At 36.8% G+C, this 72089-nt stretch overlaps 2 protein-coding genes and 1 pseudogene across 2 annotated transcripts; 2 read left to right on the forward strand and 1 right to left on the reverse strand.

Moving 5' to 3' along the window:
• The first annotated feature begins 27596 nt into the window (after positions 1–27596).
• Positions 27597–30884, forward strand: LOC113347162 (U-box domain-containing protein 70-like). Its single transcript, XM_026590760.1, has 8 exons — positions 27597–27939; positions 28332–28425; positions 28520–28570; positions 28649–28822; positions 29109–29288; positions 29554–29673; positions 29854–29987; positions 30308–30884. Exons 1-8 carry the CDS (start codon positions 27812–27814, stop codon positions 30384–30386), a joined length of 960 nt encoding a protein of 319 aa, XP_026446545.1. The 5' UTR covers positions 27597–27811; the 3' UTR covers positions 30387–30884.
• A 466-nt stretch (positions 30885–31350) lies between these two features.
• LOC113347161 (sulfate transporter 3.1-like) lies at positions 31351–35216 on the reverse strand. The gene is made up of 12 exons (XM_026590759.1): positions 34793–35216; positions 34462–34669; positions 34147–34318; positions 33868–33933; positions 33523–33636; positions 33118–33234; positions 32867–32993; positions 32470–32756; positions 32187–32377; positions 32010–32095; positions 31841–31917; positions 31351–31739 (listed from the first exon to the last, which is right to left on the reverse strand). The coding sequence occupies exons 1-12, from the start codon at positions 35136–35138 to the stop codon at positions 31545–31547; spliced, it is 1986 nt and encodes a 661-aa protein (XP_026446544.1). The 5' UTR covers positions 35139–35216; the 3' UTR covers positions 31351–31544.
• Positions 35217–53962: 18746 nt separating this feature from the next.
• Positions 53963–57865, forward strand: LOC113350747 (annotated as a pseudogene).
• Positions 57866–72089: the final 14224 nt, after the last annotated feature.

Raw genomic sequence — 72089 nt, forward strand, 5'->3', positions numbered from 1 at the left:
TAGCCGCTTGGATGTAGGGGGCACATCTTTAGCCCCCAACTTGAATATCACTAAAAATAACAGAATAATAATAAAAAAAAGGTTGAGCGTGTTAAAGGGCCCATGCCCATGAATATATGGTCCAAAACGAGAATCTTTTGGTTTTCCCTTCACCACGTATACAAAGATATGATATCCATGTAAACACATATCTCTTATCAATAGTATCTTTTCTTTTCCCTGTTTCTCTCTCTTTCCCTAACATCCTACTGCAAAACGTTATCATGCACGATGTTATACCGCGGAGCTATATCGGATTGATTGATTTTTTTTTCTACACGGATTATCATCAAGCTAATGATGAAATTACTAGAATTAAATCAGCTGAGTTTAATTTATTTTGTCCTATATATATAAAAAAAAATTCTCCATAATTGATTAAAAAAGAATATCCATACCATGATCTGTGCCATGATTTATTTTATTTTATTTTTTGTTCAAATCAGCTAATGTCATGATTATATGATAAAATAACAATATATATTCATATTTGTATGTTTGGAGGTGAAGATTGATTCTAACTTTGCGTTGTACATCAAATTATTTTATTTTTGTTTTGTTGCGGCGGCCAATTCTTCACGTTTGCTGTGTGATCCTCGCTGAAAAGAGGAAGAAGAAATCAGGACAGGAAGAAAAATCCCAATCCGGTCCAGCCGACCCTGTCCAACTGAACCAACCAGATTTGGTCCAACCGAACCAGCCAGATTTGCTCCAACCGAACCGTCCCAATCATATCCGACCAAACCGGACAACCTTCGGCCGAACCGGTTCAACCAGACCCGACCAAAGCGGCCTAACCCGACCGAGCCTCTTCCAGCTTTTGGTTGGTATCATGTTCTATGTCCAGCTTTTGGTTTGGTGTCCTGTCCTGTTCTGTTCTTGCTTTGGTGTTGAGTTGTGTGCGCCCAAAGCTGTTTCTGATCTGCTTATATATGTGGCGGAAACCAAAATGTGAGGTTGAGGTATGTAACTGTTTATATTGATGAATATTCATTAGGCTTATTTATATGTTTTTAGGACATGTTTGGTTCTGTTATTTTTTTCACCCCCTTAAGATAAGTCCATATCATATAAACGGTCAATTTAAATTATTTTTATTGATCTCAATCATTAAGAATTTTGGTCTTAATGCTATTTGTTCTCTTGAATATGATATTGGCTATAGTTGAATGGTGTATTTTGTTTAATTGGTTGTACCAACTCAATTCCAAAGTATTTATTTGGGTTTAGAAGTACTTGAGCACCATTATTGTGTACTTGATATTTTCTTCCCAAATTTGAAATGTCCCGTGGGATGCAATCCACTGGCTCGACTATTAAGAGTTGGAATTTTCAAAAGATACGTCGCAAATAAAATTACATGTATTCCAAATTTTGTGGAAGAACTCACAAAAGATGATATGAGTCAGAAAATTTCCATTTCTCTACTTTGTCCATGATACTAACGAACCAGTATATGTTGAAATATGACAAAAATAGAACTATCTTTAGTAATCTACTCAATCTAAAGTAATTGGTTGACATGTGTAGTGAGATTCTCTTGGCCTATTGAGATAAAGAAATTTCTCAAATTAAGCTAAATGTAGCAAAATTGAAAATGGAAAGAACCCCGAAGTAATAAGGATTAGACGTAATGACTCGTATAAAGCATGTGAAAAGGGACATATATATCATGAGACAAAGATGTATTTTTCCCCAGTAGTAATGACACCAAAGTACAGGTATCAACTGAATATGGGATGAAGCTAAGATGTAATTCTAGCTCCCATCATAAATGAAAGAGTTCCAAATGCACCATTCATAGATGTTGATATATACAATGTAATGTGTGTATCATAGTAGAAACCAATTTTCACTTCAACTTTAAAGGCAACAAGAACTTTGTCTGGCCAATTGAGTATCTTATTCAGTTGAACTAGATCCAATATATGCACCTATGGAATGAAAACGCGAGACATAAATTCTCTAAAGCACTAGAGATATATTGGGTGAAACGTGATATATATTCAGTCTAAAGTACTTGAGTTGAATCCAACTTTTATTACGTAATAAGGCCACACCACTTATTAAAACTCTCAAGACCCAAATGTCTAACTCATAGTTGTTTTTCTTCCACTAGCTTAAAGAATTTAAACTAGTTGTTGAACTATTTCCTTATAATGTGACCACGAGGATTGGATCATCGAGCACAACGCTGCTCAAAAATTTGTTTTCAAGATAGAACAAAGACGTCACAAAATCTCTATATGTACCGAGAGATAATCACACCTTGTTTAAATTCCAAAGAAACCCATGCAAATGGATATCATGTGAATCTTGACTGTGATGATAATGTAATTGATTGCATCTTTCGTAGTCACTAAAGTATTTAGAAGGAAGCATACTTAGAGAGACTAATGAGTCAATTTAGTGAAATGCAAATCACTATATTATTAATTTGGATTATTGAATCCATATTGACTCCGACGATCAAATGTTGGAAATTGACTCATACAGACTTTGACATAACCATAAAGGCACTTTGGTTGTGACATGATGTTTCGTTTTGAAAGGACTCATACATACATCCCTGTGTTTGAGTGGACGATACAACGTGAAAAAAGATTGACCGAATGTGAAGTAACGTCATATCTCTCAATAAGTGTTTTCTAAAGTACCAGATGCACAACCCCATCCTCTCCCCATTATGCTTTTAGGTAAGAGAGCATATCAGTCATTTTACAAAGTCTTCAGTAAAACAGGATCAAGACCATCCTAAGATACAAATGGTAAACAATCCATATTACAAAGATAACAAAGTGAAATTTAGAAAAAATATTCATGCAGAATGCGGACCATTAAAGTGACTTATGGCTCTGGTGAATATTTTTACATTTTGTACAAGTTATAGTTCCCAAGAAATTTGCGTTTAAAAACTCATAGCACATATTACACAATACAAAGTGTAAAGGCTCACCACCCTTATTAATACTAGAGAATTTACATCAAAAGGACTTGATGAATATTGCATGTTTAATAGGATCAATATAGAGCATCTTATACCCAATGGTCTCGCAGAGGCTACCATCAAAGGTTACTGATGGTGCTTAAGGAATAAGTTATGCGTACCAACCTATGTTTTGCTTTGGGGATATGCAATATTATACGCATATTACTTATTTTTTTTTAGAACCCAATATCAGTCAACCTTTTATGCGTACCAGTTGGTAACTGGATATAAGCCTGACATTCGTGTTCTTACGCATTTTTGGCTGCACTATATATGTGCCTGATGAGTGCCAAATAATGTATATATTTATCCCTTTTTGTTGGCATTTAACTCATCTTTTGTGCATTAATTCTACATTTTATCCCATATTCTGTATTTTCATTGTTTTCAAGAATAAATATTTTTCTTACTTAATTTTGCATTTTTAGGTAATAAATAAAGTCTGGATGACTTGCGGAGCAAAAAGAGCAGAAAAGTAGTGAAAAGCCGGGAGAAATCACGCAAGGAAGTCGCGAAGAATGGTGCGCACAACCTCATTTTCTACACACAAAAACGCCTCCGTTCTCAGCCATCAGATCAGTTCTCAGAAGCATCCGATGGTCGCTCCTTCATAGAGCATCAAAATCTGAAGTCTCTGCCAAGCACCACAGCGCTGAAATTCCAAGCCTTCAGATTAGATGGTAGTTGAATCCAACGGTTGCTCCCTTGCTGTTCATCAAAGTTTGATATCTCCGCCTTACACTACAGCACCTAACCTAATCTAGCACCGTTCGTTTCGTTGTATCACTTCATCCGACGGTCGCTCCTCGCTTGCCTCCGCATCACCGTCCGATCTACCTACCAGCTCCACATCTCACGGCTTAGTCTTGCTGAACATCAAAAATCGATGAACCCGACACACACTGGAACACCAAACCCTATACCAGCTACCCAAACGCACCCTTCTCCCAAACCATCGACTTCTTCCTCTCCACCTTACCATGTGCAGAGAGCTCTGCAACCACCATGTACGCCACCACCTTCTTCAACTCCACTGCCACCACCCCACCTCCACCATCATCACCCCTATCTTTCTCCATCATTACCCCCTTGTTCTAGCCTCCTATTATATAGTTTTCTCCCCTAATTTCTCTCTAAAAACCTAGGGAAGAAATCAATAAAATAGGACGAGTTGGAAATTCAATTAGAAAGCATGGAGAGGAGCAGAACAGCAAGGGGAAGAATGGGTCGAAAGAAGACTCGTCAAATCACATGTTAGGTGAGTTTAATTTCAAACCCTAATTTCTCTGCCAAATTAGGTATTTGGGAAATTGCCCCCAATTTTCAATTGAAAAAGCATGGAGAAGAACAGAGATGATATGGGTATGGCCGAATTAGGTGAATTAGGTGATAAATCCCAATTATTTTAATGTTTTCAATTTGGGGATTATTTGGGTGAAGAACCCTAATTTTGTATTTTGGGGAAATGGGGTCTGTGGGTATAAATAGCCTTGTGGGTGTTGTTGTAAAACTTTATGCCTGGATTAGCCAGTGTGTCCAGAACCAAGTTCTGTTAATGATCATTTTTGTGCTGTTCATGTTGTGTTCATGTTTAGTGTAATATCCTGTTGTGTTCTGTGTGTGATGTTTGTTCCTGTGATGTTTTGTATCCATCTGTCATGTTATGTTTGTGTTAATTAGCATGTTTGTATTGTTTCTACACATGATCATGTATTTTCCCTGTTTAAACCTCAGAGAAGACCTTTGAACCATGATGGTTAGCTATTAGGATGGTTTTGTTGAACTCAAAATAGCTTAGGCTAGTTAGATTCCTAAAAGCCCAACTGATTTGTGATTAGTGGTGCTGTAAGAAGACCACTAATGCTAGGGGTCAGTGGTGGCTCTAAGGAGTTAATCAGCTACATTAGTTAGTAAGCCACTGCCTAGTTAGTCTGTGATTGGTTGTGCCTTAAACAGACAGCCAATACTAGGGGTTAGCTAAGGCTGTAAGGTTAGTTAACTAGACATATGACAAAAACTTAACCTAGATGAACTAGCTAGGTGAAGGGAATTCTCATCATCCTTACACTTGCCATCCACAATTTCTTTCCCATGTTCTGTTTTGGTTAAGTTTTTATTTTTCTTTGCCACTGCCTTTGGCTCACTGCCACTGAATTTTTTTGTTTCTTTGGTTCTTTAGTTCACCGCCTGTCACTAGCTCAGACTATCTAGGAAACTTCAATTCACCCCAAGTCTCTGTGGAATGATCCCTTGCTTACTTTCTATACTAAAACTTGGCCTTGTATACTTGCAAGAGTTTTTGTGTGTTTTCCAACCACACCAAGTTTTTGGCGCCGCTGCCGGGGACTTGGCTGCCGTGTTTTTGAAGTTTTTCTTGCTGTTCTTTGCATGCTCATACCTGCTGTGTAGTTCTGATAAGCATCTTAGTGTACTCATCTTGCATATTGCATCTGTAGCTGTAACTTAGTACCACCTCTAGTGCATCTGCATCATTTGCATAATCTCTTCTCCTTTGCTTCAACTGCATCATTCTGGGAATGAACCTCTTCTCTGAGTTGCCAGGTGCTTGTGGTGCTGCTGTTGCAGCCTGTTGCTGCTGAATTGCTCCTGTTGCTGAAGCTGTTGCCCCTGCTGTTGTTGCTGTGACCTTGCTGTGAGGCTGAGAACAAACCTCTGGTGCTGATGTGCTGCTGTGAAGCCCAAATAGAGCTGAGCTGCTTCTCCTGCTGCTGCTCCTGATCCTGCTGCTGTGCCTCAGCTGTTGCTGCTGTGCAAAGGCAAGCTGCTGCTACCCCCTGCTGGTCCTGCTGTTGCTATGATCCAAAGCCCAACTGGGCTGATTCCAAGCAGCTGAAAAAGAACAAAGCCCAACTGGGCTTTGCAACTGAAATACCCAACTGGGCCTCAGAAAAGCCAAAGCTTAGGATGATCTAAAGCCCAACTGGGCTTTTGCAACCAAACTGAGCAGCTGGGCTGTGCTTCAAAGGTAAGCCTAAACCCATTAAGAGAACCCAACCTGTGGGCTTCCATTTTTAATTTGTGGGCTTGTAATAATTTTTTCCATTTTTTTTGTTGGGCTTGTAATTTAAGTTAACTTTTGGGTTTGTATTTGAGCTTAACTGTGGGATTGTCCCTATCAAAATTTTGGGTTTCAAAAACCCAACAAACAACCTAAACAAGGTTAACTGAACCTACCAACTCAGCTGGGCTTCATTAGTTTCTGGGCTTACTAAAGTCGTTAGTGGGCCGTGTACCCAAACTCTAGGCCGAAAGTTGGGCTCTGTTTCACAACAGTTCTCCAAACCCATTGCCTCACCAAAGCACAACCAAAACAGTGGGCTTATCCCCATAAAAACCAAATGTTTCCCATCAAAAACCAAATGTTTTTCATTCCCATAAAAACCAAATTTTTCCCAAAAATCCAAACCCATTAAAAACCAAATTTTGGGCTTTGTAATATAGTTACTTAGCTTTTGAGCCCAATCATGTCTAGATCTTTTTCTAATTGGGGAATACAACGAATCCCTTAGAGAACTTGCGTGGACAAACTTCACGTTATGAACCTCCCACAGACCATGATGTCAATAGTTATAGGAATTATTATGGACATTTTCAAAGTCCCGAGCCTCAATACATGAACCCTAATGACTATTCGCACATGCATCGTTTGCCACAACGTGAAAATGAACATTTTGCTAGTGCCTCACTCACACAATCATCTCTTGTGGATCAATTAGAAGCTCGAATCGCAGCTTTAGAAATGCAATCACATGAGGAATCTGTCACATCTAATTTTCTTAGGCAACCTGAAATCTATGCATGTCCCGCATGTGGTAGTTTAGACCACCCTGTTGAGAATTGTCATATTTTGCATAATTTTAGGCAATCTAGAGAAAATCCAAGGTATGAAATGCCCATAAATTGTGAGAATGGTAGTCATTGGGAACATAATCAATCCTTTGAGGGTTGCGATCAATCTTTTATAAACCCTAATGACCATGCACACATGTACCAATCACCACAATTTGAACATGAAGAATTTTGTACTCCCATGAATTTAGACTCCACCACAGAAGCTTTCAGACTCAGTGAGCAAAACTTCGATAGATCTACATCACGAATTCAGGCATATTTAGATCAGATTTTGCTTCACCTACAAAAGGAGGAAATTCATGAGGAAATGTATGTTGTCCCTAATGAAGTGTCTAGTCCCATTCATGTAAATGATGTTGAATATGAACCTAATTTAGAGGAACATGAATCGACTAACGACACCACCACTTTTAATGAGGACCAATATGCATGCTACCATGATGATGATTATGATGATTATGATGATGTGTTAGAAGAACATGAAAATATTGTGGAACCTGTTGGTTCAATAACATATGGCTTCTCGCCCTCGACCTTCATGAATGTTGTTTTTTCTAATACTCATTGTAATTCATATGATTTTGATATTGACATGGGATTCGTACAATTATTCTGTGAAGATGAGCATGACATAGGAATAGTTGAATCTTCTGTAGACACTAATATGCATGAAAATATATTTGATGTGTCTGATTCTCTACCTAGGTCACATTGTGATATTCTCCTGATTGCCGATGCATGAGAACGAATCTGTTGATGATGTTGATGATTCTGAGTGTGAACTTGCTAATTTGATTGATGATTGTGAGCATGATGTGACATGTGTAGATGATTTAGGAGATTTTGATTTGATTAATAATGATGTGCCTATCTCCTACATGAGTCACAATCTGATGGCCTTCCACCCAACCTAGATTTGGTTTGTACCATATTGTAAAACCAACTTTTCTGAGATCCCTAATCTAGGTTTGGAACTGTGTGCTTCCCAAGTCCTCTTGGACTATTTTGCTTCTAAGTATAATACTTTTAAAGAGCCACAGTTGGAAATTGCATGTTTGCCCATCCCGAAAACAGTCATTATGAGTTAGACCTTTTAAATCCTGAACCCCTAAAATTGTTAGATTTGTGCTTAAAAGTAACCTGTTGAACAATAGGTTTGGGGGTATTCATTCGGTTTTCACTCACTCCCATTTAAGTCCAATTTTAGTGTTTTGAAACTTCCTTGTCTCTACACTTTTCTTTTGGGTTGATCCTCAACTCTTTAGATTGTTAGTGTATGGTGAATTTTTGTATATAATCCAGTAGATAAAATTTTAAAAACCCTTTTGTCCCTTTTGTATATATTTTGCTAATCCAATATGATCTCGGCTGAAATATGTTGGATTTTTGCCTTGAATAACGGAGTTTTAATTCTGCTTTCGCCGAAATCGGGTATTCTCTCTCCTTTTACTCTACTCAGCATGTCCCTTTCCATATGTTGCATTTTAATCCTTTCCATATTTTGAAACATTGAGGACAATGTTTAGTTTAGGTTTGGGGGTATAGAGTAGATACCACGATAATATGCTATAATTGAAAACAAAACTCCTTCTTTTTGAAAAAATTGAAAAATTCCAAAAAAATTAAAAAATCAAAATTCAAAAAAATTAAAAAAATGAAAAATCATAAAAAATGGAGCTCATTTACCTTGAAATGTTGACTCTTGTGCAAATATGTATTTTTATTAGGAGTCTTAGTCTAGATATTTAGGCACCCTGATTCTAGCACAATTCACATAGTGATAAGAAATTTGCACGCGCACGATCTACCAATACATGTATGGCCTCGATCTTCAAGGTGTTTGATAGGAAGTTACGATTGCCAATCACTTTAGAATACTGAACGAAACTTGACTAGCTTGTTCTTTGGTTGGTTGGGATAGAAGGTGGAGGTTACATTAAGGAAGACAACCATCGAATTTAACTGGGTGCATCAAAAAGGGCTACCTCTTGCAAAGTGTCATGTAATCTTTTGTTTCCTTTTTGTTATGTATCAAAAGTGTTTCCTTGTGAAAAAAAAAAAAAAAAAAAAAAAAAAAGAAAAAATACAAAAAAATCAAGTATTTATCAATTCCATCATCTCTTGTTCCAAAATAAAAAGAGAATAGTCAATGTAAATAAGAGTCATGTAAAGAGTCATTTTTGTTTCATTGTAATAAGCAAGGAGGGTGTATGCCATTGATGTACAACGCGAGTAATTGTGAAATACCTCCAACTCATTCACAATTCTCGTAAAGTCCGGACAGCTAGCTAGATTTCGACCTCAGTTCTTAGCCTGAGAAACTATCTCTTGGTGATTAGTAGTCATAACTTCAGATCTTTCTTTACACATGTGTAGATACACTTTACACTCTTATCACATGTCTTTTTTTTGTTATCAGTGCTAGGATTGTGCCTTCGATAGCTAGATTGACATCTCCATTTTGCTGTGAGCTTAAACTGTTTTGCACATGTCACGTTTGATGGAATCTGAGCTTATATTTGACCTAGAACTTTGTAGGTACGTTCTAAGAAAACCTTCACGAGACTTCACTCGTCCACTAGGGACACTTAGTGGTTTAAAAGGCTTAGTGCATACGCTAAATGCATTCGAGAGACCAGCGACAGTGGTATAGTTAGGATTTCCTTAGTTTTGTTTTACTTGAGGACAAGTAAAATTCAGGTTTGGGGGTATTTGATGAGTGCCAAATAATGTATATATTTATCCCTTTTTGTTGGCATTTAACTCATCTTTTGTGCATTAATTCTACATTTTATCCCATATTCTGTATTTTCATTGTTTTCAAGAATAAATATTTTTCTTACTTAATTTTGCATTTTTAGGTAATAAATAAAGTCTGGATGACTTGCGGAGCAAAAAGAGCAGAAAAGTAGTGAAAAGGGGAGAAATCACGCAAGGAAGCCGCGAAGAATGGTGCGCACAACCTCATTTTCTACACACAAAAACGCCTCCGTTCTCAGCCATCAGATCAGTTCTCAGAAGCATCCGATGGTCGCTCCTTCATAGAGCATCAAAATCTGAAGTCTCTGCCAAGCACCACAGCGCTGAAATTCCAAGCCTTCAGATTAGATGGTAGTTGAATCCAACGGTTGCTCCCTTGCTGTTCATCAAAGTTTGATATCTCCGCCTTACACTACAGCACCTAACCTAATCTAGCACCGTTCGTTTCGTTGTATCACTTCATCCGACGGTCGCTCCTCGCTTGCCTCCGCATCACCGTCCGATCTACCTACCAGCTCCACATCTCACGGCTTAGTCTTGCTGAACATCAAAAATCGATGAACCCGACACACTGGAACACCAAACCCTATACCAGCTACCCAAACGCACCCTTCTCCCAAACCATCGACTTCTTCCTCTCCACCTTACCATGTGCAGAGAGCTCTGCAACCACCATGTACGCCACCACCTTCTTCAACTCCACTGCCACCACCACACCTCCACCATCATCACCCCTATCTTTCTCCATCATTACCCCCTTGTTCTAGCCTCCTATTATATAGTTTTCTCCCCTAATTTCTCTCTAAAAACCTAGGGAAGAAATCAATAAAATAGGACGAGTTGGAAATTCAATTAGAAAGCATGGAGAGGAGCAGAACAGCAAGGGGAAGAATGGGTCGAAAGAAGACTCGTCAAATCACATGTTAGGTGAGTTTAATTTCAAACCCTAATTTCTCTGCCAAATTAGGTATTTGGGAAATTGCCCCCAATTTTCAATTGAAAAAGCATGGAGAAGAACAGAGATGATATGGGTATGGCCGAATTAGGTGAATTAGGTGAGAAATCCCAATTATTTTAATGTTTTCAATTTGGGGATTATTTGGGTGAAGAACCCTAATTTTGTATTTTGGGGAAATGGGGTCTGTGGGTATAAATAGCCTTGTGGGTGTTGTTGTAAAACTTTATGCCTGGATTAGCCAGTGTGTCCAGAACCAAGTTCTGTTAATGATCATTTTTGTGCTGTTCATGTTGTGTTCATGTTTAGTGTAATATCCTGTTGTGTTCTGTGTGTGATGTTTGTTCCTGTGATGTTTTGTATCCATCTGTCATGTTATGTTTGTGTTAATTAGCATGTTTGTATTGTTTCTACACATGATCATGTATTTTCCCTGTTTAAACCTCAGAGAAGACCTTTGAACCATGATGGTTAGCTATTAGGATGGTTTTTGTTGAACTCAAAATAGCTTAGGCTAGTTAGATTCCTAAAAGCCCAACTGATTTGTGATTAGTGGTGCTGTAAGAAGACCACTAATGCTAGGGGTCAGTGGTGGCTCTAAGGAGTTAATCAACTACATTAGTTAGTAAGCCACTGCCTAGTTAGTCTGTGATTGGTTGTGCCTTAAACAGACAACCAATACTAGGGGTTAGCTAAGGCTGTAAGGTTAGTTAACTAGACATATGACAAAAACTTAACCTAGATGAACTAGCTAGGTGAAGGGAATTCTCATCCATCTCCTTACACTTCCCATCCACAATTTCTTTCCCATGTTCTGTTTTGGTTAAGTTTTTCTTTTTCTTTGCCACTGCCTTTGGCTCACTGCCACTGAATTTTTCTTTGTTTCTTTGGTTCTTTAGTTCACCGCCTGTCACTAGCTCAGACTATCTAGGAAACTTCAATTCACCCCAAGTCTCTGTGGAATGATCCCTTTCTTACTTTCTATACTAAAACTTGGCCTTGTATACTTGCAAGAGTTTTTGTGTGTTTTCCAACCACACCAGTGCCATTACGACTCCACATCGTACTATGATGGGTCTTCAAAACTGTTAAGTAGTTATGTTGGAAATGAGTTCCCAACAATTATCCGCATTTTAAACTTTTGGCAGGAGATCTCTTATCGCTAGATTTGCGGGTTATCACTTTAATGAGACAGTCTTCCCGTCGTTAGGGGGAGATAAGAAAAAGTATTTTCTAAGGGAACGACAGGAATTGTCGTGGTGTGTTCCCACTGTGTCTCATATTGATTCTTGTACTCCACAAATGTAAATGTGAAGTGATAAAGAATATTCGATTTTCAGAATGTACACTGATGTTGCTAAAGTGATGAGATCACACATACCAGCTGCAAACCTACCTGCAAAGTTACAAATCCTTAATCCGGGATATACACCATTGTTGCAACTACACTCAGTGGAAGTGTGGTTGAGGCCGTGGCTCCATAAAGGAAGTTGGAGAGACCACTTGGTTCGATCAATCCTCACCTAGAAAGGAAGTAGGTGAGTAAGGCACAACTTATTTATATCATCATAAATCATCTCATAAGATTGTCTCTGAATATGTCCATGAATCAAACTGGAGGATGCTCCGAAGTTTTAAATAATTCTAGAGAACAATGAAATCCTGACGGATTATGAGAATGCCTATGATTCAATGGAAGGATCATGCGTGCAAAATGATGATATAATCCCTAAATACTTTCTCCAGAAGTAGAGCACAATGAGATTGAACCATGTTTTATTTTGATTAGTTTCAAATAAATAGCATATTTGGCCTATGCAATCCAGGCATAACTTAGTTCTTTGACAAATATACGGGTATTTGGTGTGGTAGTGCTAACCAACCTAGTGTAAAGCCTGTGGGACATATGTAGTTATTTGTTATAAAGTGTAGTGAGAAGAATGAGGTCTTAAAGTATAAAGAATCATCTTGTGGCGCGAGGTTTCTCACAAACCCATGTATCGCTTACTCTTTTGAACATCATAATGTTCAGTTAATTAGTTTACTTGGTAGTTTCAAAAGAACTTGAAACATAGTAGACGTGATTATATCTCTGGAGATTTATACTCAAAGATATTTGCAAAAGTGCATGATGACTTTTTGATCCCAAGTCGAATGACTCTAAACCACGGAGTGTGTTTCCAGTTACACTGGAACACTCAATTATTGATTTAAACAATCAGGCGGATGTGGTATACCCGTCTAAGTGACTATTTGATTGGGAAGGGATAAACAAGTAAGGTTTCTGCCATGCGTATTAAATAAGTTCCCGATTCAGAATTATAGCTAACTATGTCGACGGTATGGACATGATAAGTACTCTTAATGTAATTAGAGATCTTACAAGATATTTAAAATCTGAATTTGATATGAAAATCCTGGGAAATCTCGATCTTATCTATGTTCTAAACTAGAAGACCGAGCTTGTGGTATATTACTCCACAAGTTTGCATACGTCAATTGTCAGGAAATTTAACAAGGACGTGCATGCTGCTAGCATTCCCATGATTAGTCGAGTTTCCGATGTACATAAATGACCAATTCGTATAAAGGAAGATGACGAAGTTGGGTCGGGAGATAAACTTTCCTTATCTAAGTATAATAGACGCATTATTGTACTTAGCATAATGTACTCGACCAAATGTTACATCCTCAATGGACTTGTTAGCTAGATATAGCTCAGCGCCAACGCAACGTCATTGGAATGGTATAGTGAATGCAATTTTTATCATGTGCTTAAAAATAACCATTGACATAAATTTGTTTTAGCCATGCAAAGACATAAAAAGGAATGCTAATGAAAGTGCAATCCAAAGGTTGTTGATTATAAAGGAACAATAATATCTTCTCCAACGAAAGTAATCAGGAGGAGATAGCTAGACTATTTTCTAGGTCATTACCGATATTCAGTTTCGAAAAGTACATGACTAAAGGAACAGTCTAGAACAACACTGAAAGTAATCAGGGGGAGGATCCAAGGATATGATGTCGACATAATTTACTTCAAAATTGAAGCTGTGTTGTACTCTTTTTCCCTTCGGTCGAGAATATTTTTTCCCAAAAGGTTTTGTTACTCGACAAGGTTTTTAGCGAGACAATACTAAAAGCATCAAGTATGTTGAACGTTGAAGACATAAAGATCGCGTTGATATTATTGAAAATATCTGAATCAAAGAAATGAAACACGATAGTCCGTTAAGCAACATAACTTCCAGAATCAATAACATGGTTCTATAAACATCAAAGTCACAAAAGTAAAGTGTGATAAACTCCTTTTGACTGCATTAGACTAATGAAAATTGTCTGACATCAGGGGGAGCATCTAATGGTGTGTTGAACTCTTTTCCTTAATCGAGGTTACTTTTTCCCACAGGGTTTTGTTGCTCGGCAAGGTTTTTAGTGAGACAACAACAAATATCGGGAAGTAATTTCCCAACTAAGGATATTATCTTTCCCACAAGGATTTTCTACCTTAGGAGTTATGAAGCAACTAGTCAACTTCAACGGAACAAAGTGATCATCTGCAACAGATCACCTTTACTTGCATCTGTCATGTTGTACTCCTTTCCCTTCGTCAAGGTTTTATCCCACTGGGTTTTCCTTGTCAAGGTTTTAATGAGGCAACATATTCGAATCCAAGTATGTTATAAGTTTTCTTAATATTGTACTTTTTTTATTTAGATCAGGTTTTATCCCTATGGGTATCCCTGGCGAAGTTTTAACGAGGCAATTAACTTAGACTCATCGATATGTGAAGATCGTATTGCATGTGATGAACTACATGTAAAGTAAGAGACAACATGTGAAGTACTACATGTGAAGAGTTGTACCAAGGTTTTATCCCACTGGGTTTTTCCTTGTCAAAGTTTTAGTAAGGAAATTGATTTCGGCACAAGTCATCAAGGAGAGAACTACATTTGAAAAAATACATTCAAAGCACTATATATGAAGCACTATGTATAAAGTTTTGTTGTTGAACCACACAAGGGGGAGTGTTAAAGGGCCCATGCCCATGGATATGTGGTCCAAAACGAGAGTCTTTTGGTTTTCCCTTCCCCATGTATACAAAGATATGATATTCATGTAAACACATATCTCTTATCAATAGTATCTTATCTTTTCCTTGTTTCTCTCTATTTCCCTAACATTCTACTGCAAAAGAGCGGAGATATGTTTAGCCTCCCGTTTTGTGACTTGATTATATTTCAACTTTGAAGTGAGTTCTGTGATACAGTTCTTGAAAATAGGAGAGCATAAAATGAGGAGAGAAGAAAAAAAGAAGAAGGTTGAATGGAGATGTTTAGCCTCCCGTTTTCTTGCTTCATTGTTGATTGTGTTTCAAGTGAGATCGGAAATACAATTTTTTAAAATAGGAGAGAAGAAAATGAGGAGTGTAAATTTGTGCACCCCCTTAAATTCCGGTTGCATATTTCGGCTCCAACTATTGGTCCACATGTCTTTTCTGGTTTCTGGTTTTTATTTTAATCTGGTTTCTTCTCTTAAATATATTTAAAAAAATATTTTCATTATCTTAATTCCTGTAGCTAAAAGCGTTTCCTTTTTCTCTCTTTTCCCATCTCTTCCAACTTTGAACTGAACGAATCTAAAATCTAAAGAACCAAATTTGTAGCAATTTTATGATCCCGCTTCTAATAAATTACATCATCATCGTCTATTACCAATAAATCAACATTAGTCATGAATCTAATCTTCTTCATCTAGTGCTCCGTTTCCAGAAAAAAGAACTCCATTTTCGATTTCAAACACAATATGTATATTATCAACACATCTGTGATTAATACTATTTGATTTTTCTAATCAGAGATTTGAAATTAAGTTAATGACTTTTAAAGTTTATTGGCTGCATATCTGGTCATCATGTTTTCTTGAAGTTTGGGGAATTGTGTTTTGGTACCAATATTGAAATTCTCTCCAGCTGAACCTCTCAAATAGTCTTCTATCATGTTGTCTTAGGGTTAAAACTTGAAGAGGTTCTGTTCTCGATCCTTACTGATTTCAAAACAATGAAAACTTTGTCACACACTAACCAAAATCAAAATCAAAATCAAAATCAAAGCCTAACTATGAGAACAGAAATTTCTCGAGTGAGTACAAGGGTGAAGGAGATCGAGATGAAGAAAAGACAGGGTTTGATATTAACTGGAGATTTCAATTGAGTTGGAGGAGACGAAAAGATTGAGAGTCAGTTTGTAGAAAATAGAGACATGTGTTTTGTAGATTTTAAAAGAGAAAAGAAAAAAAAATGGGAAGTTAAATGGTTTTTTTTTAGCTTTCTCAACCAATAACAAAGCCCGGAATGTGCACCCCGATTTTTGAGGGGTGCACTAATCGGGTGATGCGTGTCGTAACCACAATAAATTAATTAATATTTTTCAACCTAATTAACAAGTAATATAGTGTAGTCAAGTTCGTTCCCACGAGGAGCAAGAGGTTTTATTTGTTTAGTTGTTACAAAAAGGGGGGATTGGTTTTAAAAAGCAAAAGAAAATAAACAAAGCAATTAAAAAAATAAAGTTGAAATCAATAAGAGAGACAAGATCAAGGAATCCTTCTTCGTGCAAAACAATGATTCAAGTTATCAGATTCTATTAAAAAGAACCACCTTGAGGTTCGCTTACAAGATGTAATTCCCCGAACGCATTAAGATTTATGAATTTAGGTTTAGTACCAGTAGTTAAACTCGGTTCGCTTGGTCCACTTTCTAGCGTTGTTTTCACACATAATTGCTCCACGGAATCCCTCCACAAGGTCTCGTGTTTGCTACTTGTGTAAAGAGTCAAGAAACGATTACTTATCCCCTAACTTTCACTAGCTTTAGATCAAATTAACAAATCAATTTAGCGTACACTCTAAACAATCTATCAATCAACCATGAATGTATAAACATTCCTATTAGTAAAAACAAACGATAATCATGTGAAAAACTTCAAGGTAGATTTTAAAAACAAAACTCAAATCATGTTAAGAACTAGGAATCCATCCTCAATCAATAAGAAAATTAGCTACTCATGTTTTTGAAATTCACACAAATAATTAAAGGGAGAATTTTTAAAGTTCACACAAATAATTAAAAGAAGAATTTTGAAAGCAAGCAAAAACACAAGTGTTGTGTGTGTAGAGGTGTAGAAGTTTGTGTAGAGAACTTCTCTTATTTATAGGCTTCAATTTCCTAGCAATCCTCATAGGAATAAAATCCCTTTCCCTTTGTAGATCAACTTCCAAATCCAAGTCTTTCTCAAATCTTCCATCTTCTCTTTACAATCTCAAACCAAATTCTTCATCTAATTCCAAGTCTAAATCTTCACACCCATGAGAAGAATCCACACAAAAAGCTATAATTTTGGCTCGCCGGAATAGTTCTTAGGATCACCGGAATCCGGATTGAAATGGCACCGGAATAGTGTTGTCGGCAGCCTGAGTTCTGTCGCCGGTAACGGAATATTCTGTTCTGGTGCCGTTATAAGTAACGGTCAATATGGTCAAACGTTAGTCAACTGGTCAAGAGAAAAATAGAGTCAGCTACTAACTCAGCTGGTCTGACTCGTCTGATTACATCTTAGTCACTGAGTTGGATCGGCGAATCTCTGAGTTAACTCGTCGGCGAGGAAATCCGACAGAGTTTCGTTTGTTTCTCCAACATCTCCAAGCCAAATTCAGGCCATTTCTTTCCTTGCAGAACCTGTAAACACCTAACATACATCTAAGGCAATTCGATCAACACAATTGTTGCTTCAGACAGCCTATTCCACTCCCTCGTTCTCTTTATCAACTGCATCTCCAATGAGCCAACAACAACCCTGTAAACCATTCCAACATCACCAGCATCACTACCCTGTATACAGCAGCACGGCTAAATCAACCACAAATCCATTTAAAACTTCACCCATTGTTGCAGAGACAAACTCATCTTCTAATTCAGTTGCAGTGACACCATCAACATCAATCTCTCATTTTCTCGGCTGTTTCAATACCAACATCATTCCTGCATCTCAACTCAACTATCAAGTTGCAGTGAAAACCCATCAATTCTTCACCATAATCTGCGGTATCAATGAATACCACCATCTTTATTTCTCGGACAAGAACTATAGACCGTAACAAAACCCATCTTCCAATGAGTTCTCGATCTGAACCCCATCTCTGACTTCCATTTAACAGCTTGTTCTTTAATCCTTCTCTATGAATCGATCCCATTAATTCAATTTCAGAATCGAAAGCAAAAACCCCCAATTCCTTCGAACCCTATCAGTTTAAGAACACCAATTTCTCATCGATCTTCTTCTGCAATTCGAGTATACAACCTTTCTTCCCAGCAGCACAATCAAACCCCTGACTCCATTTCTGATATGAAACTCTCGATTAAATGATTTTCTCGATTTTAGTCTCTCGGTTTTAGTAGCAGCAGCCGCTGGTTCTTCTCAATTTCAGGTGGTGTAATGAATGAAGGATATCTCCTTGTGTTAGGGTTGTGTAATGATTTGGGTTGGGATTTAGACGCCCAACTGCAGAAGAACCACCCAGCTGGCATCCCCCTTAACCTCAACTGGCATGTCTATAATGCTCCTCCAAAAGAGTTATCCCTTAACATTGAATGGGCTCCAGATAGTGTACGCCCATGAAATAACAATTTTTGCCCTTTTCGCTCAAATTGGGTGAGGTCTTCTCCTTTTCTTTCGCATGACTCCAAAGTAACTACAGAACTCAAAACATGCGTAAAATACATAATTTACAAGAAAAAATAGCAAAGAAAGCATAAACTCTAGATAGCAAATACGGTGTATTCTACACCTATCAAATTCCCCCACACTTAGACTTAGCTAGTCCTCGAGCAAATCAAACTAAAACTTACAACTTCAAAGCGTTTCAGCGTCCCAAGCATCCAAAGAGTTATGAGGACATAGAGTTTTTGCATGCTAGTAATAAGAAGTTAGAAATACTAAAGAACATATTCTCATTCTTAAATGTTGAGTGAGAAATAACCACACCATAATGAGAGAATGCATGTTTGAGAGCGATCAATAAGCATTTCGCCTCGACTTCTGCCTCACCAAAAAGGGTTTTATGAAATTGCACTCAAAGGACGTACTTTTATGGTTCTCACATGTGTGCAGGTAGGAATGAAGAGAGAGTTCCTACAACACGTTGAATGGTGGGAAGGACAACTTCCGAAATATTTTAAAAACCCACATCTTTTAACGTTTTGAAAAACCATTTTCTGACGATCCCTAAGAAAGGAAATCAACCACTATTATCGAGGATGAGATTACTTACTTACCTTCACATCCTATTGCAAATTATGATAACACCACTCTCACGGCATCCAATAGAAACGTCTTCCGCTCCTCGTTTTCATCTTCTTAGTCTTCGTCTTCAACTTCAACTATTGATGATAAATGCTCGAACTTCATAATTCCTTGACAATTTGTAACTCTTTACCTTAAATCCTTGTCGCTTGAAACTTCCTTATATATTTTCCTTCCCCACGACTTATTAAATAAAACAAAAATAAAATTTCTCTTGTCTCGTTTTTTTCTTTTTTTCAATTTTTTTTTAGAGACAAGAGAAATAAAATACAAAACAAACCATAGCCGTGGGAAAAATACTTTACCGCTTGATTCTTCACAACTTGTATCGTCTCGAAATCATAAACTTCAATAATTCTCGCCTTTTGCTTTTCTTTGCTCTTTTAAATAAGTCTTCAACTTGGCTATAAAATCACGCTCCTTATATGTAAGTCTTCAACATGTATATATACAAATCCGCTCATTATATGTTGTTTTACTTGGATATGAAATTTACTCTTTTCTTGTTCCGTTGCCTGTAACCTTGGACGTTTTCAACTTTCCTTGTAGATTTTGATGTCACTCCCTTGTTGATGATGATGGTGTTTCTATGGACTTGTTGCTGTCGAGAGAGAGAATGGTGCTAACTGCAAATCGAATTACAAGAAGGAGGCTTTCATCTATAGACGTCACCCTCATGATTGACAAAATTAGCACTCAAGAGATCAAAGAGTAGTGCTTCTATTTGTGGGAGGTTGGGTAGCTCACCATTTTACCCGGAATTAACGTATGGTGACACACACTCAAAAGAAATCTCTTTAGTTATTTATAAAGAAATATGGTTGGTTCCTCACATGATATAAATAGGGTAGTCTCCACTAATGATTGATCAGCAACTCTAATAATGCATGTCTCCCTGCTCCTAATATGTATCACCGGCATGATTAAATCCATTATTTAACACTCTAACAAGCAAGAAATCCGAACGTAGTTCCCTAACACTTCCAAGTTCAGTTATGTCGGTCAGAATTCTCTATGTAAACATACCTAGAAGTATGCTAGTGACTCTAAAATATCTACAAGTTGGAGGTTCTATGCAAATTTTTTTTTTAAAATAAATTCTTAATCACTCCCCCACACTTAAACCTTACGTTGTCCTCAATGTAATTGAATCGTCCAAGTAAAGTCAAGGTGGAAAATCCTAACATGATATGGAACAAGAAAAAATAAATAAACAAAACAAAAAATAAAAAGTAAAATGTAAGAAATACAAAACCTACGGGTTGCCTCCCATTAAGCGCTTGTTTTAAAGTCGACGGCCCGACTTAGCTTTTGCTTCACATTACTCCTCCATAGGGAGCACATCTCGAAGTCCAATCACGACCACATGCTCCGTTGGAAAGTTTTTATAATGTGGCTTCAACCTATGGACGTTGACTTTTAAAGGTTGTCCTGTTTTGTCGCTAACAATTTCAACTGCACCATAATCATAAACATTAGTAACAAATGGTCCCACCCAACGGGACTTAAGCTTACCCGGAAATAAACTTAGACGAGTATTAAATAAAAGAACTTTTTGCCCCACAACAAAACTTTTCCGAGAAATCATCTTGTCATGAAAAAGCTTGGTCTTTTCCTTGTAAATGCGGGCACTCTCGTAAGCATCATTACGTATCTCCTCTGGCTCATGTAGTTGTAACTTTCTTTGCTTCCCCGCTTCATCATACTCCATATTGCATTTATTTATCGCCCAATAAGCCTTATGTTCAAGTTCAACCGGAATATGACAAGCTTTACCATAAACCAACCGATATGGAGACATTCCAATTGGTATCTTGTACGCCGTTCTATACGCCCAAAGTGCATCATTAAGCTTAAAGCTCCAATCTTTCCTTGTAGTATTCACCATTTTCTCAAGAATGGACTTGATTTCCTGGTTTGAAATTTCCGCTTGTCCACTAGTTTGTGGATGATAAGGCGTACCAATCTTATGTGTAATGTTGTACTTCTTGAGGAGAGCGTGGAAAGCCTTCTTGAAATGTGAGCCTCCATCGCTTATCACCACTCTTGGTGTACCATGCCTAGTGAATATGTTTTCTCTTACAAAATCACAAACAACGTGAGAATCATTAGTTTTGATGGTTCTAGCTTCCACCCATTTCGAAACATATTTCACCTCAAGAAGTATATAAAAATTCCCATTTGAATTGACAAAAGGGCCCATAAAATCGATTCCCCATACATCAAAAATCTCAACGACAAGAATTGGTGTGAGTGGCGTTTGATTTCGAGCACCTAGATTTCCCGTTCTTTGACATATATCACACGATTTACAAAAAACATGTGCATCTTCAAACAAGGTGGGCCGATAAAATCCACTCTCAAGAACTTTGAGAGCGGTACGTTTAGCACCAAAATGGCCACCACAAGTAAGAGTGTGACAAAAAGAGAGAATGGATTGAAATTTGGAATTAGGCACGCACCTTCGTATCATTTGATCCACGCCATATTTCCGTAAGTATGGTTCATCCCACACATTTTGCTTGGATATCTTCTTAAGTTTCATCTTTTGGAAGTTAGACATTGTATGAGGTACCTTCCTTGTCACCAAGTAATTCACTATATCCGCGTACCAAGGTGTAGAATTTTCCAAGGAGAAAAGTTGTTCGTCCGGAAAGCGGTCTTGTAATGGAAGTTCTTCTTGAGACATAACAAGTCTACTGAGATGATCCGCAACGGTATTCTCCACACCTTTCTTGTCTTGAATTTCTATGTCGAACTCTTGTAGCAATAGGATCCATCGGATTAGCCTTGGCTTAGCTTCTTTCTTCTTTATTAAATATTTAAGTGCGGCATGATCGGAATGTACAATAACCTTTGTGCCTACCAAGTATGATCGAAACTTTTCCAATGCAAAAACTATAGCCAATAACTCATTCTCCGTGGTAGAATAGTTGATTTGTGCATCATTAAGGGTCCTCGATGCATAATAGATAATATGGGACAATTTGTCCACTCTTTGACCCAAAACGGCTCCAATCGCATAATCACTAGCATCACACATTAATTCAAATGGAAGATTCCAATCCGGTGATTTGATAATTGGTGCACTTGTCAACATTGCCTTCAATTTGTCAAAGGCATCCTTGCATTCCTTGTTGAATTCAAAAGGTACCTCCTTTTGTAATAACTTGCACATTGACATGGAGATTTTGGAGAAATCCTTGATAAACCGCCTATAGAAACCTGCATGGCCAAGAAATGAACGGATTTCCCTCACCGAAGTGGGATATTGTAAGTTCCTTATTAAATCTATCTTTGACTTGTGCACTTAGATCCCTCGAGAGGACACAATGTGACCAAGTACTGGTTTACCGTAAAATGACATTTTTCCCAATTAAGGACGAGGTTTGTGTCTATGCATCGTTTAAGAACTAGTTCAAGGTTGTCTAAACAACTATCAAAAGAATTTCCATAAACACTGAAATCATCCATAAATACCTCGATGATGCGCTCCACATAATCTGAGAATATACTTACCATGCATCTTTGGAAAGTAGTCGGTGCATTGCAAAGACCAAACGACATCCGTCTATATGCAAACGTTCCAAACAGACAAGTGAAAGTGGTCTTCTCTTGGTCCTCCGGTGCAATAAAAATTTGGTTGTATCCCAAATAACCGTCCAAGAAACAATAATGAGAATGCCCCGCTAACCGCTCCAACATTTGATCAATGAAAGGTAAAGGAAAGTGATCCTTTCGAGTTGCGGAATTAAGCTTTCTATAATCAATGCACACTCTCCAACCGGTTTGAACTCTTGTAGGAACAAGTTCATCGTCTTTATTTCTAACAACCGTAACAACGGACTTCTTTGGTACCACTTGTACCGACTAACCCATTTGCTATCGGATATTGGGTAGATCATCCCCACACTTAGCAATTTGAGTATCTCTTTCTTCACAACCTCCATCATGGGAGGATTAACCTACGTTGAGCATCACGTACCGGCTTCACGTTCTCTTCCATTAGAATTCTATGCATGCACACGGATGGACTAATGCCTTTGATGTCCACAATTGTCCACCCAATAGCCTTTTTGTGCTCTTTCAAAATTCTAAGAAAACGGTCTTCTTGTACCGGTGTGAGGTTCTTTACAATAATCACCGGAAGATCATCTTCATCTCCCAAGAAAGTATATTTCAAATGGTCCGGAAGTGGCTTCAATTCTAGCTTAGGCGCCTTCACAATAAATGGTACAAGTAATTCATCATCCACGGGTAAAGAAATATATGAAACATTACCCTTTTTAGCTTCTTGCAATGCCGTCAAGGCACCACACATATCCACCAATTCCTTGGAGATTTCAACATCCAAATTAGACAAGCCGTGGACGTCCAATTCAATGCTCTTTTGCAACACCACCTCAAGTTCGTCCTTTTGACTCAATTCCACCATTTGTTGCGCTAACGAACTAACCACATCAATTGAGTAAGCGGAATGCACATAACTTGGGTAGCGCATGGTTTCAAATATGTTGAAGTGTATTATCTCCTTATCGAATTCCATAGTAAGCGTACCCTTATCAACGTCAATCTTTGTCTTTTCGGTCTTCATAAATGGCCTCCCAAGAAGTAAAGAAGTAGATGACCGGTTCTCATTGTTGTCCATATCCACCACGAAGAAATCAACCGGAAAAATAAGCTCATTTACTTGCACTAGCACGTCTTCTACAAGTCCCTTAGGATATATGTTAGACTTGTTTGCTAATTGGATAATCACTCTTGTCTTTTTCAACGGTCCAAGGTTCAAGGTTTCATATATATCGGCCGACATCACACTAACGGAAGCTCCCAAGTCAAGTAAAGCATGTTCAAACCTTTTCGTACCAACAGTAATGGGCACCTATCCATCTTTGTGCATAATTCCTTCATGAACTTAGCATACCTTGGCATTGTATTGATGGCCTCTATGAATGGGATGTTGATTTCTATCTTCTTGAAGATATCCATGAGTGCTTTGTCTTGAGCTTCTTTATTGGACTTAGCAAAACGACTAGGAAAAGGAGGTGGAGTAGTGAAACTAGGAACCGGTTCCTTGGATTGGTCGGTTGGTGTTGAATTCTCTTTTGGTGCGACTTCCTCCTTGTTTTTGACTACCTCTTCACTAGCTTATTCATGATGACTTGGACTCTCCACTTGTCTCCCACTTCTTAACGTAACCGCATTAATATTCTCTCTTGGATTCACAAATGGTTGTGAAGGAATCTTTGTGGATGCTTGAGATTTCAATAGATGCACATCGGTTGCCAATTGTCCCGTTTGGGTTTCCAAAGCCTTAATGGACGATTCATTCTTTTGTTGGCTTTGTTGTAACATAGAAGTAAGACCTTGCATGCCTTGCATTAACGCATTGAGCTTGTCATCACTCGAAGAATCACGCTCCTTGTCTTGTTGTGGTTGGAATTGTTGTTGAGGTTGGAAGCGTGATTGTTGGAAACCACCTTGTTGCACATATGGATTAGGAGTCGCCGCTTGCTTGTTGGCATAACTAAAGTTAGGGTGATCCTTCCAACCGGGATTGTAAGTATTGGAGTATGGATCGTACCTTGGCCTTTGATTTGGATATAAATCATTTACTTGTTCGGTCTCATCATCCGGAATAATTACCGCGACCATTCGTTGCATTACCCTTTCTATGCTCCCCATCCTTTGTTCAAGGTATGATGATGAATCACTAACTTCATGCACTCATCTAACCGTTGGTTCTTCTCTTGTGTAGAATTGTTGCGAGTTCGCAGCCATACTTTCAATCAACTCTCTAGCTTGGGTCAACGTCTTGTTCATTAGTGCACCACCACCTGCGGCGTCAAGAAGAGATCTACCACTTGGGTAGAGAGCTTCGTAGAAGTATTGGAGTATCATGACGTCACTGAATTGATGGTGTGGACATCTTGCCACCAATCTCTTATATCGCTCCCAACATTCATACAATGACTCTCCCATATTTTGCTTCATCCCACAAATCTCCTTGCGAATTTGAGTAGCTTTTGATGCAGGAAAATATCTCTCGAGGAAAAGTTTCTTCATCCATTCCATGTTGTGATACTTCCGAAAGGCAAATAATACAACCATTCCTTAGCATTGCCCGCCAAAGAGAACGGGAAAGCTTTCAACATTGCTCCATCCGCATTAGTTTCCGGTGGAAGCATAGCCATGACTATGGTAGAGAAGTCCATAAGATGTTTGTTTGGATCTTCATTCACCATGCCATGAAACTTTGGTAACTCTCTAATCAACCCCGGCTTGATCCCGAAGGTTGAGTTAGTTTGGATACACCATTGTTGTGTATCGAGCTTGTGAGAAGCTAGATCCTTGAGTATACGATCAACCATTTATTCTTCGTCTATATCGGAATCTTCGAACTCACTAGATGAAGAAGGAGGAAGCGGAGTGTTAACCGCTCGAAATAGGTCCTCTAATTGAGTGCCGGATCGAAGACGTATACCAATTGGACTCGGTCTGCCCTCTTTAAGCATTCACCAAAGATATAGTACCTGAAACAAGATTCTTGAAAACTAAGTTAGATACGATATAGAATCTAACAAAGCAAGAATAAAGCAAAAAGAAAAATAAAACAACTAAAATCGTCCGCTGCTCCCCGGCAGCGGCGCCAAAATTTGATGCGTGTCGTAACCACAAAAAATTAATTAATATTTTTCCACCTAATTAACAAGTAATATAGTGTAGTCAAGTTCGTTCCCATGAGGAGCAAGAGGTTTTAGTTGTTTAGTTTTTACAAAAAGGGGGGATTGGTTTTAAAAAGCAAAAGAAAATAAACAAAGCAATTAAAAAAATAAAGTTGAAATCAATAAGAGAGACAAGATCAAGGAATCCTTCTTCGTTGCAAAACAATGATTCAAGTTATGTTTTTCATCCACATGTTATTAGTCACAGATTATCACCAACCGTAGGATAGCAGGTTCGCTTAGCTAACCCCAAAACTCCTTATTTCACTGAGTAACATGTCCGCTTAGTTATCAGATTCTATTCAAAAGAACCACCCTGAGGTTCGCTTACACGATGTAATTCCCCGAACGCATTAAGATTTATGAATTTAGGTTTAATACTAGTTGTTAAACTCGGTTCGCTTGGTCCAGTTTCTAGCGTTGTAAATATGAAAAGTGTGGAAGGTAAAATAGTGGTAAAAGTGTCTATTTATGTTTTTTGGTGGGATCCATGCACACTCATATTTCAACACTATTTTATATGATTTGCGTCAATTTTTTTAGAACTCAAGCGACAGTGAGTTTAACTAATAGCTTGATGATATGTTCCTTTTACAAAACTCTATATTCTTACTAAAAATGAGCGCAATCCAAGACGTATAACATAACCATCTACCGCTGAAAGATAACGGTCGAAACCAAGATTCGTAGATGGTGAAGTTTGGTATTTTGGATCGCGCTCATTGTATTGTAGGAAATATAGAGTTTTATAACATGAACGTATCGTCAAAATATTACCTTCAAATTCTTTATCATTTGAGTACTATAAAAAAATTTGGTGCAAATCATGTAAGATATTATTTAAATAAGAATGTGCATCGTGTATCGACCCTCCCTCTTATTTTATTTTTTTGGTAATAAATCTAAGCTTGCACATGAATATAAATGCTTATGTCAAGCCCCCTGCTAGGTCTGAGCATTTGGAGTCCAATCCTATATTCCAACCTGACCCACCGGCTATTTAGCGGGTGAATACTTTTTTTTTTTTTTTGAAGCAAGATGGGTGAATACTTGACCGGTGCATAAGTGGATTGGACTTGAGTGCAACTTTAAAATTCAATTAGTCAGTTGATTAAAAGTGGTGCTAACTCATAAATCCATTAGGTATCCCAACCGTTAAGTTTAGAACGAAGAAATCTGACAACCCAGTTGGATCACAAGCATTAATACTCATGGTTTATTCCTTACATTTGTGAAATATGTTTTCCTGCATGATGTTACTTTGTTGTTGTGGATTGTTGTTGATTCGATTTTGGGTAAAATAAATTTAATCCCAACAAATACATTCATCTTCGGCGATAATAAATTTTTAAGCCCGAACTTTGTTACTTCGGTCAGATTGAGGTTGAGATTAAGAAGCTATGTTTCAGAAAATTAGAAGAATTGTAAAGTGTAGAAAAGGTATGAGTGGTGAGTGCATTTTGTAAAATTTGAGTGAGAGATTGAGAAATGTAAAGGAGATAGGAGTTGAGATGAGTTTGAAATTAAGTGTTAATAGGGGTGGATTTGTGACAGTTGGATGATGAACCACTGAGCGACAAACATCGAGTCGATCGGCAGTCTCATCATAATCATTGGCAGTTTTAGGTCCATTGAACAGTGTAAAAATCACCGAAAGATGAAATCTCTATCTCTCGATATAGACTATACCGATGTGGTATATTTGTCACTTAGTCGGTATTTTGCCAATTTGATATATCCATTGGGGTGCGAAACTGGCAAAACTTGAGCTATGCCATCTGCATAGCACCCGGTCTTTCCATCGTCAAGCAATCTTGACTTCAATCCATGATTATGGTTGGAAAAGGAAAGAGCAGTATATCTTAACTACGGTGTAGTAAAATAACCGTGTACTGCAGGCCAAAAGAAAGAGTAAAGAAACCTAAGAAAGAAGGCTTTCTTCAGTGAGTCGCACACTCTTCGGAATCTGCAAATTCTGTGCAGAAACTAGAAACTTCACTTTGATCTTCCTAGGGTTTTTAGTGTTAAGAATAACAAAACTCAAAACCCCAGATAAGATAAGATAAGATAGAAGATTTAATCAGAAACCTAAACCCTAAAAGTAAAAATGGCTGAATCAGGAACTAGTTTGAAAGATCAAGGAAACGAGTTCTTCAAAGCTGGAAATTATCTTAAAGCTGCCGCTATTTATACTCAAGCTATCAAGAAAGATCCTTCCAACGCTACACTCTACAGGTATCACTTAACTATTTAGTTAAAGCAATGAATTTTATGTTGTATCTAGATTTGAGTACTGATCTAGGAAAAGAATATGTAATAAAAACATTAATGAGACATTGAGGGATAAAATGAGTCCAGCCGGTGCCCATGACGTCCCCATATCACTGCTTATTTCTCAGGACCTAGAAACTATGCGTTTGCTCAAATTAATCCACATTCTTACTGTCTCATTTGATCATGGGGTTTAGTTGCGATGTAGATTATGCTGTAGATATTGTAGTTCTGATATTTCTGATAAGCAAATTTCTCTTATATACTCTAATTTATGTGTTTACTGATTATATGTGGGTTTGGGTGCTATTTCATGACATGCTCTGATATATTGATTTCTGTTATAATTTTCACAGCAATCGAGCTGCTGCATTTCTGCATTTAGTGAAGCTTAGCAAAGCACTTGCAGACGCTGAGACGACAATTACTTTAAACCCTGAGTGGGATAAGGTGGATTTATCATTTGTTATTTTCTTGGACTTTGGATCCTTGATTTCGGTACTTAGTTCATGTAAAACCTCACCGAGCTTTTGTGTGATTCTAGGGCTATTTCAGGAAAGGATGTGTTTTGGAGGCAATGGAACGATATGATGATGTATGTAATTTATTTTGTATTACACATTTGTAGGGTTATACTATCATGGTTTCGGTTAACTAATATTCACAACTGTAGGCTATTGCTGCCCTTCAAATAGCTTTGCAGTACAATCCCCAGAGTGCAGAGGTGTCTAGGAAGATCAAGAGGCTTGGTCAGCTGGCAAAAGATAAAAAACGGGTTCAAGAACTAGAGAGTATTAGATCCAACATTGATATGGGTAAACGCTTGGAGCCATTGAAAAAGGAACTGGTGAGTGTGGCCTCCATCGAAGGTTTAAATATTTCATATAAGAAAATAAAAATATGTTGTGATACAGCTTTTAGTTGACAGCCGTTTTTTCCTTCTAAAATCTAATTTGTCAGTGTACAAATGTTTTGCTTGTCTGTGGGTTTATAGTCTTCGTGGTGCTAAAGTATATTATTGTATGGCCGTACCAAAGGCGTTCATTCTGCATTGTATTGCACCTATCTTTCTACATCTACAGTTGATGGTCATGTCATCAAGAACTGTGATTAACTTGAACATCTTTTTACAGTCTGAAAAATATGGAGCTGATGAAAATTCTAAGGAGATCTTCTCTTATGTTGTCGAGACCATGGAGATGGCAGTTAAATCATGGCACGAAACAGATAAAGTGGATGCAAGAGTTTATTATCTTCTTGATAAAGAAAAGACAGATACTGAAAAGTATGCCCCAGTTGTCAACATTGACAAGGTATACTATAGCTTTAGCAGTTTTTTTTTCCTCCCTTCTTTTTTGTTCTTTCTCCGCTTGTTTTCCTTTGGATTTGTATTCCTGATAGATCTGATTTTGTTATTAAATTGTTGTTTCTTGTTTCTAAATTATCCATTGAAGTTCAAAATGGGGCAAGCAACTTTCTGTCCTAACCATTAACTAATTGATAAACATTATCTCAGTTTGTTGATGACTTTTTTCATTTCTTTTTGATTGCTTACATTTGCCTTATTATTCGGACCAGGCATTTGAATCTCCCAATACACATGGAAGCTGTTTTCCATTCTTAAGGCAGTATGCTGAAGATTCTTTCGCAAGAGGAGCTTGTTTAGTGGTTCCTAAGAATATTATATCCTATCCACAGGTACTTAGGATTGTAACCCTAGTATATCTGGAACTTTATTTTCTCTTTATTACATCAGATTTTGATTGCTATTAGCGTCAAGTTTTAGTTAAGAAACAACAATATTTTATGGCAGTGTAACAATATTTTGTAAGAACCAATATTATCCTGATAGACTAAATAACATTGATGGCTGTTTAGGTTTGGAAAGGACAGGGGTCCAGAAAGTGGAAGCATGGGCAAAGCGACGGTTTCTTTGTTCAACTTGAGTTACCTTGCTTGCGGAAATTGTGGTTTATTCCTAGTTCCACAGAAAAAAGGCGGACAGTTTGCAGGTTAGCTTCCTTTTTTCATTCCTACACAATCCTGTACATCGTAAGCATGTGTCTTGTCACAATCAAGAGACTAGTGTTATTTCTTCGATATATTCGATACTTATGGTCAAGGATTGGATATAAGCGCTTGGAGTTGAGTCCAGGACTCCAGGCAAATTGATAATATGGTATCTGGATCGTTTACCTTAATCTTGCATTGGCCTAGTGCTCAATTTTATGGATTCTTTGTTTTGTGTCATGGCTGGTGTTACCAAATCTTTGATCCTTACGAAGCAATACAGATTGGACTAAATGTGCATGTTTGCTAATTATAATTTCAGGAATCCAGAGGTTTTGGATGTGGGCGTGCATGAAATCATTCCGCGTATTTTCAAAGAAACTAATTCTAGTACTCTATAGACTCATTTCCTTTGGTTCAAGTTCCAGGCTATGAACATGGATGTACATCCTTTAAAGAAGACAAAGGTCTCATTCTACTCATCAAGCAGTTGGTGTCTTGAGTGTATGAAGATACTTGGTTGTCTGTGGACATAAAGGAAGCAAATCTGATAGAATTTTCAAAACTCAAAATCCTTCATGTCACACAAGAAAACAGGTACTTATTTGCAATTTTTACATGAGTGATGATTTTGCAAAGCTTGACTCAGAAGTATCTGTTCGGATTTCTTTACAGTTTAGCTGTTTGTGTTTCAAGATTTAAATTGTGATAAATAGTTGGAATGTATTTTCGTTCCCATCTAGGCAAAAGTTCCCAACTGATGGAGTGCATTGTTAGAAGCTTGTAAGACCCATATCTGCAGTTCTTTAAAATGTGTGGAATAGTAATGTCTTTTTGTTAGATGGTTTTAGTCTTGGATGCTATATGTATCTATTATCTAGAAATCATTTTATTCAACCATGCACACTTATTTTACTTTTGACTATACTATGTACTTTTGCCATCATTCGAAAGGTTGCAATTGAGAGAGAGTTCTTTAGGATTACAAAATTTAATTTAGCTTCGTCGTCTAGTCGTCCCTTTATATCCCTTGTCATTTGTGGCTGTCTAATCATCCTTGTAGAGTGTCAAATTGTTCTGAACCTTTAACACTGTCACAAGTTGGTTGAAATTAGCATATCTTTGGATCTAATTTAAAGTTCTAGAGTTAGACCTTATTTAGTGCGATTTCTTCTTTTTCTTTTTAGTCTGTAGTGGACTCCACCTGGAATGAAGTAGATCACTAGCATAGGACTAACTAGCTTGCTAGGAATTAGTAGATAGACTTCGGATTTGCCTTAGCACTTGGAATGGATTCATGAATATTACAGAGATATACTTGTACCAGAAATTATTGAAGAATTTTAGCTAGCTGGAAATCAGTAATGGGAATTCGCACTTTCATTGACACTCCAAAATGGATAGCATTATATGTTTCGTTTTGTAATTACAAATTATTTGTATGAAAATCCTCTAACAACTTGAGCTAGATAATTTGTTTGGCCTATTGAAACGAGAAACAGCTAGGATGTCACTGGCCAGTCTTTGTGGTAAGTGCACTGTTATGGTTACTATAATTGCTAGACATTGTTATCTTGGGTTTCCGATTTGGTCTTGGTAGGCCCTGCTGATGATTTGTATGAATGAAGCATGAAGTTACATGCTTCAACTGCTTCTCCCACTTTTAGGTATATCCATTCTGGCCCGATTCCCTCAAGGAGCTTTGATTTATCGAGCTTCATCATCACCTCGCTTCCAGGGTTCGCTAACACAAGCTAATCATGAAAAGAAAACCAATTGTATTCATTTCTTAAATCAAAAATAATTGCTAGTATATCTTTGTTTGATAAGCATAAAATTGCTGAACCAGACCTACCTTAAGAGCTCGTCGGTCTGTGTGTTTCTTGACTTCTTCTAACATGCTTATTCCGCTTGTGTCGATGTTACCAACAGCTAAGCAAAATGTTAACAAAGATGGTTACCGACCAAGGAAATAATCTATATTAGCCGGCTTAACTTGTGTCTATTTTATTGTGATCACTTACCACCCATATCAAGGATAACATATTGCAAGGTAGTTTCTCCTGAAGATTTTAGGTTGTCCTCTTCTTCATCGATCCACCTCGAGATTCTACAAGCAAAATTTTATTTATTTTACTGAGTAGACTTTCATTAGTACCCAATCATGTAGGGGTATAAATATTTCAATTGATATATGTTACCTTTCTCTCAAGTAGCTTGCGTTGGTAAAATAGATTGGAGCATCAACATGGAGGATGAGAACTCCAGGAACCCTAGAAGCAACAGAGTATTGATCGACATTTCTGTAGGTCATGGAATTAGGAATTTTTCCTAGTACAGAAGTCTTTGGCCTTGTTGCAAACAATAACACTCGGAGCATGGATACAGAAACCTGAGGTTGCAGTTCAGACAACTGAATTAGAACAATAATACGTTGATGTGAATATGGAGAATTTCACCTCAAATTAGAAGTCGATCACATACTGCCATCACTAGGCCAATCTCAACGCTGCCAAAGACAACGCCGAAATACGCACTCATGCAAACAACAAAATCGAATTTGTCGAGGTTCCAGAGATGGACGGCAGCCCCATAGTCAATCAACCCTAGCATCGCTGATATAATAATCGAGGAGAGTACCACCAAAGGGGTGTAGTAAAAGAGTGGTGTTAGAAATAATAACGTTATCATCACCGCTGTTGCCATTACGATGTTTGAAACTTCTGTCTTGCATCCTGCATTATAATTTACAGCCGATCTCGAAAATGCACCTGAAATTATATTCGTTATCATCTGTTTTCATTAAGGAACTAAAATGAATGACCGAAAGCAATCATTTGTATCTGGTTAAAAACACTGGGGCCAAGGTGTATAAACTAACCCGTAGTTAAGTAGCAAGAAGTGCAAGAGCCAGCAATGTTCATCATCCCGAAAGCAATCATTTCTTTGTTTCCGTCAATGTTGTAGTTCTTGAACATAGCAAAACTTCTCCCTACTGCTATTCCTTCCTGCAAAATATGTGTGGAGCATTTAACAAACCTGTCTAAACATTTTTATCTGATTTGGGAACCCTCAATTATACGTTGTCCGACTGAGAATTGTAACAATTAGGCGAAGTAGAGGTAGCCTTACAGCAAGAGCAATGACGCCGGTGATGATTCCGGTTTTAATGGCTGTCGTAAGATGAGGTGAACCAAAAGCCAAATCAGAGTAAGATGGTGGATTCAATCCTTTCTTCAGTTCCCCTATCTGTCAAGAGCAAAAATCAGAACCTTATAATGTACGAACACTTAATCCTTGGGAATAAGGGTACAAATATTAGTTTCATTTCACTTGCCATGGCTCAGTTTATCTGAATCTGATGTGTACGAACACTCATTCAGATAAAGCTTCGGATAATTGGTTTTTCCAACTCTAATAGATGTCATGGCCTCGCCAGAAAGATTTACAATCCGACTTGAGGGTCTTTAAGTAGATTGTGTTGATTTCAAAGTATGAGTTCAAATAATAAATAACGCATGAATTAGAAACTCTTACCACTTGAACCCCATGCATGTCTGCATGGGTGAAATACGCAAGGAGACTTCCTAAAATGACTGAGGTTAATGGTGCCATGGCTGATATCCAAAAGAGATTTGGTCTTTTCTTGCTCTGCTCGATTAAAATTGGCATGCCATTAGTAAAATCATAAAAAATTATCTAGGATAATTAATATGACAAGACATATACTTCTGACCAGCTAGAAGTTCACGAGCTGAGTAATAAGATTACAAGTTATACTATTGACACCGGTTAGTCAATTAAGGTAACGCATAACATTTTAATGAGTAGACGAATTAGTGACAGTCAATCGTTAATTACATGTAATTCCAGGTTACTTACGATTAATCTAGTGAGAACAAGGAGGAAGAGAAAGCAACAACCAAGGACAGCACTTTCCCATCTCCACTGCAATGTGAATTTATGCCAAGAAAAACAACAACCAATTTAGTAAAACAGGAAAAGAGGAAAAATTTAAGTAACTCAACTATACATACGTTCCTCATCAGTGATGTCAAAATCAATAATGCTAGCTAGCAAGGTTACTAGGGACTTTACTATCTATCCAGCATCCTCCAAAATTAAGCTATTTACTGCGTGTGTGTGTGTGAGAGAGAGTACCTGATGTGTTTGGCTGAACACAGAACGCATAACAGACACAAGATCAGTGTCGTGGGTGAAGTGTTCAAGCCCTAGAATGCCTTTCAACTGTTGCAGACAAACAACAGTGGCTGCTCCAGCCATGAACCCCACTATGGTTGCATGTGACAGAAAATCCACAATAAACCCAAGCCTAGAATAATTACGAATAACATTTTTTATATTAAAAATAAATCTGGAAACAAGTCAGTTACCCCACATAATAACATGCATGCAGCTATTTTTTAGTTTTTCCCCACATATTTCATCTATAATTACCCGAGTATATCAATTTACCTTAAGAATCCCAAGGCAGCTTGAAATACACCGGCGAAAAATGTAGCGGTAAAAGCTAGCTGAAGGTAGAGTGTAGGATTTTTAGAAGCATTCACTTCCTTCCCCAACATAGAAGCTGTGAGAAGTGAAGCAACAGCAACAGTCCCAACTGCTAAATCTCTTGAGCTTCCCATCATTGCATACACCAATGGCGGAACAAAACTCGAATCTGTAAAAAATTTGAATCTATTATATATAAAAAGTTAAAGAAAAATATCCATATATTCAACCTGAAATTTGTGTTTTTTGTTGTTCATCGTATGTCCATTAACCTATTGATATTTGTACTTACATAAACCAAAAATTGGTGGCAAGTTCGCTAGTTTAGCATAACTAATCCCCTGAGGAATAGCAAGACTAGCAATGGTGATACCAGCAATAAGATCAGCCTTGAAGAACTGAAATGTATAACGAGGTGCCCATTCAAGAATGGGTAAGAAATATTGTAAACCTAGTACAAATTTCTTAGTGGATGATTGGTTTTTGAATTGACGAAAAGGATCATCAGGGAAGAAAGTCTCTTTGAGTGAAGATTTGAACGTTTTGAAAAATGGTTGTGGTGGAGGTATATTAACACGTTCTATCGACGTATTAATGGATGTGAATTGTTGTTCTAAGTCTTTCTCCGTGTTAACCATTTCCACCTTGGTATGAACTCAAAACACACTGAAAATGATGGAACTGAATCTCAGTATTCTGTGGAGTGTGGACTGTGGTGTGCAAGGAATGAAGGATGGAGTGATGCATGTGGGTTTATATAGTGTGTAGAGGAGTGTCACGGGCATCTAGTGCGGGTGAGTGGATATCGGGACCCACTTTTTGGAATGGGATTGACACGTGGCAGATTTCAATTAGCTGACTCTTCTGTGGACTCGAATAAAGTACCTCGTAAGAGACTGGGAGAGGGAGAAAGAGGAAGCCACAAACAGGTTTGAGCATTTTCATGGGGTGAACTGTTTACTATAAAATTAATGTAGTTACAATTCCAACAGATTTTTACCTTCAAGCAAGTCTTATGGACAGGTCTTCCAAAGTAGAGTAAGTTGCCGCTTTCTCGAATTACCACAAGATCTCAAATTTGGACTGTTCAATAACAGGGACACTCCAAAGCGCCAAGTGACTCAATGCTTTACATAGTGTTAGAGTAGAGGAGTGTCACGGGCATTGACTAAGTTCACACTCCAAAGCGCCAAGTGACCATGGAACATGCCTCCAAATGAGTGTCACGGGCATTGTGAATCAACTAAACACCTTCTGTTGACATGTCATTTCTCTCGCAAAGTATGGTCCTTAATTCTCCCAGGTACGCGATGGTGAATTCCCTCCTAACAGTTCTTCAACTAGCTCAATCATGGACATCTGAAGGCATTTTAGGTCCAGCAAAAGAAATATGGGACTTTGTACCAGCTGCCGTGATATGGGCAATATGGAATGAATGCAATCGAAGGATTTTCGACGAAAAATCTCTTTCTTACTTCCAGGTTAGCGTGGAGGTGAAAGCATCACTTCTAGCTTGGAGTTCTGCCTTCAACAAAAACTTTGAATTCAGGCTTGATCAGTGCATTTTCTCTTGGGAGAGCATGTTTCGTTAGTGCAGTACATTAAGAGTTTGCTACTCATCTACTTCCATTGCATATGGACCGTATCCCCCGTTTTGATTACTCCATTTGTATTTCTTTCTTGCTTTTTCATTTGTAATTTGGAATTCTTTTTACTCTCTTCAATAAATTTCCCCCCTTTTTCTCGATCAGAAAAAAAAAATGCCTCCAAATGAGTCTACCGTTTTCTCTGACATTGTTTGATATAGATACCACAAAACTTGCCCATACTTATACTTTTGATTAAGTTGATTCTAAGATAAAAAATGCATCTTTCTATAAATCCAGGAATTCAAATCCGAAGGTTATCTTCCTAATGTTTTATCTATTCACGTGAAAAAACATCTAGTGAGCAATAGGTCCAGGGATCAAAACATAGTGTCATCACTATCATGGTCCATGTATTTTTAAGTTTAATAAACGTTTTTCTAACTGGAAATGCTAAACGTTCCGAGGGCTTTCTCCCGAAATATCTCAGGCAACACACAAAATAATGGGTCCAAAACCCAACCCTCCTATAATTCCTCAGTGGGGCTCCCGGGGTCGTGAGTACCGAGAGGATTCTCGGGAGAATTTGTCGGTCAGTGTAGCATCCCTTTTCTAACAGAAACATCCTCAGATAAAACCTTATACGAGTCTAATCCCCTGCTCATCTTTCTCTTCTTCTCTTAAAAATATTTCAGTATCAAATAATTTTAGATTACTGTTTTACAGCCTAGCCCATACTCGTGACTACGGATGGCCATTTGCCCCACCCAAACCCATCCCCGTGGATACCCGTTCCTATTAGGTGGGATTTTATCCGTACAAACGGGTTTGGGGTTGGGTATGGGTAATACCCGAAATTAGTGAAGCGGGGATGGGACGGGGATGGGATTCTAGGTCCCCGCCCCATACCCGGCCCGTACGTTCCCATTTTAGAATTTTATATTTTTATTAATTATTTATATTATATTTAAACTAAGATATTATATTATATTATATTATAAAAGAAAAGGTAAAAGTATAAGATATCATTAATTATTTATATTATATTTAAACTAAAAAATTATATTATATTATATTATAAAAGAAAAGGTAAAAATATAAGATATCATTAATTATTTATATTATATTTAAACTCAGAAATTATATTATATTATATTATAAAATAAAACGTAAAAATATAAGATATAATTAATTATTTATATTATATTTAAACTAAGAAATTATATTATATTATATTATTTAATTATTGTATTGTATTGATTATATTATATTATTTAAGCTTTCTTTATTATATATATTATATTACTTTATGTGTATATTACACAGTGATCCCAAAATGACAACTATATCCACACGAGGTGAATCCGAACAGTCTGAACACCATGTCGAGACAATTCCAAGTTCTCTAATGGATGATGACCATGGTGAAACTGCCGAGGCAAACATTACAGGTGATTGTGATAGTGCCGAAGGTGAAATTGCTATAGTTTCAGGGAAGAAAAGATCCATAGTGTGGAACCACTTTGAAAAGAAAAAGATAAAAGGGGAAGACAAAGCAGTTTGCAAATATTGTCATAAACCATTAGGAGGAAAAAGCACAAATGGGACTAAGCATCTACACGCACACATGAAAAGATGTCCTCGACGTAAACAGCAAGACATAAGACAATCAATAATCACTCCGAGTAAAAAAAGTGACGGAAGAAGTCAGCTTAACACGTACAATTTTGATCAATCGTTCGCTAGGAAGGAACTTGCTTATATGATAATCATACACGAGTATCCGCTTTCCATCGTTGAACATGCCGGATTTAGACGATATTCAAATGCGCTTCAACCGTTGTTTAAGGTGGTATCTCGGAGCACAATTAAAAGGGATATCCTTAAAATCTATGATGAAGAAAAAACTAAAACAATGGAGGTGCTACAAAAACATCAAGGTAAAATTGCGTTGACTACTGATATGTGGACTAGTAAGCAAAAGAAAGGATACATGGTTATTACGGCTCATTTCATCGATGAATCGTGGATCTTGCAAAGCCGAATTATCAGGTACGCGTATTCATTTAATGATTTCAGGCATTGGATATGCACGTCATAAATGAAAAATCACTACCATTAATTTTGTTACTGATTAATTACTAGTTGCTACGTAGTACGGTCTAATCAACCATCTGAATTTTATTTTGTATTAGGTTTATGTATGTGCCATGTCTGCACACGGCTGAAGTCCTGTCAGCCGCATTGATGGAGTGTCTGCTAGACTGGAATATCGATGGTAAAGTATCCACTCTTACTGTAGATAATTGTTCCACTAATGATCTTATGATCCAACTTCTCCTAGAAAAATTATCAAGTAACTTACTGTCGGGTGGAGATATTTTTCATATGCGTTGTTGTGCACACATATTAGCTCTTATAGTCAAGAAAGGATTAGAGGGGATCAAAGGAGCAATCGAATTGATTCGTAATAGTGTTGCTTACTGGAAAGCAACACCAAAACGAGTTGAGAAATTTGAAGAGGCCGCCCGTCAACTAAATATTTCGAGTATAAATAAGTTAGTTCTTGATTGTGAGACAAGATGGAACTCAACATACCTGATGATTAATACTGCTATTAAGTATCAGAAGGTTTTTGCTCGACTAAAGCAACGTGAGCCACAATATGATTGTTTGCCAGATGATGAAGATTGGTTGTTGGCAAAGGAAATGTGCGACAAACTTAAGATATTTTATGCCTTCACGGAGAAGTTTTCCGGAGTAAAATATCCTACCACCAACCTTTTCTTTCCAAGTTTTTGTGATATTAGATTGTCATTAAATGAGTGGAAAAAATCTAAAGTTGGTGTGATTAAGGAAATGGCATATGAAATGATAGAGAAGTTTGAAGAGTATTGGTTTGTGATCAATGGAGTAATGGCCGTAGCAATTATGTTAGATCCAAGGTTTAAGATGAAATTGATTGAGTTTTATTTTCCACAAATTTATGGTCAAGCTTTTTCAAAAATCGAAATTGATCGAGTACGCGATTTATGCGTTGATTTGACGACGGAGTATGAACTGAAAGTAAAATTTGCTGAAACATCTGTTAGAAAAAATGATTGTCTTTCACTTCAGAGATGCATGGTTTTAACGATGACGTAGATCCTTTAGAAAAGTTTGATATGTTTGTCTCTAATACTGCTCCTACTAGTACTGATAAGTCAGAATTAACCAATTACTTAGAAGAAGATCTTTTACCTAGGATTGGTAATTTTGACATACTAGCATGGTGGAAGACAAATGGGATTAAATATCCAGTCTTGCAGTGTATGGATAGAGATATTTTAGCGATTTCAGTTTCAACGGTAGCTTCCGAGTCAGCTTTTAGTACCGGAGGTAGATTTGTGAGTGTCCAACGTAATAGACTTCATCCAAAAACGTTGGAAGCTTTGATGTGCGATCAAGACTGGCTATGGGATATGCTGAATGGTAATGAAATTATCTTTTTATTGAAATGTTTTTTTTTACATTTAATACATCATTATGGTTATATGATACACTTTCTTATTTTGGCTAGGTGGATCAAAATTCGATGGTGAAACATTTTGGGAAGAAACTGAAGCAGACGATGAGGTGATCAACATGGAGGAAGATACTTGATAAGAAATAATTAAGAACTAAAATGAGTGATGCTCGTTTATAAACCAATTTGTTTTTCTTTGCTTGTTTTACGATGAATTTATGAGTTTGAAATTTTAAATTATTATTATTATTGGTTGAACTTAGGTATTGATTATTAAATTAACTCATCATATTTGAGCTTAATGTTATGGGTAACCCGTAAAAAACCCGCCCCGTACGGATATTTCCCATACCCGTCCCGTCCCAGATCAAGCGGGTAATGGGGAGGGTGTGGGTTTTTTTTTTTGAACGGGGCAGTGACTGGGATACAAGATCCCCGCCCCATACCCGCCCCATGACCATCCCTACTCGTGACTCAACTTTGGTCGTGGAGAAATTTGTTCTTTCACTCTAAGCCATTAGTTAAAGATAAAAAACGCTCCTATTAAAATGATCCAGATTTATACCTTTTATATCTTGATTGATGTCTCTTTAGTTTTTCCAATTCGAAAGATGGAATTATTTTTGTGGTAATTGAATATTTGTCCCTACTTTTGATGGTCTATACAAATATCCTTATCACACAATAAATATGTCCCTCTTCATTCCTAATCCCATCAAGGATCCAATAAGGTTTTTATTTCTTCCAAATTTGCCCTCTTATCTATTGTTTTTATCTAGGTCTATCCCTACTTAATTCTTCTTCTTCTTCTTCATTTAGCAGCGAATCCCCATTGCTCCACCACCACCACCAGCATCTCCATCGTCACCACCTCTGCAAATTCTCCTACCTTCGCCGCCGACAATCGAGATGTATCAGCAACATATGAAACCTTATTCTTCTTCTATGATCGATTTTTAAAATCACACCCAAAGAAAACGAGATCTGATTTTTTAGGTTTTGAAATCAAGTTTTGAGCAACGATTGCGAATGATTTGGTGGTTCGATTCGATTAAAAAAAGGGGATCTGAGAGCCGCTGCGGTAAAATTAATTTCAAAATGGTTATGGTGTGTGAATCAATAGGATATGTTGGATATAATGAACTTGTTGTTGCTGAGAAGTAATGGGTGTGTTCGAATCTGAAGTTGCTGATACTTCTAATGTATTAATTGTGATTAAAATGAATAGATGAATGTGTAGGAATTACAGGAAATATAGAATTATGAAGAGAGAAGTAAGGATAATAATGGTAGCGGCGGCGGCGGTTTTGGTGACGACGGTGGTGGTGGTTCGAATTGGTCTTGAATCTTCATAGAAAACAGTGACGGTTGCTGCTATGGATTATAAATGGTGGTTGATGGTTTTGTTGGTGGATCTGAAACAACAGCTGGTGAAATGGTAGCATTTTTCCATCAACATGGATAATAATGGTAGCGGCGGCGGCGGTTTTGGTGACGACGGTGGTGGTGGTTCGAATTGGTGTTGAAGCTTCATAGAAAACAGTGACGGTTGCTGCTATGGATTATAAATGGTGGTTGATGGTTTTGTTGGTGGATCTGAAACAACAGCTGGTGAAATGGTAGCATTTTTCCATCAACATGGATAATAATGGTAGCGGCGGCGGCGGTTTTGGTGACGACGGTGGTGGTGGTTCGAATTGGTGTTGAAGCTTCATAGAAAACAGTGACAGTTGCTGCTATGGATTATAAATGGTGGTTGATGGTTTTGTTGGTGGATCTGAAACAACAGCTGGTGAAATGGTAGCATTTTTCCATCAACATGGATAAACATCCATTGTTGATCTAACTAAAATGGATAAACTTGCACTGTTGATCCAACTGCAATGGATAAACTTCTACCGTTGATCCAACTGAAATGTATCAAGTTCAGTTTTATGCCACTTAATGTTGATCCATCATCATGGATAAACATCCACTGTTGATCCAACTGAAATGGATAAACATCCATTCTTGATCCAACTGAAATGGATAAACTACTGTTGTTGATACAAAATTATGTGAACCGATGGTGGCGGCGGAGACAATGGCGGTGGTTGCTGCTATGGATTATTAATGGTGGTTGATGGTTTTGTTGGTGGGTCTGAAACTGCAGCTGATGAAATGGTAGCATTTTTCCATCAGCATGGATAAACATCCATTATTGATCCAACTAAAATGGATAAACTTATACTGTTGACCCAACTGCAATGGATAAACTTCTACTGTTGATCCAACTGCAATGGATAAACTTCTACTGTGAAATGTATCAATTTCAGTTTTATGCCACTTACTGTTGATCCAACTGAAATGGATAAACATCCATTGTTGATCCAACTGAAATGGATCAACTACTGTTGTTGATACAAAAATATCTGAACCAGCGGCGACGGTGGCGGCGGTGGACTAGTGGTGGTGGCGGCGACGGACTAGTGGTGGTAGAGGATTGTTGGTGGTGTAATGGTGGTGGTGGAATATTGGTGGTGGTGGCGGTTAGTAGGTGGTGGTTGTTGAACGGTGGTGGTGGAATGGTAGTTGAATGTTGGTGGTGGTGGTGCTAGTGGTGGTGGTGAAGTGGTAGAGGAAGAAATTTGTTCCATTTTGAAACAAAGAAGAATATTACATGGGTGAGGGTATTAAGATAATGTAATATTAAATGGATAAGGTTATAAAAAAGTAGAGACATATTTATTATTGAATAAGAATATATTTGTTGGGTTTGAAAAGGAAGGACATATAATTAATATACCCATTATTTTTTCAATTTCCACTTAACAGTTCTGATGTAAGCATATACTTATCCTCTAAAAAGAAAGAAATTCAGATATTAGTCTTTCATCTAAAAAGAAAGAAATTCAGATATTAGTCTATAGACTAGTCGTACAATGTCATTTGGACCTTTGAATACTCGGAGACGGAGACCGTTACCAGGCCATGCATAAAATCAGGTAATTGTGAATTTCTATTTTCATCATACAATATACCGAAAATGGGTCATTTGTCCAAATATTTTTAAAACATGGTTCACATGGACGAGTAAAAATTAGTATGGGTGAAATGGACAAAAAAAGTTTAGCAATGATGAAACTGGATTCATCCTTGCTTAAACTTAAAAAATAGCTAGGATGAAACTGGATGCATCCTGTGTAAATTAAAAACTAAGAAAAAGTATTTGAAAATTGGCAGGATGAAACTGTTTACATCCTGGCTATTTTTACATTTTTGTCCATTTAAACAGTATCAAAATCTAAGTGTCCTTTTCACTCATGAATTATTGGTTTTGGTCTTTTTAACCAATTTTGTGTACAATATACAATCTACATGTGTCCACCTTATCATGAATTTGGGATGTATATATGACATTGTTCAGTTGACTTAATAATCTCTCAGACACAGTCCGAAAAGAAAACGAGTAATAAAAAGAGAAAGGGCCAAGGATAACAAAATATGCATATATGGTAGACAATACGAGTGAGCTTCCATTTTTTTGGGGAAATAATGTGTGATCATTATTTCATGCGAGGAGAATCATCTTCTTTTGGTGTGGACAACCTGAAAACAATGTCCACTTTTATATCTGTGATCTATGCATCTCTTGAAGCTTCTACATGATCAATAATTGAAGATGTATTCAACCATATATATATATATATACCTTTTCTGGATCGGCAGAGTTCAACCTCTTATATATTCCTAACTTCTCTAAAGCTTCAATAATTCATAATGCATTCATTGGAATCGTATGGTATATACTTTAGATGGCCACAGATAACATAATTGTTCAATTTGCAGTGTTAGTGGATTTTGCATAATTTATAGAGCATTTATAAGAATACTTTTGTAAATTCGTTTCTCTTAACAAATTTCTCTTCTCTTCTAATCGAAGAGAAAAATATAGGTAGAATTTATAGATCCCATTAACAATTCGTTTCTCTTAACAATTTGCTAAAAAGTAGTATGCAATGTTAACATGCGGTTGTTAAATGATACTTTACACTTTGGTGGTGTACTGCATGGGCCGAACATTTAATGTGCATGGCTCTACTACACATGACAAAATTAGATTACTGATTGGTCCGAATCTCACTGTATCCCATCACCCCACCCCCACCACAGCCCATGACTTGTGTCATCCAATTGTGCCAATTGGTCGGTTGGAATCTCGACCTTCTCCTTTTCTCCTACTTCTTTGGTGCGTACCGAACCCAAATCGAAATCATTGTTTTTTTTTTTTTCTGTTTTTTTTTTTGAGGCATGCATTTTATTGAAAAGAAATTATATTACAATATGTCGTGGGTATGTGATACCAATGGGGTCCTGAAATAAAATGTGGCTAACAAAAGATGGGATTGCATGGTCCCATATTTGGTTGATGAATTTTTGTTTGGCTTTCATCTGCTGCATGATTGGCCAATCCGTTGACTGCTTGATTTCCTTCCCTGTAGTTGTGTTGAATAACATCTTGCGGGATCAGTCGATATCTATTTTTATTTCTTCAATCATTCCTGCTATGTGCCTAGGTGGGGTAGAGGAAGTGATGAAACGCAGAAGGTTCTCTGAGTCGGTTTCAAAGAGAACCCTTGGCCATTGTCGCTCTGTTACTGTTCTTGAAGCTAATAGCATAGCCCATGTTTCTGCAATTAATGCGGTCGTAATTCCCATTGGCTGAGCTAGAGCCATTAAAGTTCGTGCGTCGGAGTCTCTGCAAATGAATCCTGCTCCCGCAAATCCTGGATGAGCTCTGGCTGCTCCATCTGTATTAATCTTAATCCGGCTGATGTTCGGAATGGACCAACCTACTGATATTGTTGCTATCCTTTTATCTTTTGTTGGGTGGTTAAATATCGGTGCATCTCCTGGTATGATTGATAGTGATGAATGTAATGCCCGGAGTATTCTTCTTGTAATTTTTGTGCCCAAGTTACGATTTCTTCTGAAGTTGTTTGCTTTTGTTGGTATATTAGATCATTCCTTGCTAGCCATAAGGTCCAAAATAGAAAACAGAAGGAGGAGATTACAGACATTGACTCCGGTTGTTGAATATGGTTGTTTGAGGTGTTAAGGTGAAGGTCGGGGGGTGGGGGTGGGGGGGGGGATTGGAGTTTGGTGAATATGCAAGTTGATTGAATAAGGTGTTCCAGGAAGTAGTTTCCGTTGGACAATAAATTAGAAGGTGACTTCCCAATTCTGGATCAACAGTACATCTTGGGCATATGTCTGAGTTGGTCAAATGGATTCTATGTAGGAGATAGAAAGTTAGTAATTCTTCACTGATGGCTTTCCACAAGAAAATATAAATTTTTGATGGACATGGTAAAGCCCATAGGAATTTGGTAGGTGGTAGAGGTGTGTGGGTTGGTTGACCATGGGTTAGACATTTGTATCCCGATAATGTGGTGTAGTTTTCAGATTTTAAGTGTGGCCAGATAATTTTATCTTGGGGACTATTTTGAGAAAGGTGGATGTTGATGATTTTTTGGATTATAGGATTGGGAAGGGTGTTTAATTTTTCATGATTCCAGGAATGGGATACGGGGATGATGATATTTGCTACCGTCTGGATTAGGTAGCATTATGTCGGGTCTAGATTGGGTGAGTGTGGAATCCAATTGGCTTGTATCCGAGTTGATAACACATTTCCAATATGATTGAATATTAAATACTGCATGGTAGGGACAATTGATGCAAGTTGTCTCAATTGAGGACCGGAGGAGGAGAGAATGGAATTGATACCTTGTAGAATTGGTTGTTAGTCAAGATACTTTGCACTGCATATACTTCCGCAGATAGAGTTAGGTTGTTCATGCAAATTCCATATTCTTTTCATGAGAAGTACCTTGTTATGATCACTGCTTTTCCTAATTCCTAATCCTCCTTCGGATATTGGTTTTGTTACTTTATCCCATCCTATAGGATGAAGTTTTTTAGTTGTTGAGTCATGTCCCCAAAAATTCCTGGTGATACGATCTATTTGTTTGTGAATATTGTTGGGTAGGTTTTGTGTTTGCATAATGTGGTTTGAGGTGGGAGTTAGGAAGGTTTTGATGAGAGTGAGTCTTCCGGCCGGGATTAGGCATTTTGTCATCCATCCTTTAGCTTTCCTGGATAATTTTTGTAGTAGGGGAGTGGAAGTTTGATTGGATGCCCTTCCTTGTTTGAACTGAATGCCTAGATAGGCTGGAGGTTTTGATGTATAGTCGGCATATTGAATAATTGTTGAAGATCGTTTATCTTGATTGGGTCTACATTTGGGTGATGGATAATTACTGATTTGGTAATATTAATTCTTTGTCCTGCAGAGGTGCTATAGGAGTGGAGCAGGTTTTAAGGTGTTGGTTACTCTGATTCTAAGCTTTAAAAGTGATCATAAGATCATCCGCATACATTAGATGAATAATGGGTGGTGCTTTTTTTGATATGTTAAGTCCTCGAACTAATTGTTGGTTTGTAGGTTTCCCAGGTTTGTAGATAGGATTTCAGCACATATGATAAAAATATAGGAAGATAGCGGGTCTCTATGTCTGATACCTCTACTTGGGTTGATGTAGCCATGGGGTGTACCATTTACGTTGATTGAGTAAGTAACTGTTGTGACGCATAACATAATGTAGTTTATAAAGGCTGATGGGAATCCAAGTCTTGTAAATGAGGTTTTGATGAATCCCTGGTCTAAGCTGTCATATGCTTTCTAGATGTCTAGTTTCAGAGCTATTTTGGATCTTTGGTGAGGTTTGAGGTTCTGATATGATGGAAGAGTTCTCCAACAATTACTATATTATCGTGTATTGATCTTTGCAGAACAAAAGCACTTTGGTAAGGGATTATTAAAAAGGGGAGAATAGGTTTGGTTCGGTTGACTAAGATTTTTGAGATGATTTTATATGTGACGTTACAGAGTCCTATTGGTATGAATTGTGAAGGTTTTGAAGGGTGGTCGACTTTTAGGAATTAATGTTATGTTTGTGTGACTCACGAGAGGATGCATATTTTTATTAAAAAAACTCCGAACCATTGCTATCAATTAGGGATGAGTTGTTTCTCAGAAAACTTTAAAAAACCTACTTGTATAGCCATCTGGACCCGGAGTGCTTTCAGAGTTTATGGAGAAAAGGGCTTGTTTGATTTCTGATGTAGTTACTTCCTTCGTAAGTAGGTCTGATCGTTTGGGAGTCAATCTTGGCCTGATATTTGTAAAAAGATCTTCATTTATTTCTGTAGGTAGGGCCGTATATGAAAATGCGGGGGTCTAACTACCACACCCAACAATTCATTTGGCAATCTGAGAGGACTTACTCCAATATACTTTCTAGAGAATCAACTAAACAGTTAGACTCAATCTAGAATAAAGTATATCAAAGAGTTTAATATCTCTAACTCTTAATTCAATCCGCAATCAGCAAATAGAAATCTGCGAGCCCGATTGAATATAAGAGGAATTACTTGAACGGTACCAAAGACCAATGTTCAAGTGTTAATCAATGTAAATCAACAACCAAAGGTTGGATATTCTAATTGATTGATCTTAACGCACAACCTGTGATATTTCAGTTATATAACAAAATATATTGCGGAAAAGAAATAACACAGACACCATAATTTTGTTAACGAGGAAACCGCAAATGCAGAAAAACCCCGGGACATAGTCCAGAATGAAAACCACACTGTATTAAGCCTCTACAGACACTAGACTACTACCAATTAACTTTGGACTGGACTGTAGTTGAAGCCTAATCAATCTCACACTGATTCAAGGTACAGTTGCGCTCCTCACGTCTCTGATACCAGCAGGATACTACGGACTTGATTCCCTTAGTTGATCTCACCTACAACTAGAGTTGCTACGACCCAAAGTCGAAGAATTGATAGACAAATCTGTGTCACACAGAAAAGTCTATAGAATTAAATAAATCGGTCTCCCACAGAAATACCAAAGAGTTTTTGTTCCATCTTTTGATAAATCAAGGTGAACATGAACCAATTAATAAACCGGACTTATATTCCCGAAGAACAGCCTAGTATTACCAATCACCTCACAGTAAACTTAATCGACTAGCGGAACAAGTTATTTTGGAATCACAAACGATGAAACGAAGGTTTTTGTGATTACTTTTCTATATTGCCTACCGGAGATATAAATCTCAAGCCAATTTTACAATTGCACTCAATCACGATAGAAACAGCAAGATCAGATCACGCAAATACAAAGAGAATAGTTGGGTCTGGCTTCACAATACAAATGAAGTCTTCAAGTCGTTAACCTACAGGGTCTCGAGAAGAAACCTAAGGTTAAAGGAGAATCGAATCTAGTTATGCAACTAGTAACACATGGGAGGTGCGGGGATTAGGTTTCCCAGTTGCTAGAGTTTTCCTTTATATAGTTTTCAAATCAGGGTTTGCAATCCAAGTTACCTTGGTAACAAAGCATTCAATAATCACTGTTAGATGAAAAACCTGATTCAACCAAGCTAATATCTTTCAACTATTAGATCAAACTTAGCTTGTTACACAAAAATGAAAGGTACCCTCATTTAGGTTTATGTAACCATACCTAAACGTGTATACCATGTTGGTTCACAAATAGTTAACCGAGGTTAGCCATATGATTACTCTCATATCAACCTTATTCATCTTAACCATAACTAGTTCAAATGACTCAAATGAAACTAGTTAAAGAGTTGTTCAATTGCTATATTCTCATGGATTTATACAAGAACACAATTGAAGAAAAATTAGTTTGATTCACTCGAATCAATACATGAACATTACAACCACGGTTTGCAAAGATTACATTTCTTATTGCAACCGATCTTAGAAAATAACCACTTAAGTATGCGTACGAGTATGCGTACTTAAGTAACCGGATTTGAGTTTGTTTTAGTTTTCAAACTCAGTAGAAATTCACGGACGTAAACTTTCCGCCAGTATGCATACGGGTACGCGTACTTTAGGTAACCGGATTAGTTTGGTTTTGGTTTTCAAACTCAGCAGAAATTCACGGACATGAACTTCCGCCATTATGCGTACGGGTACGCATACTTACCCAGTCTCCTACAACATTTTTGTATACACACAAGTATGCATACTTTAGGCTCCCAGTTTTGGACTTATACACTAATGTGCGAACACACTATGCTTATATCCAAGAATGGTTACAGGATTCTAAACTCTTTATTTAAATCATTGCAACATTCTTATATAATGACAATAGCCGTTTTCACACACTATTAGCATCAAAGAAATTTTCAAGATATTGAAATAACCATTATCGAAACATTCCAAGTCTTACACCAAATGATTGTGTCACACAAACCATGTAAGATGTTACTCGGAAATTTTCTCATGATATAAGATGAACTTGGTCGAAGCGAAAGCTTACCAACACATATTTCGATAAATATGTAAGCGAGATATACTCAGATCAAAATCTCAAATGTGTATAGAGAACTATATCGTAACACGACTTATGTCTCAATAAAGGAGATAGAGTAGAAATATACTTTCCAAGTGATAGATGAGTTTAAGTCTCCACATACCTTTTGTCGATGAAATTCCACAAGCTTTCCTTAGTAGTTTTTCGTCTTCAAGTGATAAGCGCCGTCTAAGCTCAACTACACAAATTATGTCCTAGTCCGAGACATCTATAAATAGTCTAGAAATCAAGACTTATAGTTTTGATCACTAACATTGACAAACATGCTTGAGATAGCAATGCACGCGAGTTCGACCGAGCAGTGATCTAACAATCTCCCCCTTTCTCAATTTTAGTGACAAAATTATCAATACATATGGATTACAAAGTAAATAAAAATTGTAGCTTCACATCCAAATGCTTGATCTCCTTGGCATCTTCAACGCGACTCGAAATCTTCGTCACTTCCAAGTACTCCATGATCCTAAAGGTTGTAACTTCAGCATCATAGTTGTTGAAGATCCGTAGCGATAACAATGAGAAAACAAATGCTCTCAACCATTTTTATATAGTGTCATAATATTATTACAAAACATCAAAGTTCAATTGTATCACAACTTTGACAACAATACTATGGTGATATGTATTACTCCCCCTTAGTCAATACTTCATCTGAACATGAAAACCACTCCCCCTTACATAATGATCCGTAAACCATATGCATTTGTAGTATCACACTGCACATTAATTCTCCCCCTTTTTGTCAATATAAATTTGCAAAGGTACGAAAACTAGTGGGATCCTAATGAAAGTTTCCTAGAGATACTTCATGACCAAAAGAGAATACCATATCAACTTATTTAGATGCCATCATAAAGCCAAAGCTAAATGCATTCATCAATGGGTTTATAAAGATATAAGATAACTCCTATAATATTCCACAGCAGCACTCCCCACAAAGATTTTGCAATTAATCACAAGTTAAAAAAGAACTCTCCCCCATAAAATGTCATTCCCAAAAGAACAACAAAGGCGACCTTACTTTCACAAGAAAATAAGGATTTCTTTGGACAAAATCAAATCCCATGAAAACATGAATTTGAATCCAAAGTATTCAATTGAATTATCCACAAAAGAACTCATGATTAATCCAATCGAAATGCACAATTAAATTAACCACAAGAAAACCCATGATTAATTCATTCGGAATTACACAACTAAATTAACCACAAAAGTGATCAATTCAATTGGTCATGCTCGTCATAAGAGAACTTACGAAGCAACAACTAAACTAACCACATGAGAATGATCAATTCAATTGGTCATGCTAAAACATAAGAAAACTTATGGAGCAACACAGTATATGCACAAAACTGTGGATCGGAGATCGACCAATACTGCGGAATAAACAAGGATTCATTCTGTTTTCCATCACTATTTTCACAATGACATATAATAGACTTAATCCTTATAAACAAAAGTTTTATCCTTTCTTCCATCAAAATAATGACATAAAGGCTTTAACTTTTGTAATGTCAAAAGTTCATTCTATCTTTTATCAATACTTTCATACCGACATAATAGAGATAACTTTTGAACAAGTGTAGGAAAGTCACAGGTTCACAGCCGTAAACAACATATCCCATAACAATTTGCAATATATAAAATCATAAAGATTAAAATTGCAAAAAATCATCTTCCAAAAGCTTAGAAGTTAAATAAATAAATCTAAAAACATAGGATATGAAAATCGTTGGACATAGCTATGTGTACTCACAATAATGGCTATTCCAAACCCTAGTTATTATTCTAAAAACATAAAAAAGAATATTTATTAGTCAAAATCAAAAAACAACTCCTATGAAGCATTTCACTTACTTTGGATATTCTTCCCATATTCTCTATAATCATCAAGCTCGTCTTCGATCAGATCAATCATGGATTCAAGGTTATCCATATTTTCTTCTAGTCTTTTGGAAGAGGATTCAAGGTCACTTTTCAGAGCATTAATTTGTTTCAAGATGAGATTCATGGTTAAAGAGAGCTTGTCATAATGAGAGGCAGAGGGATTCCCATCAGAAGAGGAATCATGCTTGTTAGAGCATATCTCACTATCATAGGACTCAAAACGAATCTTCTTGGAAGGAAATAGAACAGTTTAAACATCACTTTCTTTGCTTGAGAGACTTGATGAGGACATGATGGAAGAGGAAAAAAATGAAATTCTCATATCAAGGAGGAGTCTTCATCTTAAAGGAGTGAAGATAGGGGATAAAATTTCCAAAAAGACTTTTGACCAAACCCTAACAGAGTTTGCTTATACCTAAGAAAAGTCTTTACAGGAAAAACCGTTTACGTACACAAACAGTTATTGACTAAAAATTGAAGAGCAACAAAAGAAACAGATTCAAACAAGGTATTTAACAAAAATATCACAACCCTCTTGAAGTTTATGATTCTTGTCTAAGAGAGAAGGGAAAGAACCATCTTAAAACAGAATTACAGATCGTAATCCTTCCAATCCCAAAAAGGACTGGGTGAATTCTTACGATGGGGTGATAAATTAGTTTCTTCTTGTTTCTGTTTTTCCTTCTGGAAAGAAGAGTTACTCACATCATTCTTTTCCCTTTTTAGCATGACTTTGAATACCTTATTTGTTGATTTTTGCAAACTATGAAAGGCTTTGGAAATCTTTTCTGAAATGGATGAAGATTTCCTGGACAATTTCCTTTTCATCTTTCTGAAAACAAGGTTTAACAGAGGAGAAATATTCTTGATCTTTAGTGCTTACAATTTTTAGATGACCCTGATTTTCACACAAGAAGACCAAATTATTTGGTAAGTCCTTGTAGTTCTCCACGTCATATTTTTCAGAGTGATTTGAGAATGGTATAAAATCAGGAGAAATTTGCTGATACTGCTTAAAAAAATTAATCGAAGAAGTTCGATGTTTAGTGAGTGATAGCAACTTCCTGTCTTAAGTTAAACAGTTGACATTCCAGATCTTCAATCATTTTAATCAAAATTTTCTTTTCCAGTTGAAACTCTTCTGGAGAAGTAAGATTGTGCATCATAAAATAATCAGGACTGTTAGGAGTACAAGTGTAATTATCATCAAAGAGGTTAAGAGAACTATCACAGAAATTGTCCTCAGGACGGTAGTCGAGAGTAGCCATCCATGCTTTAGTTAACTCACTTAACTTCTCATCAGAACTTTTGGAAGTATCATGGATACTTCTATAGCACTTATAACAAGTTTTATGATCATAGTTTTTCTGAACTTTTCTATCCCTATTTTTGACTGACTGGGCTTTCTTTTGAGACTTTATTTTATTCTGTCTATGAGTTTTTTTAAGCTGTTGTATAAACAGTGACAGAGTTGAATTAAAGAAATTCTCATCCCTTGTATCAATCAATTTAGGACGTTGAGATCTTTTATCAGATGTAGCAACATGGTTGCTTAACAAGTGACGTTTTTCTCTTTGACAAAGTTCAAGATCGAAAATCTTAAGATTTCCAACAAGATTATTTCTGGAAAGTGTATCAAGGTTATTTCCTTCAATGATGGAATGCTTCTTAGAATTGTATCTATATGGCAGCGATCTGAGAATTTTCATCACAATGTCCTTTTCAGGAATAGTCTTACCCAATGCAAAAGATGCATTAACAATTTCAGACACTTTGTGATTAAACTCATCAAATGAATCTTCATTCCCATACGAAGGTTTTCCCTATCGGAATTGAGGTTTTGAAGCCTAGCTTCCTTTTCACTGGTATTTCCTTCGAATACGGTTTCTAAGATATCCCAAGCATCTTTAGACCGAGTACATGTAGTCATATGGTGCTGAAGATCTGGGGTAATGGCATGTATGATGGCATTCAAACCGTCGGAGTTTTTCCTTGCAGCAAGTATCTCAGCAGCGTCATATGCACCAATATCCTTAGGAACGGTTGCATTCCCTACTTCCAAAACGGGAGCATCATAGCCATTAACTACATAAACCCATGATTGAAATCGCGTGCTTGAAGAAAGGTACGCATAACAATTTTCCACCATAGGTGATTTGATCCATCGAAGATTGGTGGTACATTTATAGAGATAGCACCTCTGTCCATATCAGATCGCTACAAACACAGACTTGTAAGGTCTTAATGTGTTTGCCTGCTTTGATACCAATTGAAAATGCGGGGGTCTAAAAACCACACCCAACAATTGGTTTGGCAATCTGACAGGACTTACTCTAATACACTTTCTAGAGAATCAACTAGATAGTTAGACTCAATCTAGAATAAAGTATATCAAAGAGTTTAATATCTCTAACTCTTAATTCAATCTGCAAACAACAAATAGAAATATGCGAGCCCGATTGAATATAAGAGGAATTACTTGAACGGTATCAAAGGCCAATGTTCAAGTGTCAATCAATGTAAATCAACAACCAAAGGTTAGATATTCTAATTGATTGATCTTAACGCACAACCTGTGATATTTCAATTATATAAGAAAATATGATGCGGAATCTCGAAAGTGTTCAGCAGTGCACTCTACTTCATGCATTGTGTTCCGGCTATCTTCTGGAAGCTTTTGGGATAATGTGTTTGGTACATGTGGACCTTTTCCTTGTACCCTGTAATCTAGCATCTTTTAGGATACAACTTTCGTTGGGTCATGATTATTTCGTTCTTTAAAACTTTTATCTTGGGTAATTTGTCGCTGCTTTTACCATGTCATCCATTGGTTATAGTTGACTTCAGCTTGAAGGGGTGTATAACAGAGTTTAATGTAGTGTAGGAAGTGAGTGAATTTTATACAGGACAAAGTATTTGCGGATCCTATGTTCTGGGGAGTTGTTCACGCATATCTTGGTTCAGTTATCATGAAGGAAAGGCTTAATTTGTTTTGATCTGACATTTTACTTGCAGACAATGGAAATCTGTGTTGACAATGAGGCGAATTTGACTTTACACGGGCTCGTGTAGGTATTAATTATCTAACATTTGTTCGCTAGGTATTTTGTACGTATGTCCACATTTTCCTTAATTATTTTTCCGTTTCTCTCAGCACTACATAAATTGACCAAGTTGGAGAAAAATCGCAAGTTGAATGATCTACTAGATGCATTGGATTTCAATCAAGTTGTTATATTTGTCAAAAGATTGAGCAAGAGCGGCTTAACTTGGCAAGTTAGATGTGGAGTGCAACTTCCCATAAATTTGCATTCATTCTGGAATATCTCAGGAAGAAAGGTATGCATTCTCTTCTTTCTTAGATTTAATTTCTTTTGACTTTTGATCTTGTTACTTTGATGTGTATACGTGAAGGTGCAAGTGCCTTGGTGAATCTGCATCTTTTTACTTTGTCATCAGTTTGTTGCCTGGAATAGGATTTTTTTTTAATTTAAGTATTTCATAGGTTGACTCGCTATAAAGGTTTTAAGGAGCGGCATAAGAGGATTCTCGTCGAAACGGATTTGGTTGGTAGAGGAATAGATATTGAACGCGTCAACATTGTGATCAATTATGATATGCCTGATTCTGCTGATACTTACTTTCATAGGGTTCGTTGTTGAGCTCTTGTTTCTTCTTTGTGCCTTTGTACTTGACCTGGGTATAATTAAACTTAGTGGTATCTGTTTCTTTTTGCAGGTTGGCAGAGCAGGTCGATTGGTACGAAAGGGCTTGAAGTTATGGTTGTCTCATCTCCTTCTGACTCGGATGTTCTTAACCAGGTTAGCAATAATTAACCATGACATTTAATGGTGGCATTAAAGTTCATCCCAGTCTCCAAAGGTTTTAATTTTTTATTTTCGAGTATTGGTTACAAATTGAGCCTGTTGCCGGACAAGTTGCTGCTCTAATTTTGTGTCGCACGCGATAGTTGGCGTACCAGGTTTGTGTTCATACTAAAATTTCACACCATGAATCTTCTATCTTCTTCTTTCTTTAAATGCAGTGTGCTAATCTATAACCAATACATTTCACCATTGTAACCATATAAAGCTTCAACATAGCTCTTGAATGTTCTAATTCCTTTTTCCTTTCTGAATGTTGAATCAGTGGTTTAGAGATGCTGAAAAATTACCAAGGTTCTTTTCTTTTTTGCTAGCAAGCTTGCCAATGTAATTATACTTTTCAATGAGGCAAGGACTTTGAAACCTTATGGAAAGAATGATCTCATTAATTTGTGCATATTCCCAAAAAAATAAATAATTGGCTGTGGTTTTTTGGATTTAATTTTTTCAAGTCTCAACATACATTGTGTTTATTTTCCTGAATTTTGTTGGTATAGGTTGACAGTTTGCTTGGTGCTCGAGGTGGTGGCTCTGAACATGAGGCAACTAGAAGAATGAGAAATGAGTTTATGGCAAGCTTGGGATGGACTGAGGCCGAAATACACCCAATGAATCCTTGTTCTTGGTGACACCAACAGACCATTTGACCTTGAAGATGTTGTTATCCGTCGTTTTCCTAGAAGGTAAGATATCTGGAATGTCATCCTTTGAGTTAAACTTTTTGCTAGGACATATAGTTGTAATTGCTAGACAGTTTTACTCTGTACATTGAATATTGTCCAGGCAGTGTCCTATTGAGTCCCAAGTGCCTTACATGAGCTGTGGTTTCTTTTCTTTTTAGTTGTCTATTATTGCCAATATCATGCTAAGATGATGTTTCCAAAAATAAATCTATAAGTGAGAGTTCTTACAGTTCTCACTATAGCTATTGTTGATTTAAAACCAACTTATTTTTACTGCAAGACAGTTGCTCAAAATGCTAAAACCAATCCAGCTTACAAGTTAGATCAATTGAAAGTCGTGGTTAAAGTTGTCAACCTACAACGAAGCTGCAACAACCCCAGATGACCAGACTTATCTCAAAAGAGCCAAGTACCATACAGTTTTCATTTTCTCAGAAGGATAGCCAATGTGAGAGTTCTTTTTTACTTCAAATCATTTTTGTAAGATTACCTTGGTGTGATACTGAATTCATAGGTATATCCAAATGACAATCCTTCATTTGATATATTTTTTTTGATGTTTTTCTTACTTCATGGTGATGAACTCTATCGCTGTTGGATTAATTTGATCTCTAAATAAAAAGGGGTAATTTGACTTTGTCACAGAGAACTCTAAATTGACCTGGTTTTGACCGGTCAAGACCACTATTTTTATGATGTTGCAAAACATTCGCAACTTCTTTTATCGGTTGCTAAATTCCAGTTTCGCAACTGTTTGGATCAGTTGCGACTTTTATACATTGAAACAGTTGCGAACTGTTGCGACCTAAAATTTGCAACGGAAATCAGCCGTTGCGAAAAATTGCAACATCGACTTTCGTAATAGAGAAGAACTGTTGCGACCCCACTTTGTAACTCCCAGTTACTGTTGCTAATCACTAAATTTGGTGTAGTGAGAAGAAGTAGAAGAGAATAGAGAAAGAGAAAGAGAAAGAAGAAGAAGAATAATAAAGAAGAAGAGAGAATAACGAGTTAATCTACTCGATTGGGATAAGGCCGACCAAAATATCTAAAGGCACCCGAAAATTGATATGTGCAGCCAAGACGGTTTGTATACAAATCCATTTTACCATTCTCAAGAATCCGATGATATCTTCTTCGTCCGGTATCTGAATGACACGCTCGAGTAGTCTATTCTGCGTAACTTTTCGAGACCTATTCAATGATACTAGTTTCGTATCTAGATCGTTGTTAGATTAATTCTTAATAATTAATGTTCGTGTTAAACTAATCGAGTTATTATCGGCTAAGTTGTCACTTGATCATTTCTAGACCAGTCAAATAGCGTTGACGAGCTTGAGGGTCTTCACAATTCCTTTAGTCCCATAGGTTTTATCCTGACCCATTTTTTCATTGAGAGAAGAATCAAACCCGCTCCATTTTAATTCTGATATACGCATCATTAATGTAAATACGCACATTTATTTCCTAAATTATTTCACAATAGAGTCTGGTTCCTTTTTTACAAATAGTAAGATAGTAAAGGAAAAAAAGAAGATAAAATACGGAATAAAAAGGCGTCCATTGTCTAATGGACAGGAAAAAGGTCTTCTAAACCTTTGGTATAGGTATTGGACGCAATTTATTTCCGTCTATATTTCTATATTTTTATGTCAAGACATATATTTTTAATAATTTAAACGTTTCTCGACGATTTTCTAAGAGTAATCAACTTCTTTATACTTGTTCCTGAAGCAGAAGCAGAAACTGTTCTATCCGTTCCCTAATAGCTTCCTTCAAAATAACTTATGCTTCCTCCAGAAATTTCTTGGTAGAAGATATGATTTCTCGCAATTGAGGTTTATTCGTTTTTAAGTAAGTACATAATTGAATGAGGTATTTCTTTACCTGATTTAAAGAAACCAGACTATATGAGAAACACAAACACAAGGAGCAAGCACGAAAGGTGGTAACCACCAACTCAACCTAGACACTACCTGAGAAACTAGCAAGCATACTATACATAGATATATTGATTATTTAACAGTGAACCAAAAATAAGTGATATCCACCGGCCCTTGAATGTGTCTTTGATGCATTCGGTGTGTCTGAACATGATAAGATGTTGGTGTTGTCAATCTTAAGTGTTTGCAGGTGGTGCAAGAGAGTCTGGCAGTGTAGAACTGTCACCAACGGAAGCTGAGTTGAGTGTGCAGATGATGGAGCTGACAGAAGGTGCACATACTTGTTGTTCCAAAGTGTTAGGTTTAAACCTTTTAGCAGGATGGTAAACATTAATCCACTGATCGTATTCTTCAGCTGTGATTGCTCTTGAAGAATTTGGTGCTGATGAAGAACCAATACCTGCACTGTGAAGGTAGGATTACTGCTCAGGGTTGAGTCTCTTTAGGGCTGGACTTGGCAAGTCAACTTCTGATTCCTCTATGTCGAATACAAGAAAAATTGAAGGAATAAAAGGTTGTTGCAGTTCAGAAGGTTGGGAAGGGGGAAGAGAGACAAGCTCAGAGCTTGGAACTTCAATTATGCCATTTTCTTCAACTAACCATGCCTCATATATGGTTCTTACTGAGTCCGAGGATGTGTCTGAGTGAAAACCTTCTTGGTGGTAACCCTCTCCATCGAAGAATGATACTTTTCTTGATCAGAGGTAGCATGGAGACAAAAGGGTTTGAACCCCAGTCGCTCCAATCAGGATTAGGGCCTTCAAAATCCACATTGTGCATCATTTCTTCATAATAATCATCATCATACTCATGTTCTATAAAAGGGCCAAGAGTTTGCAGATTAGGTTGGGGAGGTACTTGTGGAGGAGCTTGGAGGAGCAGATCTTGATGGTTGAGCAAGTACACATCAATGCAGTCTTGGTGCACATGCTCTAGTCTGTGACAACGGCTGCAAAACAATTTGGGAAGTTCTTGATAAACAAAATCAATCATGTTGACACTCCTCATATCATTAGGGGTAGTAGTGCCAAATTTAAGTGGTCGAGTAATATTAATTTTGAGCCTTATTTTCATGGAGCTGTAACCATTGTAGTGGTGAATAGGGTCATCAAAAGCAATTAGAGTGTTTTCTATGATATTAAGGATTCTAGTTTGATCAGGGTAGAGTTTGTGAAGTGTTAAATATTTCAGAAGTGATATCAAAGTTTTCAGGGAGAAAAGTGAAGTTACATGGTTGAAACAAGAAGGTATCTCCACCCTAGTTCCTTGCCTAAGAACATTAAACATCACATCACTAGATTCAAACTTAATCAAATAAAAGCCCCTACCAAGCTTGCTAACAGAAAGTTCACCAAACAACCTACATCTACATCTTAAAGCATTCCTTAAATGAAAAGATTTTTTGTTTATTTTTGTTAACAAAAACATCCAACCAGTTGATGTTTCCATTGTCTAACAAGAAGAGTAATATTCCTAGCATGATTATTAAGAAAAACATTGTATGAAACATCTCTAGAAACACGGCTAGACATAAAGATACCAACATAAAGGGTTACAGAACAGATACACAAAAAAGAAAAAAACAAGCAAGGAACTAAGGAGAAGAACATGAGTGGGATGAAGGTAAAAGAGATTGGTTTGAGCAGTATTTATAGGTGAAATGACCAAAGAGAACCTTGTTTTGTTTTAAAAGTAAAATTAATTTAAATTAATTTTGATTTCGTGAAAAATTAGGTTTTGCAGAAAACATGGAGCTGTATTTGTTGGATTGAAATTGGTTACAGATAAAAAAGGTTCAGAATTACCTGTTTAATTCCCCTATTGCCACTTCAATTTCTTCATCTCCAAGGGTGAATTTAAAATTGGTTCTGAGAAGACAGGAAGACCATTACAGGATGAACAGTGCTTCGTAGGAGCTTGTAGTGAGGACCCGTTGAAGTGAAGACCCGCAGTCTCAACAGAGAGGAAAGTGGAAAACTCATGATGAAAATTCTCTTCAAGCAGGCGCAGACAACAACACTTTTGAGAATTTATCAGATCCGAATAATTTGAACCATCAAATCAGATAAATCAGATTCTTCGGATTTTACAACTAGTAAGAGAATGAAGGATAGATCCATTGAATACACAACACTCAAAATTAGGTTAAAATATGCATCACCATGAAATTAGGGTTAAAGGTAACATCAACATCTAATCAGAACACTCCCAAAACTTTAAAGGACTACATCGTGAAAGGCCGGTGGATATGCGGTTTAGCTGCATCATCCTGATGAGTTTTCCATTTGTAGGGTTCATTAAACATTTTTGGAAAGTATAACAAATGCAATTGGGAAAAGATGCCTGATAGACACATTTTTGTGTCTGATATAATCTCAATTGTGTATATTGTTAGTGCTCGATTTTGTATTTATTTTGGTTTTTTATGTCTTTGTAGGTGTTTTTGGAAAAATAAGATTTTGCGGCGAAATTGGCTCGAAAAGTTGTCGGAAAGCACCCGGAGGACATTTGCTATTCGGATTCCCATTTTGGATAAGGGGCACCCGAATTGTTAAGGGCCACCCACCTGTTATTCATACCCCATCATAGGATAGGGGGCGTCCCTTATTATTCCCCATTTAAACATATTACAGAGTCGTGACTTCCCAGTTTGGATTTGAACGATAATCTCTCATGGATTTTTAGTGGAAGTACGTGGGTATGGGCCTGTTAGGATTATGGATGCTAGATAATGGACTTGGACGCGGAAGAAACATGATTATTACACGTTGATTTGTTAAAACAGGGAAGAATACTCACTCGGATTCTGTTGGTTCTATTCTTGGAAATTTCGTGCAGTAATGGAGCCACATATTCTGTTAGATTCGTTTTGATCTTCATAAAGTTTTTGGAGAGTTTGGAAAGAGCTAGAAGCCGCATATAAGAGAAAAATAAAAGGAAAGTACCGTGACCGGCGGGAGAAAAAAAAGAAGTTTTCTCCGAGTTTTAATCGGCTTGTGGTGGATATAAAAGGTAGAGGAAGTCATAACAAAGGACAGAGAGACTTTGGGGGTCGTACGGAGGCTTTGGGGGTAGTTGCAGAGAAGACCAGGGAGCTGCAGAAAGTTTCCTGCTGCTGCAGGAAGAAGAAGAACACGAAGAACTTAATGCTGCTAAGGACAGTCGCAAAAGAACGTTGTAACCATACGACACAGAAAATAGTCCTACATTAACAGTCTTATTTTATTTGTCACCTTCGTAATAGTCGATCTGTAACGTTTATAACTGTTTCAGTTTCGCAGTTTTGTTCTTTTTCTCTATATTTCTTCAGTAAAACACCTTCTTGAGCTATGTGTTATTATTTTGTGCATGTTTTTGATATGAGAAGCCAAATCACAACACCGGGATGACGTAGGAAGTCATATTTCATACGTGTGGTAATTATATTTAATTCTTTTTATGACTTTTAGCATTAATTTAATTGTTTTATGATTTTTCTTAATTAGTTGTGAAGTCGTATGATGATGTATGCTTGGTCTAAGTGCTTTTGATGCATCATGCTAGTGATTTACAGTTAATCTTTTTAAAATCTACCCTGGCAAAGAATTAGAGTCAATAAACAAGAGCTATAATTGTCTAAGAATTGATTTTTGAACCACATGGTATGAGGTTTGGTGGAATCCTGAGTCTCAGTACTCTCTCGATATTGTGACAAACCTTGTGTATATATTTTCTTTATTTTTATTGTTTTCTATTATTAAGTCTGAAATTGAGTCTACACAAGTCCGAGTTGAACGAACTTTATTTACCACTTAAAAAACTACATCAATTTTTTTCTGCCACTGCCGGGGATTTGTATTTAGATTTTTTTTTTATTTTTTTTGTTTTGTTCTTTTTTACATGTTTTGGTATTTTTCGATTCTTTTCAGATTTGGAGCGAAGCTACAAGGAAAGAAAAGTACTATAAAGGAAAGCATTGCCAAAGAAGGAAAGAAAATAGGAATCCGAAAGGAGTGAAGAAGAAGATTTTGTATATAGTTATTTTTTTTATTTTTAAAAACTGTAAATAGGATTTTATTTTTGTAATTTTTGTTTTCCTTTTTGGACATTTTTATTTTTGGACTTGGACATTTTTATTTTTAAACCCTAAGGAAGGGTTAAAATTAAATATAAACTGTTTGCAGGGAAGGACGACAGTTGCGATATTGTCTCGGCCCCTCGGGTTCGTACACTGACATAGGAGTCGGTGGCCTGAGTCGACTTCAACGGTTCATTGCCCGTCTGGTACGGGAGGTAAGACTCTATCCACCCATGAATCCCCTGTCAGTGGGTTTTATTTTGTGTGACAACTCACACCCCTGCAGTAGAATGTCGAACCGGTATTACAATAGCCAATACAACGAATATCCGACTGAGTTTCAAAATGGACATTACTACTTTGACCATAGTGTGAATAGTAGTTGGGAACATCAGCCTTTTGAAGATTATGGTCCATACCATGGTGAGTCCAATTACTATCCACATACGCACCGGTCATATGAGCAAAATTCTTATATTTCTCCTTTAGAAGAGTCTCTCAGGAAGTTAGAAGAGTCGACACGTAGGATACTGAGATGAAACTTAGTTTATGACGAAAGAAAACTTTTTTAGAGGAATCCCTCAAGCTGATAGCTGAGACGAACAAAAGAATTGCTCGAAATAATCTTAATTTTCAATACAGTGTCTCCAATAATACCCTTGAAAATGAGGATAGTTATTTTATAATCAAGATGACGAGGATATAATTGGTAACACTACTTGTTGTTTAGATGAGGTTAACCATTTTCATGTTATTATAATGATTATGATGAGGATAGTGTTGATGAAGAATTTGAAATAAATAGGCATAGTGATCAGGAATTTCTATTCCAACTGAGCTTAATAATAATATTATTTCTAGTTCAAATCCAAATAATTTTAATAATTATTCACCTATTCAAAAGGACGAGGATTTGACTAGAGATACCCCCGTTTTAGACGATGTAGTATTTCCTTTTGATTACGAAGCTAATAATGGTTTAGAGAACGAGTATATTTGAGTCTAGCGATTTAGAAACAATAGACTTAGAAAAAGAAAATGAACTCGTCGAGATGAGTGAGGATGTACCCGACTTAGAAGAATCAATTACCATTTTCATGAGTTAGATGACCTTGAAATTAGGGAAGTTGTGACTAGTCTTTCTAGAGACACTGAAAACTCGAGTTTGGGGGTGATTATCATTCTCCATGTGATTTAACTCTTCGAAAGATCCCTCACTTGGGACTTGACATATGTGCCTCAACATTTTACAAGATTATCTTCATACATGTTTTCTGAACCTAGTGATGTCCACAAGAAATTTCAGTTATTAGAAACCCATCCTCTGGTTGATGTGGTTTACCCAGGCTATGATACCCAGATTGACTTTGTTTTCCCACCAAATATTTTTCTTCCAAATGTGGGAATGTTTGATTTTCAAATGTGTCGAATATTAAGTTTTGAAACTAAACCTAATTACTTTAGGAGATTAGGGTCGACATACTTGTTTAAGGAAGATCACCACTCTCATTGTGGTCGGCTGTGTAAGTCAAATCTGATTGACTTAGAGGATCCTCAATTATTCAGGTTATTATTATGTGCTTCTAAGTTTTTATTTGAGTTTTTCCAGACTCTAGAACCTGAACATTTGGATCTAACCTATGAGGAAATGCAACCCATGAAAATATTTTATTTGGACCCAGTTATAGATCCTGAACCTGAACCACAGCTGGATGTAGTTGTCTTAAACAGGAAACTAGACAAGGATGTGCTTTATTTGTTCATTTTCTTGGCATGTTGCAGATTCCTTTTACTTGTGATAGCTCTATTTGGTTTTGATGACCCACAGATATTTCGGCTATTACTTTATGATTTTATAAGGTGACTAATCCTTTCTTAGTCTGGCTAAGACATTAAACTTAGCACTTCTTGGGAGGTAACCCATTCTCATGCAACACGGTAATATCTTTCCTTATCTCTTTTCTTCAAATGGTAACATTTCTCCTTGTTCATGCTTTTAATTTGATCTTTAGAACATTGAGGACAATGTTAGATTTAAGTTTGGGGGTATAGGAGAAACTTTTTAGTTGCACAATTAAACTCCAGAGCCTAGAAATTTATACTTATTAAGGATGGCACTAACCAATCTAAGTGGATGGAAGCATTTTGGTTAGGAGTTGAGGAACCAATCTGACTAGATGGCAACATCTAAAGAGTCTATTCATAAAAGCACAGAGCTCAGGTGTTAGAAATAACATGATAGTTTCACCATATCTCGTTGAGTCCTTTTCACTTCTGTTTTTATTTTGTTTTGTTTTTAAACTATGTTTTCTCTAAGTGATTAGGTGGGGCTCACGATTCAAGTTGTTACCAATGCTAGTGAATTAGAGTGATTGAGATACAAAAAAAAAAAAAAAAAAGAAAAAAAAAAGAGTTGAAAAAAAAGAAGATTGAGACCAGACCATCAGACCAACTGGAATAAATTCAATAAAGTCGACCACTGGAACCCTTGTATATGCCAGTTGTGTTGACCTAGAGTTAGGATTATCAATCACTGGTTCCCTTGTATATGCCAGTGTGTTGATATTAGTCAGACTAGTATCTAGTCCATTAGGATAGGTTCATTTTGGCGGAGGCCTTCAGACAGATATGAGAAACACCGTTCACCTAGTAAACATCAAAACCATCTATGTTTTTCTATATCCATCTTCTTGATCTATCCATGTGATTAGTTTCGACTCGGATATTGATGTCCATAGTGCAACTATCTGAGTAGAGCTCTGTCACTTCATATGAATTTTAGTATGCTTGAGTGCAAACTCGTGTACAACAATTGGAATTTCGCATCAGGGTACTTCCTCCTGTAGTCAATAAGTATGCCAACCAAGGAGATTCTTTAGTTCCTTCCAAGGTTCTGTAGATAGCTAGGGTCTGGAGTAAAAAGGTTTTGTGGGTATACCTCTGTAAGCCCTCCGGAGACAACACTCCGCCACTAGGGACACCTATGGGTTTAAAGGCTTATTGCATACGCTAAATACAATCGATGATGCCTACGACACGAGTTAGGATTTTATTTCTATTTTTTTTGCTCGAGACTAGCAAATAATAGGTTTGGGGGTATTTGATAGACACATTTTTGTGTCTGATATAATCTCAATTGTATATATTGTTAGTGCTCGATTTTGTATTTATTTTGGCTTTTTATGTCTTTGTAGGTGTTTTTGGAAAAATAAGATTTTGCGGCGAAATTGGCTCGAAAAGTTGTCGGAAAGCACCCGGAGGACATTTGCTATTCGGATTCCCATTTTGGATAAGGGGCACCCAAATTGTTAAGGTACACCCACCTGTTATTCATACCCCATCAGAGGATAGGGGGCGTCCCTTATTATTCCCCATTTAAACATATTTTGGCTGGAACAAATTTACAGAGTCGTGACTTCCCAGTTTGGATTTGAACGATAATCTCTCATGGATTTTTAGTGGAAGTACGTGGGTATGGGCCTGTTAGGATTATGGATGCTAGCTAATGGACTTGGACGCGGAAGAAACATGATTATTACACGTTGATTTGTTAAAACAGGGAAGAATACTCACTCGGATTCTGTTGGTTCTATTCTTGGAAATTTCGTGCAGTAATGGAGCCATATATTATGTTAGATTCATTTTGATCTTCATAGAGTTTTTGGAAAGAGCTAGAAGCCGCATATAAGAGAAAAATAAAAGGAAAGTACCGTGACCGGCGGGAGAAAAAAAAGAAGTTTTCTCCGAGTTTTAATCGGCTTGTGGTGGATATAAAAGGTAGAGGAAGTCATAACAGAGGACAGAGAGATTTTGGGGGTCGTACGGAGGCTTTGGGGGTAGTTGCAGAGAAGACCAGGGAGCTGCAGAAAGTTTCCTGCTGTTGCAGGAAGAAGAAGAACACGAAGAACTTTATGCTGCTAAGGAAAGTCGCAAAAGAACGTTGTAACCATACGACACAGAAAATAGTCGTACTTTAGCAGTCTTATTTTATCTGTCACCTTCGTAATAGTCGATCTGTAACGCTAATAACTGTTGCAGTTTCACAGTTTTGTTCTTTTTCTCTATATTTCTTCAGTAAAACACCTTCTTGAGCTATGGATTATTATTTTGTGCATGTTTTTGATATGAGAAGCTAAACCCCAACAACGGGATGACGGAGGAATCCATATTTCATACGTGTGGTAATTATATTTAATTCTTTTTATGACTTTTTGCATTAATTTAATTGTTTTATGATTTTTCTTAATTAGTTGTGAAGTCTTATGATGATGTATGCTTGGTCTAAGTGCTTTTGATGCATCATGCTAGTGATTTACAGTTAATCTTTTTAAAATCTACCCTGGCAAAGAATTAGAGTCAATAAACAAGAGCTATAATTGTCTAAGAATTGATTTTTGAACCACATGGTATGAGGTTTGGTGGAATCCTGAGTCTCAATACTCTCTCTACATTGTGACAAACCTTGTGTATATAATTTCTTTATTTTTATTGTTTTCTATTATTAAGTCTGAAATTGAGTCTACACAAGTCCGAGTTGAACGAACTTTATTTACCACTTAAAAAACTACATCAATTTTTTTCTGCCACTGCCGGGGATTTGTATTTAGATTTTTTTTTTATTTTTTTTTTGTTTTGTTCTTTTTTACATGTTTTGGTATTTTTCGATTCTTTTCAGATTTGGAGCGAAGCTACAAGGAAAGAAAAGTACTATAAAGGAAAGCATTGCCAAAGAAGGAAAGAAAATAGGAATCCGAAAGGAGTGAAGAAGAAGATTTTGTATATAGTTATTTTTTTTATTTTTAAAAACTGTAAATAGGATTTTATTTTTGTAATTTTTGTTTTCCTTTTTGGACATTTTTATTTTTGGACTTGGACATTTTTATTTTTAAACCCTAAGGAAGGGTTAAAATTAAATATAAACTGTTTGCAGGGAAGGACGACAGTTGCGATATTGTCTCGGCCCCTCGGGTTCGTACACTGACATAGGAGTCGGTGGCCTGAGTCGACTTCAACGGTTCATTGCCCGTCTGGTACGGGAGGTAAGACTCTATCCACCCATGAATCCCCTGTCAGTGGGTTTTATTTTGTGTGACAACTCACACCCCTGCAGTAGAATGTCGAACCGGTATTACAATAGCCAATACAACGAATATCCGACTGAGTTTCAAAATGGACATTACTACTTTGACCATAGTGTGAATAGTAGTTGGGAACATCAGCCTTTTGAAGATTATGGTCCATACCATGGTGAGTCCAATTACTATCCACATACGCACCGGTCATATGAGCAAAATTCTTATATTTCTCCTTTAGAAGAGTCTCTCAGGAAGTTAGAAGAGTCGACACGTAGGATAACTGAGATGAAAAACTTAGTTTATGACGAAAGAAAACTTTATTTAGAGGAATCCCTCAAGCTGATAGCTGAGACGAACAAAAGAATTGCTCGAAATAATCTTAATTTTCAATACAGTGTCTCCAATAATACCCTTGAAAATGAAGATAGTTATTTTTATAATCAAGATGACGAGGATATAATTGGTAACACTACTTGTTGTTTAGATGAGGTTTAACCATTTTCATGTTATTATAATGATTATGATGAGGATAGTGTTGATGAAGAATTTGAAATAAATAGGCATATTGATCAGGAATTTTCTATTCCAAGTGAGCTTAATAATAATATTATTTCTAGTTCAAATCCAAATAATTTTAATAATTATTCACCTATTCAAAAGGACGAGGATTTGACTAGAGATACCCCCGTTTTAGACGATGTAGTATTTCCTTTTGATTACGAAGCTAATAATGGTTTATAAGAACGAGTATATTTTGAGTCTAGCGATTTAGAAACAATAGACTTAGAAAAAGAAAATGAACTCGTCGAGATGAGTGAGGATGTACCCGACTTAGAAGAATCAATTTACCATTTTCATGAGTTAGATGACCTTGTAATTAGGGAAGTTGTGACTAGTCTTTCTAGAGACACTGAAAACTCGAGGTTTGGGGGTGATTATCATTCTCCATATGATTTAACTCTTCGAAAGATCCCTCACTTGGGACTTGACATATGTGCCTCAAACATTTTACAAGATTATCTTCATACATGTTTTCATGAACCTAGTGATGTCCACAAGAAATTTCAGTTATTAGAAACCCATCCTCTGGTTGATGTGGTTTACCCAGGCTATGATACCCAGATTGACTTTGTTTTCCCACCAAATATTTTTCTTCCGAATGTGGGAATGTTTGATTTTCAAATGTGTCGAATATTAAGTTTTGAAACTAAACCTAATTACTTTAGGAGATTAGGGTCGACATACTTGTTTAAGGAAGATCACCACTCTCATTGTGGTCGGCTGTGTAAGTCAAATCTGATTGACTTAGAGGATCCTCAATTATTCAGGTTATTATTATGTGCTTCTAAGTTTTTATTTAAGTTTTTCCATACTATAGAACCTGAACATTTGGATCTAACCTATGAGGAAATGCAACCCATGAAAATATTTTATTTGGACCCAGTTATAGATCCTGAACCTGAACCACAGCTGGATGTAGTTGTCTTAAACAGGAAACTAGACAAGGATGTGCTTTATTTGTTCATTTTCTTGGCATGTTGCAGATTCCTTTTACTTGTGATAGCTCTATTTGGTTTTGATGACCCACAGATATTTCGGCTATTACTTTATGATTTTATAAGGTGACTAATCCTTTCTTAGTCTGGCTTAAGACATTAAACTTAGCACTTCTTGGGAGGTAACCCATTCTCATGCAACACGGTAATATCTTTCCTTATCTCTTTTTCTTCAAATGGTAACAATTTCTCCTTGTTCATGCTTTTAATTTGATCTTTAGAACATTGAGGACAATGTTGGATTTAAGTTTGGGGGTATAGGATAAACTTTTTAGTTGCACAATTAAACTCCAGAGCCTAGAAATTTATACTTATTAAGGATGGCACTAACCAATCTAAGTGGATGGAAGCATTTTGGTTATAGGAGTTGAGGAACCAATCTGACTAGATGGCAACATCTAAAGAGTCTATTCATAAAAGCACAGATCTCAAGTGTTAGAAATAACATGATAGTTTCACCATATCTCGTTGAGTCCTTTTCACTTCTGTTTTTATTTTGTTTTGTTTTTAAACTATGTTTCTCTAAGTGATTAGGTGGGGCTCACGATTCAAGTTGTTACCAATTCTAGAGTGAATTAGAGTGATTGAGATACAAAAAGAAAAAAAAAAAGAAAAAGAAAAAAAAAAGAGTTGAAAAAAAAAAGATATTGAGACCAGACCATCTGACCAACTGGAATAAATTCAATAAAGTCGACCACTGGAACCCTTGTATATGCCAGTTGTGTTGACCTAGAGTTAGGATTATCAATCACTTGTTCCCTTGTATATGCCAGTTTGTTGATATTAGTCAGACTATTATCTTAGTCCATTAGGATAGGTTCATTTTGGCAGAGGCCTTCAGACAGATATGAGAAACACCGTTCACCTAGTAAACATCAAAACCATCTATGTTTTTCTATATCCATCTTCTTGATCTATCCATGTGATTAGTTTCGACTCGGATATTGATGTCCATAGTGCAACTATCTGAGTAGAGCTCTGTCACTTCATATGAATTTTAGTATGCTTGAGTGCAAACTCGTGTACAACAATTGGAATTTCGCATCAGGGTACTTCCTCCTGTAGTCAATAAGTATGCCAACCAAGGAGATTCTTTAGTTCCTTCAAAGGTTCTTAGATAGCTAGGGTCTGGAGTAAAAAGGTTTTGTGGGTATACCTCTGTTAAGCCCTCCGGAGACAACACTCCGCCACTAGGGACACCTATGGGTTTAAAGGCTTATTGCATACGCTAAATACAATCGATGATGCCTACGACAACGAGTTAGGATTTTATTTCTATTTTGCTTTTGCTCGAAGACTAGCAAATAATAGGTTTGGGGGTATTTGATAGACACATTTTTGTGTCTGATATAATCTCAATTGTATATATTGTTAGTGCTCGATTTTGTATTTATTTTGGCTTTTTATGTCTTTGTAGGTGTTTTTGGAAAAATAAGATTTTGCGGCGAAATTGGCTCGAAAAGTTGTCGGAAATCACCCGGAGGACATTTGCTATTCGGATTCCCATTTTGGATAAGGGGAACCCGAATTGTTAAGGGACACCCACCTATTATTCATACCCCATCAGAGGATAGGGGGCGTCCCTTATTATTCCCCATTTAAACATATTTTGGCGGGAACAAATTTACAGAGTCGTGACTTCCCAGTTTGGATTTGAACGATAATCTCTCATGGATTTTTAGTGGAAGTACGTGGGTATGGGCCTGTTAGGATTATGGATGCTAGCTAATGGACTTGGACGCGGAAGAAACATGATTATTACACGTTGATTTGTTAAAATAGGGAAGAATACTCACTCGTATTCTGTTGGTTCTATTCTTGGAAATTTCGTGCAGTAATGGAGCCATATATTATGTTAGATTCATTTTGATCTTCATAGAGTTTTTGGAAAGAGCTAGAAGCCGCATATAAGAGAAAAATAAAAGGAAAGTACCGTGACCGGCGGGAGAAAAAAAAGAAGTTTTCTCCGAGTTTTAATCGGCTTGTGGTGGATATAAAAGGTAGAGGAAGTCATAACAGAGGACAGAGAGATTTTGGGGGTCGTACGGAGGCTTTGGGGGTAGTTGCAGAGAAGACCAGGGAGCTGCAGAAAGTTTCCTGCTGTTGCAGGAAGAAGAAGAACACGAAGAACTTTATGCTGCTAAGGACAGTCGCAAAAGAACGTTGTAACCATACGACACAGAAAATAGTCGTACTTTAACAGTCTTATTTTATCTGTCACCTTCGTAATAGTCGATCTGTAACGCTTATAATTGTTGCAGTTTCGCAGTTTTGTTCTTTTTCTCTATATTTCTTCAGTAAAACACCTTCTTGAGCTATGGATTATTATTTTGTGCATGTTTTTGATATGAGAAGCTAAACCCCAACACTGGGATGACGGAGGAAGCCATATTTCATACGTGTGGTAATTATATTTAATTCTTTTTATGACTTTTTGCATTAATTTAATTGTTTTATGATTTTTCTTAATTAGTTGTGAAGTCGTATGATGATGTATGCTTGGTCTAAATGCTTTTGATGCATCATGCTAGTGATTTACAATTAATCTTTTTAAAATCTACCCTGGCAAAGAATTAGAGTCAATAAACAAGAGCTATAATTGTCTAAGAATTGATTTTTGAACCACATGGTATGAGGTTTGGTGGAATCATGAGTCTCAATACTCTCTCGACATTGTGACAAACCTTGTGTATATATTTTCTTTATTTTTATTGTTTTCTATTATTAAGTCTGAAATTGAGTCTACACAAGTCCGAATTGAACGAACTTTATTTACCACTTAAAAAACTACATCAATGTCGTCTAATCATTATTCATAGATTAAATTTTCCGTTTCATCCTTCTTAAAAAAAGAAAAAAAAATTCTCCTTTGCATTATGATCAATAGTGAGACCACACGTGCGATGTACATGCTTGAATTGTACTCTTTAACAACACCAAACTTGATTAAGATGATATTTTTTTCGTAAAATAAAATTTAATGTTCTTATTTGTATTCATTACGTAGGTAATTCAATATATGTTAAATTTATAAAAGTTCGACGTGTTTTTTGAAAAATACCAAGTTTTTAAAAAATTTGATATGTTTTTAAAACAATGGCATTTCTGTTAATATGTAAACATATAAGGTTGAATATGTAAATATTGATTTAGTATATATTTTTTCCTTGAATATATGTGAAGTGATAATTGATATTGAAGGTAATATTAGTAATATCAGGGTTACACCAAATTATTTTGTCCTTTTATGACCAACCAAAATACCTCTTTTCTTTATATTAGTAAAATTAGTTTATTTTTATTTTGAAGTTCATCACTACGTAATGCGTATGTAGATATGGAGCAATACTATCTAAGTAGATGGAACATATATTTGCATTCTTGATCGCTGTCGTAGGCGTCAAAAATAATTACACTTTCTTACTACTCAAAATATATATAATGAAGCAAGGGCAAGAAAGGATCGTTCCCACAGAGAGGTATTGGGTTGTCGATATGTTCCCTTTCGGTTTCCTATAATAACAATTGGGGGGGTTTTCTGGTTTTTATAAAGTAAACTAAAATAACAAATAAAATAAACAAGCAAATCAGAGATGTAAAGATATTGGTTAAGGATTCGCTTTCATTCACTAATATGTTCTTGTATTAATAACTATAATTGATATTTAATCTCTCATTATCAAAAGCCCTAGGATACCTTGATCGCAAGAATATCCCGCTAATTTCCTCTTGTCATCAACAAACACATTAAAAGATGCGAATATGAATTCTATCTAAGAGAACAACCTAACGTGTAAAAGCACTAATCAAGTTTAATTCCCTAGATGCATTAAGTTCTATGAAATCAGGACAATCAAAGCAATCGAACGTGTAAAAGCACTAATCCGATTTAACAAAGGTTATAATTCACTTGTGACTACTAGGATGTATCACTACAAGCAATATTC

Source organism: Papaver somniferum, chromosome 2 (genome assembly GCF_003573695.1).
Source record: "Papaver somniferum cultivar HN1 chromosome 2, ASM357369v1, whole genome shotgun sequence".
Taxonomy (NCBI): domain Eukaryota; kingdom Viridiplantae; phylum Streptophyta; class Magnoliopsida; order Ranunculales; family Papaveraceae; genus Papaver; species Papaver somniferum.

Coding starts and splice junctions, on each gene's coding strand:
- LOC113347162 (XM_026590760.1), top strand. CDS start 27,812: ATGGCTGAATCAGGAACTAGTTTGAAAGATCAAGGAAACGAGTTCTTC. Junction 28,426..28,519: donor TAAACCCTGAGTGGGATAAG/GTGGATTTATCA, acceptor GTGTGATTCTAG/GGCTATTTCAGGAAAGGATG. Junction 28,823..29,108: donor AGCCATTGAAAAAGGAACTG/GTGAGTGTGGCC, acceptor ATCTTTTTACAG/TCTGAAAAATATGGAGCTGA.
- LOC113347161 (XM_026590759.1), bottom strand. CDS start 35,138: ATGGTTAACACGGAGAAAGACTTAGAACAACAATTCACATCCATTAAT. Junction 33,934..34,146: donor TGTTCAGCCAAACACATCAG/GTACTCTCTCTC, acceptor TTCACATTGCAG/TGGAGATGGGAAAGTGCTGT. Junction 32,378..32,469: donor AGATTGGCCTAGTGATGGCA/GTATGTGATCGA, acceptor CTGCAACCTCAG/GTTTCTGTATCCATGCTCCG.